Raw genomic sequence first — 72,089 nt, 5'->3', positions numbered from 1 at the left:
GCTTCTCCTCTTTCTCCGTCATTGCTAGGATACGCCCCTCCGCTTGTGCCTTCAACTTCTCTGTGTTACTCTCCATCTGATTTCAAACACCAGTCCATCATGATAAGAGTCCTGAAGGTAATAACATCTACTGCGATAATAATATAGATAATATATGCCATTTAGCTGTGAGTGCATACATTTCAGTATATATGGGATTCCCAGTGGGAATCAAACCCCCAAGCTAAGCGTTGTTAGTGCCATGCTCTACCAGCTGAGCCACAGTGGACCACATGACGCTGTCCCACTTGGCTGTCTTGAAAATAGACAAAACAATAATCGTTTTTTCCTCAAACCTTGGCTGTGATGTAGGTTAACAGGAATGTTTGCATTTCGACAATTCTCTTCTCATCTTCGCTGTTCCTCTGAGGTTCTCCTGCATTCTGTAACACTGTCTTCTCTGAAAAACAGGTAAAGAAAAGCGTGGGACTGGGTGTTATTACCACTTCACATTCATCAATCACCTTCATGACCTGAATTAGAGTGAAATATACCTGTCTCCCTTGTAAAAGAGGTATTTTGTCCTATAATATAATAATATATGCCATTTGACGCTTTTATCCAAAGTGACTTACATTGCAGTGAGTGCATATACATTTCTCCGAATATATGGTCCCAGCGGGAATCAAACCCACAACCTAAGAGTTGTCAGTGCCATGAAACGAAAATGCATGGGGTTTACCTCTAATGATTGAAAGATCAAAGTCTGGGCGCTTAACGTGGCCGTCTAAGATTGTGGATTGTAGCACACTTAGTCCCATTTGTGAAGTCTCAAGTAGGCTGGACATCATTGCTGAAAGATAAACAGGGTTAAGTGAATGGCAGTACGCTCACAAACCAAACACCTTTTCATAATATTATGCCCACCATTATCGACCTGGGGGGTATTCCATCAACGTCGCTAAAGGAAAATCTAGGACTTTGCTTTTGCGACGTTGATGGAATATCCCACAGGTCAATAATGGTGGGCATAATATTATTATTAAAGTTGACGGAATACCCCCCTGGTGGGATCATAGCATGACATCAATGCCCAAAATATAGGAACATCAAATAAGCATAGTGTTTCTGTCTCTCTCACTTTCTGTTTACACAAATTTTTTCTTATTATACACAATGCCTCAAAACAAAATATACTGCGGATAATAAAGTCATCATCTGATCTAATGGTAAACATAAACATGGTTATTGTCAGGGGTTATGGTATGGACAAACTTAAAAGGAAATCACTTATTCATGACGTACGAGTTGGAAGACTTTGAGGCGCCATTGAGCGTCTTGGGGGAGTGCCCATCCGTGGTTTAACCCCACCCGGCTTCTGAGGCTGGCCTTGGTGGCAACACATTGGTGGCCTCATTGGTCAGTGAGCTGCTCTGTGGACAGACAGAGGGATGCAACCGGATAGAATGTTGATATGTTAGAATCAATTCAATGCTTTGTGAGATTTTACTATAAATTCAGACAGTAGGCAATAGACTAGATTTGCTAAATGCATTATCTCAAAATGCAACATCTCCAAAGGGTTGTAGTTTCTCGTAACCAATGACAAAAACAAAAAGCATATATAGGCCTAGAGGTAATTAATGAGACAAGTCATGAACTAAAACATCTTACCTTAGAAAGAGGTGCTTTTGCAGGCTGCAGGTATCGAGACTTCACTGCTGTACTCCCAGCTGAGGACGAGGAGAACGTTATTTGTCGCATCAGAACTTTTGATGAATATGACAGTTTCATGACACTTTAAAAGTGTATTTCACAAAGGCAACGTTAGCTAGTTCAATGAAACTTACATTTGATTTTCTTTCTAGCTCCATTGTTATTGGGGTTGCTGTTGTCGCTCTCTTTAGAACTGCAAGAATTTGAACAAAAGTTAGGGAATTGTCATTACAACCCTCCACACTGCACGGCAATACTTATTTGTAATTACTTCTGTCAGTTAACAACAAAAACATTAGCTGCGTTCGTAAATTCGCTCTGGAAATCTGATCAGCACTCATGCAATGCCTCGTCCAATCAAATGACTTGGTCCCTTTATGACGTTGAATCCAGTGTGCGCTCCGGCGCTCTCAGAGCGAATTAACGAACGCAGCCATTAGCACAGCAGCAGAGAGCTCCACTGGTAGCGGCTGCGTCTAGCCTGTTCACATCATTCTACTGCAGTACATACATATATCTTTTATCTAATTTGTTAATAATATAGTTCGGTACCTTTCCAAATCAGCAGGAGTTGTTTTTTAAATTGTATATTAAAAGGCATCCCATTGTTTTTGGTTTTAAGGCGGGGCTACGTAGGCAGAAGAACACTTCTGTTCTTCAAAATAAATCCTCTTCCTCTTCCCTCCCCTCCCCTCCCCTCCCCTCCCCTCCCCTCCTCTCCTCTCCTCTCCTCTCCCCTCCTCTCCTCTCCTCTCCTCTCCTCTTCTCTTCTCTTCTCTTCTCTTCTCTTCTCTTCTCTTCTCTTCTCTTCTCTTCTCTTCTCCTCTCTTCTCCTCTCTTCTCCTCTCTTCTCCTCTCTTCTCCTCTCTTCTCCTCTCTTCTCCTCTCTTCTCCTCTCTTCTCCTCTCTTCTCCTCTCTTCTCCTCTCTTCTCCTCTCTTCTCCTCTCCTCTCCTCTCCTCTCCTCTCCTCTCCTCTCCTCTCCTCTCCTCTCCTCTCCTCTCCTCCCATCCCGTCCGTCTCTCTGTCCGTCCGTCCGTTCCCCTATTTCAAGCGCTCTATGAGTTCCTTTGTGAGGCCGAGGTTGAGCAGCTGCACGGTGGAGAGCTGGGCCAGGTGGGGGGAGGCCTTCAGCAGCCGCTCCCAGCACAGCTCCAGCAGGCTGGGCACGACCAGCCAGATCTTAAACAGGGAGCCAGTCCGATTTCTCTCGTGGATGTTCACCACGCCACCGTGGATGTACATGCAGCCAGCCGGGGTGACGGCAGCACAGTGGAAGTAGGCGGGCTCCGGCATCACCGCCGGCAGTTTGGTCCACTGGAACGTCTGCAGGTTCATCTTCCACAGGTCCGCCAGGATCAGCTCCCCGTCGTGCCCGCCGCACAGGAACACGTCGTTTCTTAACTGCACACAGCTGTGACCTCTCCTAGGAGCCGGGTACCCTATTTCATCATGAGGCTTGGTGGCGATCTCTTCCCACGAGTTGGTCTCCAGATTGTAGGCGTGAATCTTGTCCAGAGGGTAGTACGTCCAGGAGGTCTCTCCCAGGATGTAGATCCTCTGTCCGTCGTGTGCCATCTCATGCCTGTACCGTTCCCCCGGCAGGGGGTTGTTGGGCTTGAGGTGGATCCACTCCCTGGTGGTCAGGTCCAGCCTGTGCAGGTCTGTGCTGTAGTTGTTCCCTGTGGTTCCTCCAAACACATACAGGAAGCCGTTAATGATGGGCATGGCCTGTCCATATATTTTGTTGGGCTTCGTTCCTCGGCAGTTGAGCAGCGACCACCGCTTGTACTTGACGTTGTAGACGTGGACGTCGTTCCCGCCGTTGTTCACCCCGAACGGGATCCCGGTGCCTCCGAATACTAGCAGGTTGTTGCCGAGCAGAACGGCTGACATGGCCAGCTCTAGGATGTAGCCCTCTGTGCGGATCTGTTGCCAGGTGCTCGTGGCGAAGTGGTACCTGAAGTGGTACCTGAGCCCGGCGTAGTCGGGATTGTACCCTCCGAACATGTACAGGTTGGTGTTGTCGGCCACGCAGCGGTGGACGCTCAGCGCGGGGGGAGTACGATGACCTGCTACTCGGAGAGGAGGCCTCTCTGACAGCTTCTCGAATCTATTCAGCTGGTCCTCCATGTTTCCCCAGATCCAAGTCAACCGGAGAAAAAAAAACGTTACATAAAAGAGTTCTAGACAGAATCCTACTGTGTTCAGACCGTGTGTGTGAGTGTCTGAGGCGGCTTGGCTAACGTTGTCTGTCTGGGCGCAAGTTGTCATCCGCAGCACGCGCAGAGGGTTTGAACTCCAACGGTCTCTGCTCCGATTGGCTGAGCCGCGCGCGGCCAAAACAAACGAGACAAATAGATTGACAGCTGGCCCACCCAGTCAGATTCATAAAAATACATATTTTTAAATAATAAAATATTTTTAAAGTTTAATTTTCACTAACTAACTGTAATGTGAATAGTTTTGTCTTGGAAATGATTAAAAGTATGTATTAATACTAATAATATTCAACTTCCTCTCTTACGAGTTGACCTTGACCAGTTGTTCCGTGTGCGCGCTACGATGGCTAAACAGCTAACATTGTCCCGCTTTCTTAAAAAGCCACGTCTGGAAGTCAGTGAAAATAATGAAAGTTTGGACCAGGCCTTGTCTAGAAATCTTATTTATTCACAATAACAGATGATGACGCCACACGCCGACGTGCGGAGAGTCCGAGACAGCGCTGTAATAGTTCGGTGAAGTATATTTTTTATGAGACTTTCCAAGATTAAAACGAAGAGGGAAACATTTGTGTGGAACAACATTGTGTATGCCTTCACTGGATATAATAATATAATACAATAGAAGCACACAACTTTACACAACAATATATGTGTATACACCAGTTTACGTAAATCCCCTAATAAGCAGCGTTAGGTTTTGTAATAATGATGGATCACCACAACTGGTCCGAGCCAGGTACATGTATGATTCAACTTGAGCTTTCGGTTTGCACTGGACTGTCAACACCCACAGTTAAAAGCTTGCAAATGATAATACAGGCATTTCTTATTACAATGTCTATACTTGGTCCTCCATAGTTGATGGTTATTGGTTAATTCATTGACTATTGCGTGCGCTTGAATGCCTTGCGTGTGTGTATTATAATAACTTGTTTGGCTGTCCGTTGCAATCTCTGGGTAGACAGGTACTTTATTTATTTTCCGTTCGTTTCATGGTCTGCATAGTGATCTCCTCCAGTCCCTGCGAATATTTTGCGTGTGTGCGTGCGTGCGTGTGCGTGTGTGTGCATGCGTGTTGGTCGTACCCAAATGTTTCGAGCACCCACGGGCAGAAACATAAATCGGCGCCTATGATCGCGAGCCTGGTTGTGTTCCATCCATCTGGCTGCTCATACATAGGTCTAAAACGTGCGGTGATGAGTTTCACTCAGGCCTACCCAGATTTTTCCAGGCCTACCCATCAGCCACTTTCTGTATCCGCCACTGAATCAGAGGTTAATGGACGAGGGCGTGCCTTAATGTGATGAAGAGGATGGGTGGTGTAATGGACGAGGGCGTGTCTTAATGTGATGAAGAGGATGGGTGGTGTAATGGACGAGGGCGTGTCTTAATGTGATGAAGAGGATGGGTGGTGTAATGGACGAGGGCGTGTCTTAATGTGATGAAGAGGATGGGTGGTGTAATGGACGAGGGCGTGTCTTAATGTGATGAAGAGGATGGGTGGTGTAATGGACGAGGGCGTGTCTTAATGTGATGAAGAGGATGACGACCGGGGTACGCTTGTAGGGCGCCTCTCCTCCAGACAGAACAGTGTACAAGGTCAGCCATATTAATCACATCCCACGTCGGGGGTGACAGAGCAGAGCAGAGCAGAGCGGGACAGGGGCCTGCAGTCACGTAGGTGGAGAGGTAGGGTAGGGGTGTACCGACAGGGCGGTCGAGCACGAGAGACCTTAGTCTAAGAGTGTTTCCCCGCATAAGTAAAGGTTCAATACAAATAACAATACTACTACTAATAATAACTAATATTATACAACAGTTAGTTCCGACCAAGTCATTTGATTGGACAAGAGGCATTCCATGAGTGCTGATATACAGTATAACAGCACTGGGACTTTTAAATATATGTATCACTCCGCCGCACAGATGTTCTACTAAATGACCGTTAATTAGACTACATGTTTGTGTTCAGGTTACTAGGCAACAGTCCATTTGAAGTTCAGTTGCGGAACTATTTTTTGTTCATTTTTATGATTAAATAAACAAACAAATCATAATCTGTTGTCGCTTATTACTGTTAACTAATAAATCGCGCTGTAGAACTGCTGTAGAACCTGCGGCCTCGTACCTACGACCGAATCACAGCCGTGCTGATATTCAGTATAACAGCACGACCTTGAGTGTGATATTGCTTAAATAACATACTACATTCAGTAAAACATGAATGTTGCAGATGGTGATGTGTGTTCTAAACAGCACATTTATATCTGATCAGTCGGTAATACAATCGTCGAAAGGCCCTGATGTTTGTGGTTCTCAGAAGGTATCAGAAATCCTAAGCAGTGCTTGGATAACATGTTAGGAATTTCTCATATTTTAATGATGTGTTTATCTGGCCAGTCACAGTGAAAAGACATTTTTCATTATTCCAAGAAATCACTGAATCAGAGTGCACAACCTGTTCAGAGGGCTTGATGAATTCTAGACATGTTTGATTTACACAGGGGTCACAGGCTAAACATGACACGGTGGCAGAGAATAGTACTCTGGGTATTAACATACAGATGAACTGTCTCAGCGCAGATAAGGCCTCATCTCAGAGGGAAAACAACATTTTCAGTACCAACGGGTAGGGAGCGAGGGAGAGGGAGAGAGAGAGAGAGTGAGTGTGAGACAGTGTCCATCCCTGAAATACCAATGAGGTCATCAGTAGAGGAATAGTGGGCCATGATCGCCCCCATGCTTTCACAAGGCATCATGGGATCAACTGATCAGTGAACAACTGAGTGTGGCATAATGATCTATCTACACCACAGGGTTTTATTACAGGAGCTGCCATCCAAATGTCTTTATCCACGTTACCTGCTTGTACACATTTGAGTACACATGGCGCGCGCGCACACACACGACTCCTTTTCATCTATGAAATCCAAAACAATATGCAGTAGGTCACACACACACGACTCCTTTTCATGGATGAAATCCAAAACAATATGCAGTAGGTCAACCTACAGAATAAAGTACTTTGGGGAAAAAAGCACTAAACAGAGTGTGCTTTACAGAATACACTATATTTGATTTGAGTTTTAGTTTGTGATTTCCAAAACAGTTAACTTAAACTGGAAACATAACTCAAACCAAACGTGAACTGAACAGAGGTAGATGCCTCAGTGGAAAGCAAGGAAGAGCACATACCTTTCGGTCGCTTTGGCGATGGTAGAAGCACTTGATGATAAATAGACTTGGACAAGCGATGACAGTGTATTGTATTCATATTAATCCTTCAGACAACTCCTTGACCCCTCAACACCTCCTTTAAAATAGAATCAGATCCGTCTTTCTCTAAAGCTTTCCACATATAGGGGTCATTGAATATTTAAAATGTCTTCATCAACATTAACCCAGCAATCAGGGGGACAGGGGGATGGGGAGCCGGAGATGGAGTGAGACGAATAATAGCGGAGAATAGACTTCATCATGATCCTGATCTGCTGATTCACTGAGGTCCAAGTCATACTAACTACAGAAGATTTATCAACAGCTAACTGCCACATTTCTGCTTGTATGATGAATTACAATTTATGAGCCTATTAGAGACATTGATCATGTCTTTTCATAACATAAAACATGTTAGGCCACTATCAATGTATGCACTGTGACAGTTTCAGCATAGCTAATCACTTTGAAGTGATTGGCCTAGCCCGAGACAGAGCAAAGGATGTACTTCGTCTCTTAATGTTAGTCTCCCTCTAGTGGCTACTCAGTGTTGTTGTTGCTGTCGTTTATCAGGATCCCAATTAGCTGCTGCACATAGAACATCAAATACATGACAGTACTGAACAGTTATAGACAGAACAGTACAAGAACATAAGATAATAACATTGAATTAAAAATAAGATAAGTGTCTTGTTCATCAAGACACCATGTGCAGTATGTATCATACACTTGTGTAAATCAGCTAATCATTCCAAGAGTAAAAACAAAACACGGTGCAGCAGCTTTCAGTCACGCTGCTCCTGGTACAAACTCCCTAAAGAAATCAAACAGGCCCAAACCCTTAAAATATTTAAATCTAAGCAAAAAACCTTCATGTTTTGCAGCAGTTATGATTAAACACAAACACTTCTATCACTGTCTTTTTTCCATTAACTATTGTCTTATTAAATGTTTTATCTATTTACTTCTTATATTTGCTTTTATTCATTGTAATTTGTATTTTCTTACTATGCTCCTCTTGCTGTATTTTTAAATAATGTATGTAAAGCACTTTGAATTGCCCCTGTTGTATGAAATGTGCTATACAAATAAACTTGTCTTGCCGTACACACTGGAAATCCCATATCCTACAAAGCAGACTCATAGAAGGCTCTTTGTAATCCATTGGAGTTTTATTGAGGTATGGTAACAGATTGTAATTTTAGACCAGTGTTAAAGCTTTGAATAGCAGCTTATTGGAGGAGTGACAGTCAAGCAAAGAGAAAAAACTGACAAAGAAATATACAAATAAAAACAAAATGTCCAAATACATCTTAGACTTAAAAACATTTATAATCAAAGAACGATTGGAATGTATGCATTTTTAAGCATGACTTAATGTTGACAGATGTACACAAATAAGTCTAATTTGTCTCTGGGCAGTGATGTTGCTGATAGGGACAAATAGATTAACTCAATAGTAATGAATTTGCACGCACGCACGCACACGCGCGCACACACACACACACACACACACACACACACACACACACACACACACACACACACACACACACACACACACAAAGAGAGAGATGAATTAACTCAGTAGTAATTCATTTGAATACAGTGTAACTGACTCGCATACACTCCTCCAACTATTGCATCCTAACTAGCTCCATACTGTAATTCTCCCAAGATATATTGATATAAGTAGATATTAAGACAAATAAGCACTTGTATAATGCAAACATGGTTGATGACCATTACATTCATTACAAGTACAACTGTGTGCTTCGTACATCTCAGATATCCCAACTCTTTGTGCTATGGCTAAAGATATTAAGGTATACAACAGATACAAATATGGCTTCTCTATTACGGCCCCAATATCTCCATGGTCCAAGGCGTCTGCTCTTTGGCATCAGTGTTAAAATGTCTCAAGACAAAAAAAGAAAAATCACGTTAAATGAAAAACAGAAACACGATTAACATCTGTGTCTCTTTCGGTTGGTTATACAGTATATATATATATATAAAAAGCAAAGAGATCTGATACCCTGGTACTCCAGTTACTAACTACCCCACCCTCGCTCTTATAGATCCACCAATAACAGCTCTTCTCCTCTCAGACTCTGTGTCTCTTCTCTCTCTCTCTCTCTCGGTCTCACGGCCTCAGTCTTCTCTCTCTCTCTCTCTCTCTCTCTCTCTCTCTCTCTCTCTCTCTCTCTGTGTCTCTCTCTGTGTCTCTCTCTCTCTCTCTCTCTCTCTCTCTCTCTCTCTCTCTCTCTCTCTCTCTCTCTCTCAAGGCCTCAGGCGTCTCTCGGCCCATCACAGGATCACACAGCTGGACCCCTCAGACTCTGGGGGACTGAGAGGAGAATGAATGAGCACCGCCCCCCCCACAAAACAGTATACAAATAACCATACATAAAGAAAACAACAACTGTATGAATAAAAACACAGTAGTGTACTGTATGCAACATCACATCTGTGCCAACTTAAGACCTGAAAGGTTCTATCGCTTGTTAGTTCCCTTTCTCCCTGGTACTTAATAGGTATGTATTTCATTGATTGGCGAGTGAGTCCAATCAGTCCATACAATAGCTTTCGCGCACACACACACACGATCAGTTGCTCACACATACGCACACGCACGCACACACACACACACACACACACACACACACACACACACACACACGATCAGTTGCTGATTAAAAAGACAAAGAAGACCCGTATAGAACACAACCCTCGGGACGGAGGTTTTTCACTCTAAGAGAACCTTAAATCATTGTAATTACAATGTAATGTGTAATATCTATCCGGATAAGGTGAACCCACAGAGAGCCGTGTGGGGTAACATGACCCCGTCCCATCATTCGGACATATGCCTTATTCCTTATACTAGGTTGCCTGCCTCCTCCATCGCCCTCTAGGGGGACTCAAGAGACTTGAGTTCTAATGTAACCTTTGTAGTATATGTAATGTGTCATCCCTTTTAACTGTATCTCGTAATGTGTTTTGTGAATTTCCTTGTGCCTTGTTCTGTACAGAACTAATGATTTCCTTCAATTGAATGGGAAAGTGTCTCCAAACCTTTGACTGGTAACTGTATAACTATAATTCTAACCGAATTTCCCTTGACAGGGACCATACACTGTATATCAAAAAAACTGTATGTACTCACTGTACTGTAAGTTGCTTTGGATGAAGGTTTTCTACTAAATGGTATTCAGTACGTTTGAATTGTAACATGTTAAAAGAGCTGACCTCTCCTGTGGCGTCGTGGACAGCTTCATCCTCTTGGTGGCGCTGTTGTCCTCTGGTTCAGCTGGAGCGTCTCTGCTGCTGGATGGGGTCTGGTCCTATGGAGTTCACAGAGAGATTCACGTTAGACATTACTTACATATTCTGTAGAGCATTCCTGTAAATATGGCCATGGATATAACAGTAAGTCACATGCTGGTGTGTGTTGTGGTGTGGGGATGTGTGTGTGTGTGTGTGTAAAAAAGAAAAAAACAACAACTCCACACAACATACACCAGCATTGTTATATCCATGGCCATATTTACAGTATGTATGTGTGTATGTGTGCTGTGGTGTGGTGTGGTGTGTGTGTGTGTGTGTGTGTGTGTGTGGTGTGTGTGGTGTGTGTGTGTGTGTGTGTGTGTGTGTGTGTGTGTGTGGGGGGAGGGAGTGGGCGGTCTGACCATGTTCCTCTTCCTCCCAGGTGTGACGTGGGCGCCAGCCCCCGTGGCGGGTGTGCTCTGCTGGCTGTCTGTGGTGGAGTGTAGGGCTCTCCTACACAGGTCGTCCCTCTGATGGACCACGGTGCTCCTAGATCTCAGCTGCCTACCACAACAAACCAGAGGACACACCTTTACAACAGGGGAGGCTGGTGGAGGTAGATATCGGAGGACAGGCTCGCTGTAAAGCCCAATGCACACGGCGTGTGATTTTGTCACACGACAACATTCGATTCTCAATTCACACCGATTGAAAGAATTCAAAGAATTGAGAATCGAATGTTGTCGTGCGACAAAATCACACGCCGTGTGCATTGGCCTTAAGGCATGGAATGGAATGTTTGGCACCATTCCTCATGTCATTCCCTTCATCACAATGAGCCCGTCCTCCGATGTCTACCTTTTCTACATTATTGTACACTGACCAGCTTGACTAGGAGTTGGAACAGAAACAAAGAAAAAACAAAACAGTGACTCGGAGAATAAATGTCAGATTCAAAGATTGGTGCGGACAGCCGAGGACACCAGTGGGTTTGAGCTTCCCCCCCGCCCAGGACAACAAACGGTGTGTTAGCAGAGCCCGGAGGATCATCAAAGAGCCCAGTCGACCCAACCACAGCCTGTTTGAACCCAGGCCGTCCAGAAGGCGTAGCCTCTTCCGGAGGCTCAAGGCCAGAACTCAGACAGCTATTTCTTCCGCTTTATTCCCATTGACGTAGTAAACAGGAGAGAGCAGATCTGCGGTATGGAGTCCCCATTATTTACTGCAGTGGGTCTTTGAGAGGCACAGCGGACATGCTGCATCTGACCTGTCTGTCTGCCTGCCTGCCTGCCTATCTGACCACTCTGTCTGTCTGTCTGTCTGACCACTCAGACAGACAGACAGAGTGGTCAGATAGACACACAGATAGAGTGGTCAGATAGATGGACAGACAGACAGAGTGGTCAGACAGACAGACAGAATGGTCAGATACAGACAGACAGACAGAGTGGTCAGATAGACACACAGATAGAGTGGTCAGATAGACAGACAGACAGAGTGGTCAGACAGACAGACAGACAGACAGACAGAATGGTCAGATACAGACAGACAATCTGACTCTGTCTGTCTGACCACTCTGCCTGCCTGCCTGCCTCTCCCGTTCTCCATGGCCAGGCAGAGCTTCCTTCCCAGCAGGCCCTGCTGCAGTTGAAGAAAGGAGGGAGCCTCACTTTTTCACCTTGTGTCACTGAGCGCATCGATCTGTGCACTGATTGAGTCCCCTGGCTTAGAGCTGTGTGTGTGTGTGTGTGTGTGTGTGTGTGTGTGTGTGTGTGTGTGTAACTTATTCATGACCATGAAAAACAGTATTCGTGCAAAATTGACTGAAAGTTGAAGTCCTTAAGTGCAGAGAATATAGTCATTGCATGGCTCTTATGTTTGCTATTATTAATTGACAATACCATAATTGGTATTCAATAAACAAATAGAAGGGTATTGTATTTCTCATCCAACAGCAGTAAAAACAACCTTGCGGATATTTGACACTGATTTGTAAAGGAAAACGATAATGCTTGCATTTCTGATTATCATTATACATAGCTTGGCTATAGGTTTAAAAACACTCGGTAGACTAGTGGTCAAGGCAGGGCAAGATGTGTGAATAAATCAATACTTCCAGAGTCAAAGAACCTGACAAGCACGCACGCACGCACGCACGCACGCACCCCCCTATCTGCCCTCATCTCTAGCAGTCAGATCCCTGATGACACCCTGTCCTCTCAGTCAGCCCATCCAGTCCTCAGACCTCCACCGTGGCTAATCACACTCCCTGGAGGTGGGGGGGGGGGGGTCTAGGCAGACGCCAGCTCTAGAGGGGGTCCTCTGTGAGGTCTGAGGACCCTGTGACAGCCTCTCCCTCCTGTCCCGGTGATCAACTAATTAGCCCGGCCAGGCGGCGGCGTGGTCCCGGGCCCTCTGAAGAGCAGGAGACCCGGATGGCCCAGGTGCTTCACCACGTGACCCCCGCCCTCCTTCAGGGTTTGCGGGGGCTTCTGTTACCGTGACGAGGAAGGCTGGGGACGCTTGATCAATGCCAGATAGGGTGTCTGGAAGGCAGACTGGGCCAGCCAATGTACAGTCTGTGCACAGTACACATCGAGTGTGTGTGTGTGTGTGTGTTACTGTTAACATACCCCACAGCAGAGGACAGGCTGCGGTACCAGTCATTGAAGTCCTCCTGGTTGGTGGACATTAGCAGGACTTTGGCTTTGGGGAAGGTCAACTGGAAAAGGAGAGAGAGAAAGAGAGTGAGGGAGAGTCACTAGGCTGACTGGGATAGTGTCAGGGGTGTTAGAGCACTGGGTTTTGGGTGACATATTACAATCCATACACTGTAGATCAGACGTCTCTGTCTCCCAGACTGTCGCGTTGGCAGACTGTGGTAAATTGTCTTTCCCTCTCTCCCTCCCTCCTTCCCTCCTTCCCTCCCTAAAGTGTGTGAAGGTGCTGTGGTAGCCGTCTGTCTGTGTGTCTGTCTGTCTGTCTGTGTCTGTCTGTCTGCAGCTGTTCTTATAGCATTGTAAGCACACTAACCCTCCTCTATGAAATACTATTAAATAAACTATTGGTCCTGTTATGGTATTATGTTAAACCCTTGTATTAGGGCAGAAAAAGAAAACGTGGTAAGTGTATGTCAGAATAATATATGTTGCCTTCTAAATATTCCGGACACTTCCCTCATCTTTTGCTGTGACATCTATGCCATATGAAGCTATACTGTTCAGTGGCGGACTCAGGCTGTTTGAAGGGCAGGGGCGAAAAGAAAAAAATGGCACCTACTGCACAACATGGGACCCCATCAGTGCACATGGTCAAGTTTAGACCATTGGAAGGGCAGCCAATAGGGCACATCCTCTAATTTTGCCACTCAAAAGGGCACTTTAGAGCGACATTTTTCAACTGTGGGGGCACATGGTCAAATTTAGACCATTGGAGGGGCACCAATAGGGCACATCCTCTCATTTTCGCCACTCAAAAGGGCATTTTTGCAACTCAAAAGGGCACTTAAAGGAGACGTTTTTCAACTGTGGGGGCACCAGGAGGGGCAGTCGCCCCCCCCTGCCCCCTCCCTGAGTCCGCCAGTGATACTGTTGTACGAGTGCCCAGTGAAAGGGGTTCCTTCCTGCAACAACCCCATCTGACCACCAGAGGGCAGCCTACACTCAGTTAGAAAGCCCTTTGTGTCAGCATGTCAGACAGCAAATATCACTGAGTGTGTGTGTGTTTGCTCGACCTCGCAGGACAACATTTCTGTACATGAGGGTATGAGTAGAAAAAAGGAGGGGGGGGGGTGGAGAGGAGAAGAGAGAGGTGGAAGGGGGGTGGTGGAGGAGAGGAGAATGACGGTATGAGTAGAGGGAAAGGGAGGGGGTGGAGAGGCCACACATCACACAGTCTGAGAGAGAAGAGGCCAAGCACTAAAGAACAGATTGTGTTGAGGTGGGTAGGGTGGTGGAAACCACCACCACCACCACCACCACCAACAACAGGCCAGCTACTTCCTTCAGTCAAAACCAAGTCAGTTGAGTTCCTCCATTAAACATGTAGCTTGTCAAAACTGGTCTTAGGTCAACATCAGGTGCGTTTTGACACCATTCCTCATATCACGCGATCCGATTTCTACCTCCACCAGCCTCCCCTGGACAACATCACATCGTTCAAGAGGCGTAAACACATATTACGGAACCCCTGCCGATATATCACAGTGTGACACGAATATGTTTATAGGTTTCCGTGTTTTGTGTATTTTTATTTCACCGTTCTGTGTTGCCCTCCCCCTGCAGGGTTCATATCAGGAGGCCTCGTCCTGAGTCGACAGTCGTTAGCGTCTCTCGTCCGTATTAGACAGACTAACGTGTGAGATGGCACATGTCAGAACGGACCAACGGGAGCCCATACAAGGCCAAACAAAAGGGGGCTTTTTTTTACACCGGGGGGATAATTACAACAGGAAAGCTATTAGAGCGGATCAGAATTAGGCCTTCAACATATTAAATGACCTCTTCACATTTACCCAGGCTGCCGCGGCCAGGCAGGAAGCGGGTTGCCAGGTTGGTGATGACATATTGATAATTTCTTCCGTCTTTTGTTTGGAGAGGATCGTAATCTGAACGGTGACAGAGTGCAGACATACCTGGGGAAAATAATGGTGTTTTGGAGGGAGGGATGGAGAAGGGGGGAGGGGGGGGTTCATTTGGTATGGGTGAGGGATGTACATGGAGGATGGGGGGGGGGGGGGATGGGGGGGCGGGACGAGACGTGTCTCTCATTATATATTAAATGGATTAAGATTTCAAATGTACCATCATCAAAAGTATTATCTAATTACAGAGTTCAGTGAGCGGGGGCCGGATGGAGCGACGCGTGATATTAGGCGCTCGCCACTTGGGGGACAGGAGGGTTGATTTATGCACAAATAGATTCCACTTCTATTGCGACGCAGTAATTAGGGATTTGTCAGGAAATCTGACCCTCTTAGGTAGAAATTACTTTGTATAATAAGAACGAGGGAGCACGGAGCTCCTCGCTGCACATAATTTAGCTTGATTATTTATACATCAAAGGGAATCTGTCACGGATGCAGAATAATATTCAAGTAGTGAGGGGATATTAGGGGGAAAGGAGAGGCAGCCGCAGACAGGGAGGGGAGAGGAAGAGAGGAGGGGAAGAGAGGGAGATGATGGGAGGAGAGGAAGAGAGAGAGAGAGAGAGCGGACAGGAGGGTAGGGCAGAGAGGTGGACAGAAAGATTAAAGGAGGAGGGGAGCAGAGAGAGAGAGAGAGAGAGAGAGAGAGAGGGAGAGAGAGGGAGAGAGAGAGAGATAGATATTCAGAAATAAAAGTCTGCTTTCTCCTCTCCTGTGAGAAAAACGCAGGATATTTTCATAAGAAAAATCTTCCGATTCAAACTTTGCATACAGATTGGCCGTGGCATTTACAGGTGTCAAATTTAATTTGTCTTTAATTCTTCAAGGCCTGGATGGAGGAGGGCTCCCGTGTGCTGACAGTCCTTTTCCTCCGGCCCAGGTACGGGGCCCTGGATCAATAATGTGTCCTTATGAGAAATTACGCCTAATGCTGTGGAGTATGCATTCAGGCCTCGGCGGGATAAGGGAGCTAATGAAATGCCATTTCTGCCATTAGATAACGCAGAGCGGAGCGGGCCGGTGGAGGGGAGGAGAGGGATGGGGGGGGGGAGGGGGGAGACAGGCTTGAGGAAGATGTATTTACTGGAGGAGAGGAAGAGATGGATCTCGGGCCTAATCTGATGGCGCGCCGAGCTGAGAGCTTCTTTCCCTCCTGTCTCCCTCCGTCACTCCCTCTCACCAGGCAGGCAGGCAGGCCCGTGGGGTACACCCTCCCCAGACTGTACCCCCCCTCCCTGTACCCCCCCTCCTCCACCAAGGCCGCTTCATTAGTCACTTGAGGGGTGGTACAGGACGTTTTTTAATCCACTCGCCATTGAACTTTGAACTCAGAGGAGTTGCCTGGGCTTGGTCATGCCGATACATCAGTGAAGCTGTCGATATTGTATGATGACACAAAGTCTGTGCTGTCAATGTTCTGCAGGCCTGCTGTGCTGTGGAAACGATCACGTATCCATTTTTTAAAATTGCATTTCACCTTTATTTTACCCAGGGCCAGGCGGGTCAGTGAAGAACGATTTGTTATTTGAAATGCACAACATGGGTTGGGAAATATTCTGGTTCAGATAATAATGCAATGTAAAAAAATTGCCCAATAAACCTTTGAACACACCAAACAGCAGTTACATCACGTCCCTTCCGGTGCGTTCCCCACGCCAGGTTAGGATCACAGGAGAACTTTGAGCGCACCATCAGCTCAAATTAATATTAATAACCTGGCGCGCGCGCACACACACACACACACACACACACACACACACACACACACACCCCAAACACTCGTTGCGTAAACGGTTTGGTTACTCGCTCAATGACGCGCGACTCATTTGTCTGAATGTTTCATGACAGCAGCTACATCATTTAGAGACAATTTGTCACAGCAGCTGTACAGAGACCTGGGAGAGGGATCAAGCAGAGAGGAGAGGCATTAAAAGTTTAACTTCTGGCTTCTTCAATGAGGTTTTCAAGTAATTAGGAGAGGGAGAGATAAGGGAGGGAGGGGGGGGACTCCTTGACAGCCAGAGAAATGACATTTTCATTCACCGGCACCTCAGTGGTGTGTAGATAGTGTATGGAAGGAGTTTTTTTAGGGCTGTAGTTTTACATACTACCCAAAGTGACGTACTGTAAATCAAACAAACCTGGATAAACAGCAAATACTGTTTGGTGTCAATAAATCAGTAAACAGATGGTGATGTTTCTCCACCTGGTGTATGTATGCAAGCTAAGGGAGCTTTAGTCTGACTGGCCCACCCCCATTTCCTCTCCCCCCTCTCTCCTCCTCTCCTCTAACCCCCCCCCTCCCGTCCCCGCTCTCGTCCTCTCCTCCACCCAGTCTGTGACTCACGCTGAGCAGGCCTCCCTGGCTCTTGGTGTGTCCGAACACCTTGTCCACAGTGCAGTCCTTGAGGGGGTAGGCCCGCTGGCAGGTGAACTTGTCCCCATTGGTGGGGTTCAGGGAGCTGCAGGGCTTGGCCTGGAGCAGTACGTCAGAGCACAGGAAGAACATCTTAGGCTTGGTCTCGGCACCTTTAGGGGGCACTGTCCTCAGCCAGCCCTCACGGATGTACCACCTCCCTGGAGGGCGGAAGAGAGAGAGAGAGAGAGAGAGCGAGGGGGGAGGGAGGGAGAGAGAGAGAGAGGGAGAGAGAGAGAGAGAAAGAGGCAATCAGGCAGATAACATTTTTAGTTAAGGGTCAAGAACCTGGGTGTCTTGTTTTGTTATTCTTTAATTACTTTGTGGAACATGTTTTAATTGCCTTGTCAATAATTCAATCATAACAAGTCATTCAAATAGAGCAGATCTAATTCTGGAAATGACTGACAACAGAGAGGAAGAGATAAACAGACCCATTTAACTAGAGGTAGGGAAGAGAGAGGGAATACGACAGAGAGAGAGAGAGAGAGAGAGAGAGAGAGAGAGAGAATTAAATGGAGATTTCAGAAGAACAGAGTGGGGGAGAGTGAGAGAGAGAGAGAGTCAGAATTAAACAGGGATCTAACCTGCCGAACACTGGGAAAATATTTGCACGTTTACAGCTAAGCAGGAATGAGAGAGAGAGAAAGAGAAAGAGAGAGGGAGGGAGGGAGGGTAGGTGTGAAGGAGACTCTCATCTCTCGGTGATTGGCAGCCCGTATGATGGCTAATAAACGAGAGGCTGACATTTGGATAGATAAGATGGAATTCAGCTTGGGCCCAGGTTTTTTAATTGCCCCAGTACCCTGTGATCACGGCTCCAGTGAACAGCCGTAGCTGTGGGGCTCTGAGAGGACATTTTTCAGCTACAGACAACCCCACTGTGATTAGTAGAGGGCCCAAGCAGGGGTCAAATTGCTTTTAAAATGCCATGGGTTTAATATGGGAAAACATTGATGTGACACTGCGTGACTCTCTCAGGTGTTGTGTAGAGATTGGACTGGTTGCGTTCAGTTCAACACACCCCAGTTAGAGTCCTTCTCACTGGCTGAGAGTGTAATGTCCACCACTGATGGGGGGGGGGGGGTTCCAGCACTCTGGAAAGGCCATGTGGTCACAAGTTCAATCCAGCAACAGAGATACTGCAGCCAACAGCCAATCAACAGAGATATAGCTGACAGCCACACACACACACACACACACACACACACACACACACACACACACGCACACTCTCTTCTAGATAGTCGAGACAAATCAGAGAAGCTATGAGTTTCCGTTTCATGCCAGAGGCACTGACTCTATTTGGCCATTAAGAACGAGTTCAATTATTCAGAGCGAACATTCCGAAAGAACCGTTTCATAATGGTCGCAGATTCAAGTAGCCTTTTGGAGGTAACTGTTTACATGTTTGAGGTAACATGTGTGTTTGAGGTAACTGTTTACATGTCTGAGGTAACATGTGTGTTTGAGGTAACTGTTTACATGTCTGAGGTAACATGTGTGTTTGAGGTAACTGTTTACATGTCTGAGGTAACGTGTGTGTTTGAGGTAACATGTGTGTTTGAGGTAACTGTTTACATGTCTGAGGTAACATGTGTGTTTGAGGTAACTGTTTACATGTCTGAGGTAACATTTGTGTTTGAGGTAACTGTTTACATGTCTGAGGTAACATTTGTGTTTGAGGTAACTGTTTACATGTCTGATGTAACATTTGTGTTTGAGGTAACTGTTTACATGTCTGAGGTAACATTTGTGTTTGAGGTAACTGTTTACATGTCTGAGGTAACATGTGTTTGAGGTAACTGTTTACATGTCTGAGGTAACATGTGTTTGAGGTAACTGTTTACATGTCTTAACATATAATCTGAATCAAGGCGTTTCTGTCTTACACAGCAGCCTTTTCGCGATACAAACAAACCAAATGTTTCTTTTTTAATATGATTTGTACTGCTTGTGTTCATCTTCTTTTGTTTTGCTAATTTGACAGAAAAACAACAAATCCTCTCTCTCGATCATTGGGAAGACTGGGGGCCCTATTATGCACTTCTTAACTTGCCGTCTTAAGTCTTAATTAAGACGCACCGCCAGGTTAAGACCTACCGCCACCCTTATTATGCGCTTCATACACGCTACTGCTATTATGCAGGTGTCGATAGGCGCCCACACATAAGACGTAAAACTCCCGTGCATATATTGCTCATTGTGGGAGTGTTCATTATGTTAATGAAGTGCACTAGGCGCCCCTGCTATTATGCGATCTGACTTTGCTCCTAGCGCTAAGAAGTGGTTTGAAAAGTTCTTAAGTTTAGACTTCATGCACGTTTTGAAACACGAGCGCGCCTCCGCGGTTTGCGCATGCATGTGGGCACACATGAACACGCACGTGGCTCCACGGCAAGACGTCAATTACGGTCACAGTATAAATGCCACCACTGGCAAATGTTAAGCCAGAGAGAGAGAGAACAATGGAATATATCCTAGGAAGGAATTATGATAGACGAAGACGGCGCGCCGAGCGCATATACCGGCAACGACTGTGTTACCTCGGGCTGACATAGGCCAAATCTCAAATCAATCCTGGATTCGTGATCTAAGCATTTTAGCGCTTTCAATTGGTGATCCAACTGTTAATAATGCTATAATATATTGCAATTACAATTATAGTATAGCCTATTATTAAAATATGTATAATATAGCCTATATATATATTCTTTTATTCTGTTTACAGAGCAGCAATGCTTGTATGAGCTGCGCTTCACCCGTCAGGCAGTAACTGACATCATGCACGAGCTTGTTACTTTCTTCTGCAGAGAAGCGCGCTGACCTCCTTCTTAGGACTTCCATAATAGCATAGCGCTAAAGACTCAACGCAGCCGGTTCTTAAAGGGAATGGCACCTGGCACGCTGATTGGGTTGATTGAGAAGACGCCCAAAACACACCCATGACTAATTTCTTTGCTTAGCACCGGGTTTTAGGCGCCCACTACCGCACGCATAATAGCAAAGTGGCCTTGACCACGCCTCCACGTCTTAAGTTTAGATCTACCGCCTCGTCTTATTGATGAAGTGCATAATAGGGCCCTGGAGGTTAAAGATGTGCTCCCGGAATGGAAACAGAACTTAAAGGATGACTTTCGCTCAAAATTGTGCACGCTTATGGAAAGTGTTAGGAACAAATATGACTATGTGACGGCCGATATCGTTGATTATGCGTTTGTCAAAAAAAAAAACGCCTTTTGAAGCGCATTAGAAATGTGATTATTATGATTGGGCAAGTATGCTGTCTGAGCATTTACATGCTTCATATGACCTAATAAACTAATCTAATATATATGTTTATCAAAGATATAACTCAGCCCTTCCATTCCCAAATACAGGTCATTCAAACAACAGTCATTCTATTCTGATTACAGCTGTTTTATTCAGTTTATCCTATTACTATACTATTAACTGATTAGGCTGCATGTAAACATAGTGATTATTGACTTTGTTGGATTGAGAGTAGAATCTTAGTTGACTTAAAAAGGCAGGCCAGCGCTCTGTGGAAGCACACACCTTTGACGCTTATGTTAAACTGAAAGAACAATCGATCGACAGGCTTTCTGCCTTCATCTGCGTACCTGTTGAACCTGTCTACACCTTTCTTCAGACAGCTACCCACCTCCAGCACTCAGCACAGTGGAGAACACTCAGAATGAGACCACAGAGAAGGGAGAGGCAGGTAGGGGAGCAGGGGAGGCTGGTGGAGGTAGAAATCGGGAGACGGGCTCGTTGTGATGCATGTAACGGAATGAGGGATTGGTACTGCATCAAATACAGGTTGGCCTCCGTTAGCCTCCAGAGACACGCAGAGAGCCTGATAGACTTTGGGCTGGTTCTAACGGGGCCAAGGACCAGTGGCACGAGCCAGAGGGCAGCTCCCCCCCCCCCCCCCCCCCCCCGCCCCCCCTTCCACCCCCTCCTCTGTCTGTGTTGTGCCATACCACAAAGAGCTGCCTGGGGTTCAAAGAGCAGGAAGTGTGAGCGTCCCCTCTCCATGTCCAGCATTTCAACTTCCCCTGTCAAAGAGCACCTTTGCTCTGCTACAAAGGCCAGCCGGTCGGCACCGTGGGGGGGGGGGGGGGGGGTCGGTGTGGGTGGCGGCTGACGGGGGCGGGCCAGGTAGGCTAAAGGTTGAACTACAAAGGGCCTCGGGCTGATGTGTCCAGTCCAGGGAAATTGAAGTGTGAAAGGGCGTTGGTGTCAGGTGGCGCTGGTGTAGGGGAGCGCAGCGTCAGCCTGTTCACCTGAAGAGGCTTTAGTCCTTTTATGTCATTCGTGAATATGGAGCGCTCGTTTCTGAGTTGTTTTAGCCTATCCAGAGTTGTATTAGCCTATCCAGAGTTGCTTTAGCCTATCCAGAGTTGCTTTAGCCTATCCGAATTGCGTAAAATGTATTTGCTCAATATTCAAAAGTGACTTGCCTGTCTTTTTGAGTAGAGAAAACAATAGTTTGGTAGCCAGTTAAGGATAATGCAGTCTGATAAGACCATTAAGGGGCAGTTTAAGTGCACGGAGACATTTGATCAATGTCATTCTCAATCTCTCGCTCTCTTTTTTTTCCTTCTTTTTCTTCCTCCTCTTTTACTCTCCCTCTCTCTCTCTCTGAGTGCCAGAGTGGGGCCTGAGGAGGCCGTTGGCGCAGACAGCCCAGCGCGCTGCGCTGCAGTAGCCCACACAAGCCTCCCTGGGAACAGCCAGACTGTCTGGCGTATCGATGTCCCATTGATTCAGGCTTCGTGTCTCAGGATCGCCCCCCTCATCTCCTACAGAGCTACTTAATATGTTTCAGGGGCGCTGCCGCTTCTCATCTGTAAAAGCAGGGGCTTTCTTTTACCCACTTTAGAAGTGGTGGTGGTGATGGTGGGGGGGGAGGGTGTGTGTGGGTCTGTGTGGGGGAAGGGGAGTGTGTGTGGGGTAGGGTGGGGGAGAGGGGTTGGGTAGCTCTGAAGTTTGTCTGAGGGGATTGGAGCCTTATTGGGTGAAAGGGAGCTCGGGCCTGAGAACTTGGATGAGAGGAAGCTTTTGAAACGTCCCACATCCGCATTAGAGAGAGATGAGCCCGATGCTCAGTTTGGTATTCATCGGTAGCCCCCCCCCCCCCCCCCCAACCACCTCTGTACACACACACACACACGCACAGTGTGCATATACACGTGTGTACACACACACACACACACACACACACACCACCAACACCCCCCCCCCCCCCAACGCGCGCACGCACACACACACACACACACACACACACACACACACACACACAGCTTCCTTTTCATCTGCCGGCCCACAAGATGAGCCTCAGCTCTAATTGGTCCTGGGGGAGATTGGCAGGCCGAGCGGTGCACGAGGAGGGCTGTCTCTCTGTTGTTCCACACGTGGGCATCTCTCATGGGACAGACAACAGGGGGGGGGGGGGGGGGCAGGAAGAAAGGGCCACTTCTCCACAAGTAGAGAGAGAGAGAGAGAGATGAAGAGAGAGAGACAGAATGAAGCAAAGACAGAATGAAAGAGAGGGAGGGGAAAAGGAGGAAGGCACACTCACACTCACCCACCAATTAGTGTAGAGAGATGTATCGATAGATTTAGCCCATTTTGATATGCAAAAAAATAAATCCGATTATTTTACCCTGGAAAATGTAATATGTTGCATGGATTAAATGCGATAAAGTCAAGTGTCTATCAAATATAACTTCTCTCCATACTAAACCCATTTCCGCACTTCATCTGTCCTCCTCCTCCTCCACTCCAGGTCCCCATAGACGACAGAGAGAGAGAGAGAGAGAGAGAGAGAGAGAGGTAGCTCTTCAGATGAGATGAAAGGAATGGCTGATCAGAAGCACTAACCTGGAGCCAGCACCTTGGTCTTTCGCCCCTTCAGCAGTTTCTGCACCCGCCTCAGCTGCAGGTGGTTCTCATGGCTGCGGGCGTTGTCCTGGATACGCTGGGACACCTCTGAGACCGCCCTCACTGCCCCTGCAGCATGTGTGTACAGATGAGCCTCGGCACTGCCAGAACGCATTACTCAAACACACCACACTCCCCGACTGACTCTCTATGTACTTGAACTTGGTGTGTGTGTGTGTGTGTGTGTGTGTGTGTGTGTGAGTGTGTGTGCATGTGGAAATGGGTAGGAATGCAGGGTAATGTATTGTGTAGACTTTTCCCTGAGGGAGTGATCTAAGAGTTTCTACAGTATGTGACATGTATATGTCTGTGTGTGTCAGTTTGTTTAGTTTGTATACCTGTCCGTCCATCAACCCAGTAAACCATGAACGACTACACAGACATGCATTTTAGTATGTCATTACGGGTCTATTAACACAATGGCAAATTTAACAGATTGTCACCAATGAAATGCGGCCTAGGGGTCCCCCCCCCCCCCACACACACACACGCACACACACACACACACACACACACACACACACACACACACACACACACACACACAGCCTAGCATACATGATTAGAGCTAATGCTGGGTGTGTGTTTGTCCCGGGCACCGTCAGCATTCATACATCCCCATGTTTGATTTCATCATCAGCCCTCGGCAGAGAGCTGACCCAGGGTGTGGGAATTAAAACATCAAAAACACTCCTGATTGGGTCGGATCTGCCGCCGAGGGGAGAAGAGGGGTGGGGTGTGTCGTGTGTGTGTGTGTGTGTGTGTGTGTGTGTGTGCATGGCCTCATGGACAGCCATATTAATGAGAGTTCTCATAGTCTGCACCACAGGGCCCACAGTAACCCTTAGTGCGCCGGGCCCATACTAACTAGCAAGGCCCTCAGCAGCTAATTGTGTGCAAACAACTGAACTGCCCCCCCTCTAGAATAGGCAGCACTCATTTGGTTAAACAAACCCTTCTCTCTCATTGTTGTTTACCTTAACATATATCCCGTCCCTGTACAAGGCTTTCCCCGCCCCGTGACAGGTGCACTATAGCAAGCTCACCTATGGGGTTGTAAAGTAGGGTTGTGGTATCTTTGGTCACTAGGTTGCTAACTTTACGACACAGCTGAATAGAGACACAGAGAGTGAGAGAGAGAGAGAGAGAGAGAGAGAGAGAGAGAGAAAGAAAGAGAGAGAGAGAGAGAAAGAGAGACACACAGAGAGAGAGAGAGAGAGAGACACACAGAGAGAGAGAGAGAGAGAGAGAGAGAGAGAGAGAGGAGAGAGAGAGACATTCTTGCGACAGACATTCTTTAAACAGCGCTCTGTGAGAATCTGCGTCGTGGACAAAGCAGTGAATCATCAATGCTAGGCAGAACCTTCCAATTACAGCATGCAAGTAATAATAATTGCTGTAGACATTCCCATCACTAACATATCCAAAATAACAACAAATGGATTCTAATTCAACCAATCTAAGCTCAAGTTTTTTTTTTTGCTCTTGTTGGGAGTAAGCGCAGTGCTTCAGTCTATGAACATGATGCTCCGGGCGATTCCTCTATGATAAAATAATCATGGCCTAATTGGCTTGGTTATCTCCACAACAATTACAATGTAAACCAAACAAAGCATCTGCGTAGAGATGGCTCTTTTATGCATTCAGAATATTTCCATTGCCTCTTTAAAAAAAAAAAAAAAAAAGGCAATGTTTTAAACAACAACTCCCTAATTACAGCATGCTTCAGCTTGGCTCAGCCCGACTCTGCCCAGCACATTAATAATGGAACTAACCCATTACACATTCTGAAGACATCTTCCTCTGCGTTTTCACCATCTTTATTTCATCTATCAAGAATGTTTAAAAAGCACTTTGTTAGAGGAGCATGACATTGTTAACTTTTGTAAATGAATCTTTGACTGAGTCTGTCGGGGGTGTTCCAATGTATCGTGGTGGGTTGTAAAGCAGGCAGAAGTACACAGTGTGAGACACACACATACACACACACATACACACATACACACACACAACCTCTTGAAGTACCAATTATAACAATTAAAAACCATGCCGTCCGAAACGAAATGCATATACAAATATGAGATAGTGATGTAAAAAAAAAGTATAATAATACAGACAAAGATAACAAAAGAAAACAAAAACAGAGCAACATAACAAGAGAAAAATGAAAACAACAACAAAGCCTCTTGCGATTCTCTCTTGCTAGTTTGCTTAATCAGATACAATGTGATTTGTCTGGGGTTTCTTTTTAAATAATTCCCTTTACAATACAACCAAGCTAAGCACGGAAAGTTTCCACCGCCCCCCCCCCCCCCCCCTTCATAAAAAGCTAGGAGTTTAAAAAAGGAACTCTAATGAGAGGAGGATGAGGCGTTGGAGGAGCACATTTCGATGTGTACCTTCATCTTAGAGTCAGGGGCTGTTTTAATTTGTAAGCAAAAGCAGCACGCAACCAATGAGACTTTAATTGATACACATAAATAATTCCTTGTGTGCATTTGCGCTTAAGTCGGATTTGCTGTTTATTTGACGATTGAGATTAGTCATTATCGGGCTCTGTTGATGTTGGAAGATTTTATTTATTAATATATCGCCGCTTAATATCCTCTGATCTGGTCCCAATTAATTACGTCAAAATCCACATCGAGAACTTACTCACGTTGAGCTTTGCCATGCTTTCATCCTCCTCCAGCCTCCTCTCTGCTGTGACAATAACAACAAATGAGTGATGAAAGGGAGGGAGAGCATTGTTCTTTGTTCCTCAAATGAAGATAGCGACCACCATCTTTTTACTTTCACAAAACTTGGCTAGTATTGGGGGAGGCTGGTGGAGGCAGACAGGCACACATTACAATGAGCCCTGTCCTCCGATGTCTACCCCCCCTAGCCTCCCCTGCCTAGCGGTGTATAGTGTTGTCTACCTCCACCAGCCTCCCCTGCCTAGTGGTGTATCGTGTTGTCTGCGCACCCTATTGCTGTATATGATTTCATTTCTTAAATGGAGGAGTAGAGTAATAATAATAACAACTTTTATTTGTATAGCAATTTTCTTGCAAACGTTGCAGCTCAAAGTTCTCCATTATATAATCATAATTTAATTATTTAGTCATTTAAAGGCAATATTAAAAAGATGGGTTTTTAGTCGTAGAGTAGCCACCATCTTCTACCCGCCTGTACTGTACATGGGAGGCTGACGGAGGTAGAAATCGGAGGACGGGCTCATTGTCGTTGCATGGCAAGGAATGAGGAATGGTATCAAACTCTGAGTTCTGCCTCCACCAGCCTCCCCTGGTACTGTACTGTGTCTTTAGTTTCTTACATGTGTGAGTTCGCCTGTCAGGGAGGCTTGAAGGGAGCTGCACTTAAAATGAGCAAAAGCCTTTGTGACGAACGACGCAAAGCACATCATCGTCATCATCACAACGATTTCACTTGTTGTTAGGTCCTCAGTGCTGACAACCCTGGAACAATACTGACAAACTCAGAATGGGAAAGAGGTGCGCATCAAAACTAGGTGACAGCGACATCAACCTCAGCTTCACACGCGTGCAAATATGTGAGTGTTGCAGCCCCAGACAATAAAGGCTCTCGAAACGTGGCTAGGTTAATCCATAAATATTTTCCCTTGAAAGATAACACGACGGTTGTTGAGCTAGCCTGCGCGAGGGAAGGGAAAGACACTTACTTGAAAGCTGTTGGAACTCCGGGTTGTCTGGACTAGTGTTCTCCGTCAGGTCGCGTAAGAAATGCTTGTACCTGAGAAAAGAAAGAAAATAAACAAGGTCAATTTGTACTGCGTGTCTAAATATAAACACACAGAGACGGAAAGTAACAACACCAACCACGACAACAAAAAGTTGGTGTAAGCATATCCGACGGGCCTTGTCATTTCGATAAAACGTTATTTATGCAGCCAGACGTCTGCGGGAGGAAGTAAGACGTTAATCAGCATGCTCTTTGCCATCCTCTCCAAACAATAATAATATCCTGTCAGCGCAAAAACTAGACGCAGAAAGCAACAGACATGTCTCGAGGACTTGGCAAAATGCACCTCAGTCAACCCGAGTGGAACTCACAGCAGTAAACCAAGAAGAGAGAGTTTCAGAGGGAAGCGGGGATGCATCTTTCTGTCCAGCAGACATACACGACCACACAGGAGCTTCAATGGACCACACAGGAGCCTTTCATGTGCTTGTATTGTCTCCCAAGTACAGTGACTGACTGTTTAAGCCCCAAATACAATTCTGATGACCAAAAAATGACAAAAACCAAAAAAACCTGACAGAATAGAGATGGTGATAGGTGGTAAAAGGGTAGCCCCTCTGCCCCGTGCCTGGTGGAGTGGAGAGGAAAACAACCACCCATACGCCGAAGAAGAACAACAGGACAAATATAGGCCTCTCGCCATGGAAACAGGCTTCAACATGAAGTGATATAGAACAGAAATTCTTTTTTTGTTTGCGCTAAAAGCAAAAGATGATGAGCTCACTTACAGTACCCATCATTCCAAACCACTCTCAAAGCATCAATGGCCTCTTCTTAATAATAAAGCACTCCCAAAAAAATTCTATCCCAACGCGGCTCCTGAGACCTGATCATATTATAACCCGTCTTCGTTGCAGAAACCACGTCTCCGTCAGAACTGCAGACACACATTTACATAATGCACCTGAAATGTTAAAAAAAAAAGTAAAGAATGTAGGGCCGGTTTCACAGACAAGGCTTAAGCCTAATCCTAGACTAAAAAACATCTTCAATGGAGATTTTACATTGAAAGTGTGATTTAGTCCAGGACTAGGCTTAAGCCTTGTCTGTGAAACCGGCCCCTAAAGATTTCGCCGTCTAGATTAGGTTTTCCCTGGGCCTGAAACTATTTGGGAACTTCCTAACAACAATCGTAAAGCCAAAAGTAAAAGAAACCCAAGTAGAAATCATCATTGACATACAGTACCCGTCTTGCTTGTTTAAGGTATGACTTCTTCCCTGAACGTTTGCAGATGCTGCTACACTGCTTTTGGTGCAACAGTACCTACATTTGAAAATACAACTGTCACCCACGGTGCTCCATTTCCATTTCAAATGCCAGACTTTTTCTAATCCCTGAGGGCAAAAAGTTGAGTGTAAGTACTGCCGTTCCCGTCGTTCCCAGGGAGCACCGGTTAAGCTGCGGCACAGAGGCTCTCTCCTAATTGGGGGAGAGCCGAGAGGGGAAGAGTGTCACCGCCTCGGGCCTCCTGCAGCCATGTAGAAGTGTAAATACCAGCCGAGGCTGTGTCACCTGTCACTTGTGAACAGCGACAGTAGTGTGTGTGTGTGTGTGTGTGTGTGTGTGTGTGTGAGAGCACTGTGTAGTCGGAGAGACACTCCTGCTCCCGCTGCACTGACTTTAAACTCCACTTATAACGATTTCTTAGGTAGGGCTGAGAGACTACGACCTAGAGAAGGAGAGTTTGGATGAGAGGGAGAAGAAGAACCTTCCTATTTAGTCTCTCTCTCACATTCACTTTCTCTCTCCTTCCTCTCTCTCTCTTTCATTCCCCTTCTCCTTTCTCTGAGATGATGAAAACAAGTGATGTGCTATTGTTCCACAGTGAAACGGAGAGAAAGGAGGGGTTTGTATCGTTCTTTATTCAGGACGGTGGAGAGAGGATCAGCCAAAAGCCTTCACATTAAGAGCTTAGACTGAGGGGAGCTTTGGAACTGAGCTGGTTCATTATAGGAGTTTAGAATCGTGTTTCTTTGTTTCATCTGAGTGAACACAAATCAAAACAAAAGTGTTGTCACAGCTGCTCAAGCTGGTGGTTAAACAAAGATGGGTTATATGGGGCAGTAAACAGAAACAGCAACACAAGGACTCTTTTGCTCAAAACCCCCATACCTCTAAGAGCTAACATTAATCCAAATGACGACAATGACAATGACAATGGTCAAAGACTTCAGGAACAAAGTGTTGCTTGCGGAGATGACACGTTGCTAGTTGCTCCTACAGTACAGGCCTACCCGGTAGGCCTGACTCTGTAATGACTCTAGGAACAGCATTGTACAGTACTAGCATGGGCTTCAATGGTTTGTGTTGTTACACAAAGTGAAACCAGGAACAGTGAACGACACAATCCACTTGTGTAATAACACACATTGCGTTTACAAAGCCTTTACTAATGCACTATAAACTCCAACACCAACGTTGTCTGTGGAGGAATGAGAGCGTTACTACACAGATATATAGAGGTGGCAGAGTGTGACTGTGATCAACAGAGGCATATTGAAAGCTGATGTCCATGTCATAGTGCAGTATAGGTGCAGTATGATCCATAAGGGAACATTAAAGTAGCCTCTCACCCATCTTCCTCCCCTCCCTCCCTCCCTCTCTTACTTACCGTCCCCTCCCCTCTTCAATCTCCCTCTAAAAAGTAGTTGTGGAGAAGAGCAGCTTTCTCAGAAATCTTTATCCTGCAGTTGGGAAGGACAACGTGACCTTGAAGTGCATTGACAATTGACATTGATTTCCGCTGTGTCTGTCTCCCCCGCCTCCCCCCCCCCCTAGTCTCTCAGAGTCCTACTCTTTGTGCAGTCTGGGCTTGTTTTTAGAGACACACAGGTGCCAGAGAGGCCATTAGTGATGCTAGCGCACTGAGTGCCGTATCCCCCCTTTTGCACTTCTCCCATTGGATGGCAGTGGAGTGGGGATGAGTGATGTGTGTGTGTGTGTGTGTGTGTGTGTGTGTGTGTGTGTGTGTGTGAGCATGTGCACTGTGCAGGGGAGAGTGATAACAGAGGAGCTGTGTATACAGCTGAGTTGTTATTCCTAGCCACTTCCTTATTTGTAATACTGACAGTATCTTTCTGTTTAGGAGCGATCTGACGACTAGCCACTCTCTTGCCAGAGCAACCATGCAAAATAGATTTCCAATCTCAATAAAGAGTCAATAAATAGTCAGTAAATAAAATGAAACAAAAACTATTCAGTGTTTAATAGGAACTTCTGGTACTGCATGTTATAGAACATGTTATTTAACGCTTAATTTACCAGTAAATTGACTGAGAACATCTTCTCTTTTGCAGCAACCACCTGGGGTCTTTTTGGTTTTTCATTAGATTCCCTGATCCTAAATGAATCGGCATGATTCTGCATAATTCAAATGAAAGCATCGGGAATCCTGCAACATCAATGTTCATGTCACATAGACTGTGATTTCATTGACAATTTAGTTTATTGGTCTACTCTACTGCTTAATGCAACTCAAGGTTGAAATCAAAGTTAGGTCTTGCTTTCCGATGCAGTAAGGGCTTTGGACACATGAAGCTGGTGTAGACTAATGAACGGATCAATCATTAGGTCAAGCCCAATACCAGGAAGGTCAGTCCAGTGGACTAAAATTACAGACAGAAACTCCTTCTGAACATTGAATGCAACTAATCGCAAAGCGGCAGAGCCGAACTGCCGAGTTAGCGTACCGGCAAGCCTTCCCCAACGAGAGGGGAGGAAAGAGCAACACTGTTGTACTGTATTACTCATTAGCAATGAAAGGGAAACCGAACAAGCTCCAATTAAGCCGCCTTCAATGAAGAGACACTTAAAAGAGAAATAATTTCACTTATTTTTCTTCTTGTCTCGTCTTGTAATAACAAATACATTACAGGCTTTATCAGCTGCGGATGCCCTCGTCCTTATTAAGGAGGGGTGAAGAAAACCTAATTAAAGCGACTGGGGAACAAAAAGGGAGCACCCCTAATGAGCATTATTGCGGCACATTCCAAATAATGTAAACGGAACTCGCTCGTTTAACCGCCCTGTCCCGCTCATTAGCGGCAAAGCAAAGAGAAGATAACGAGACAATAACGTAATCGGAACCGTATTTATAACAGTTCAGATACTCTAATGAAGAAGAACGTAGTATTAGAAAGCATGCGGTGGCCTAGTTAGGGGGATGCGGCTGCCACGGCTTGCTAATTCCTTTGTAATATGCAGATGATATGCGCTCCTTGTTTTTTCCCCCTTTTTTTTCTCTTTCCCGGCAGACATGTTGGGTCATTCGGGCACTTACACACGTCAGTAAAGAAGAAGAGAGGGAGGAAATATCTGTCTAATTATTTTCCTTTAAATACGTGCATTAAGGATTCAAATTTCTAATTAAGAGACAACAGGCACTGTCAGGCTTTTGCATGGGTTAGTGAACACGGCATAGGCTTGTGCATAATTACTCAACTTTAATAGCTTCAAAAGAAAGAGGAAGGCACATCCCGTAGTACTGCGAGGCAGTGTGCAGAGATACTCTACTCTCAAAAACTTCAGCAATTAAAATGTTATATAAAATAATCGCAAAGAGAAGCTTATCTCTCTCTGTAAACGGTTGAGAAGCGAGGATTTGCTGAAAGAGAATGGGACTTGCTGCATATGTGGATAATGTAAGACACTGTTTAGTTTAACTACAAAAGTATTGGTGCCACATTCATTATTGTGTTCTGTAAGTTGATTGCGAAATCAGAATATCAATTTGAACAGGGCGGTAGTAACATTTATTATATAGGAACTAAATGTTCTAAAGCATTTCATAGCAGGGTCATTACTAGCCTACATGACTGATGAGATTCTAAAGAATCTGAGGTTTCAGAGTGAAGGACAGCACTTTTTCGGTGAAAGTAAACGTACCAACTGCATTAACAACAGCATCAACAACGACTTACGGTTCACCTTGGAGACATGAGCTCTTCTCAAAGTCTCACTATGTAATTACATAGAACACACACCGTGGCAATGAACTTCTGACTCACGACTGATGGCACTAAATGCCCGTTTTAAATTGCACTACTAGCATCAACGAAGAGAAGCAAAGAAGAAGAAATTTAATCAAAAACGATGACCTTCTGACCCCATTGCCAACAGCAATAAGCACTTGGTATAGAGGAAGCCATCTGAAGTCCTGTCACAACACATTGGCAATCACTTTTAAACCGACTTCTCACAAATACAGGACAAAAGCAAGGCCAATGCAAAATCTAGGAACCATGGCAATGACCTTATGGCTGTTCCTGCTACAGCACAAAGACACACCCACACACACAGAATTTGTAGTGTCAATAGATCGTTATGCAAATAATCATTAAAGCAGTCTGGCCAACGTAAGATCTTTTATTTGTATTTATTTACTTTTTTTTTATAAACTTTTTTTTAATAAACGTGATGCATAGCTGAAAATGCTAATTATTCTAGAATAATGGGTGAAGTGAACTAATTAAGAATATTAAATTATATTACGGTAGAAGCACATTGAGCAGCCAAATATTACAATACCATTGAAGAGTGAACATTTCCATTGTCTTAAATTTACCATCCATGGAAGGGTGTGAGCTGTGAGTTCTATGTGAGTTGTTGGGACATTAGGGATGCAACCTCACCAAATATGTTCAAGTCAAGACTAAAAACCCATCTTTTTAATACTGCCTTTAAATGACTAAATAATACAATTATGATTATATAATGATTGGAGCACTTTGAGCTGCAACGTTTGCAGGAAAAGCTCTATACAAATAAAAAGTTATTTAAGTTATTATTATGGAATGTTTGGAGGTGTCAAAACTGTGATGTCATCAGTTCAGTTCCAATAAGATGTATGATGGGTGCTTATCAACAGCTCCTAATTTAAATACTGTGGTTTTTAGGATGGTATAAAAGCAGAGGTCAGTAGTTATTTCTCGTCAGTCAGTCAGTCAGTGTCTCTCTCTCTCTCTCTCTCTCTCTCTCTCTCTCTCTCTCTCTCTCTCTCTCTCTCTCTCTCTCTCTCTCTCTCTCTCTCTCTCTCTCTCTCTCTCTCTCTCTCTCTCTCTCTCTCTCTCTCAGAATGTAACATCTCTATTAAGTATTTGCCTTGTCATAATAATGTATAAAGGATACATTATTATTAAAGCCTCGTTCTATTTGACCTTTCTTGCACTAAATAAGCACATTCTCAACAATTCTTTGCACATAGTGATAATTACCTTGGAGCCAGATTATCAATACTAGATATATTTCGCTATCAATATATACTATATATAGCTGAAAGTCTCTGGAAAATATGATTGACGGAAAGAGATTTGAGTTTATTCCGGTCTACACCAGCATTGAAGCGCTGCAGGTTTGTTTGGGTGTCTGCAGTTGCTTTACCAGCATATAACTGAATAACTAATACAGGTATACACACCCAAGATTTTCAAATAGATATAGATAAAGATATATGCAATTAGTCTTCAGAAAGCAAGGACACTCTGGCATACAGTAAATTAAAGTGCAGTGCACGCATCAATCTAGGTGACACGTGACGTGAACGTCATGAAAGTCAAAAACGTGCCTTGACACTGTTGCTATTGGATCACGTATATTTATATGACGACAAAAATCTAATAGATTTTAAAAAATGTATTGAAACAGTTACAAACTGTACAGCGCCCCCCAACCCACACACGGCATAACATGGCGGTCAACCCAAAGCCGCTGCCTCGAGGTCTCGGGCGACGACCGTCTCTTTGAGAGCTTCATCTCTATTATCGCCACGAACACGGGTAATGCAGCCAGAGAGATGTCCTATTCACACAAGTCCCAATCAACTCCAGACCCCATCACTGTCATAACCGTAAACTCTGGGGAGAGCAGATGGCTCTCAGCCAGCCCGCGCCAGTGAATGCCACTTAATAAAGCCAATGATTTTATTTCTCCCCCATGCAGCACCTTAAGTATCCATACTCCAGCCCTGTGGTCGCCATCCATCATCCTTGAACGGCGATAAGTGACAACAATTTCCTCCTGTTCCCAGCTGTGGGAGCCGTGGTACAAGGTGCCGGGCGCCGAGCCTTCCTGATTATCTGCAACACTTGGGCTCAGCCACTTAAGATCATCATACAATTAGGCATGTCCCCGGAGCCTCCAGAGTTTCACTGAGGAGAGCCCGGGAATCAATGGAGAACAATGGGAGATGGCCGCGCTGCAGATCAAGGCAGGTCTGGAGAAAATAGTACTGTTACGCATAGCCTGGCCGAGTTTGATATAAAAGTGCTGTATTTCCTCAAACGATGAGAGGTGTGTGTGTGTGTGTGTGTGTGTGTTGGGTGGGCGACTAAAGCTATTGATCTCTCTGGGCATGCACAGGAATAAAGAGAGAAACATGTGTGTGAGATCGATCTAAACATAAAATAGAAACCTAACTCAACATGCACTGGGTATAGTGGATGCAACAGATGTTGAGGTGAAAACAATATTTTCTTTCGCTTGATGGATTGACAGTTTGTGTTAAGAGCTTACTTTACACAAACATATATTGAATGGGGAAGTGTGTCCAAACTTTTGACTGGTACTGTATATATATAGAACGCGGAGAAGACAAGATTAATTAAGAGACAACCGACCAGCTTGATAAACCAATGTCGGCGCATCTCCCGACGTTCATACGCGTGTTTCGGCCCATTTTCTTCTCATGTTCTCACTAATTAACGACTGGGTTCAAGACCGCATGAAATTACCGTCAACAAAAACAGGGTGGTTGTCAAAAGGGGATTTTTGACAGTTCTTGGACAGTCTGAGTGCTTACACGGGCGTTACATCAAATAATAATTACATCTGTCACTGGAGCGGTTGACTGGCGAACAAACAACACAAACGGGAAACGGAGAATTCAAGCATGGAAAACCACGACCCGCCTAGCGGACGTGTTCTCCTCAGCGGAACGCTACTTCCATATCCAGTAGTGACCCTGAGAAGGTGAGAGAAGCTTGTGAAGGGAAAAGGTAAAGGCTTACAGTACAGTATGTGTACCAGCTAACTTGACAGTCAATCAAAAAGACAGCGAATCCAAAGACACTTCAGATGTTTACGGTGTAGATGTAGTATGTACGGTGTCGATCTTCACCGAAAACCTACTGTTGGATACGCTGGATGGGCAGTGGGAGCAGGTCCTCCAGTTTGCAGTTGCGAAACTCTCGCCTGGATTCTTGCAGCTTCTTGAAACGTCTGAAGGCCTTGTTCTTCTTCATCTGCAGCTGTGGTGTTAGACAAGAGACGAAGATTTATTTTTTTCTGCCGTTATACTTTTTTACTCATACTTTCCATTTTATGTCTGCTTTGGCAGTCATTTAATAATTCATATCAATGAAGCTCACTGATTGTATGCAGCCACCACAGTCGCTGTGGCAGTGCTGAAACAACGGACAACGTGGAAAGGAAAACATGTTTTGCAGCACTGTGCTTCATCATGCCTATCTCCACCTCCATCTCCTAATGACATTAGCTCCCAGTCACTGGTACTGATGGTACATGACACAACCCGCGACAACCGCTCAATCTCATGTCACTTTCTGTGTGCGTAGCGTACTCCCCTTGACAAACCCCACGAATCACCTTCCTGTCACTCATTACTTCCAGTTGCCGGTTAAGATGGAGCGTGGAAGGGGGGGGAGGTGGAGGGGAAGGGGGGTAAGCAGCTTCTGTCATTAAATATGCATTCACAAATCATGTCAACACGAGTATGTGTCAACATTTGGAGGGCAAAAAAAAAAAGTCTTATCTTGTCATCCGCGGAAGCCATCAAAACAAGCAATGCTCCTGTATTTACACAGGCCAACCAGGGCAGAGCTGTGCTCTATCCTTCCCTCACTCATAACAGACAGCACTGTGGCATACACACTGATGCTGCCTCACCTTAGTGGCCAAGTCTGTGTGTGTGTGTGTGTGATTGAATGAGTCAATGAGTGTGTGTATGCTTGTGTGTGCTCACACCAGACACAGCTGTTTAGCCTGCCATTATGCCTCTGGCTGCTGGAGTCGGACACAGTGAAGCAGACAGACTCTAAATCACTTGAATGATGGGCACAATGTGAGAGGAATCCCTTAAGAGCAAGAGGTGTAATGAGAGAGACTGAACTGAGAACAGTGGTTGAACAGACTTTTTTGTCTGAAAGCTATGGAGGTTACTGTAGCTCTAAACTACAATATCATTCTAATAGAAAACTCTCATATTGATCTACACGATACATGCCACATTTATTTGCACAACTGAAACCAGGGATGCAAACTGGTGATGGCCCAAAAAGATGACTTGCCTGAAAACAAAGAACATTTATGAAAATTGTTGACCTATTTTGAGGTCAAAGCGGCTAAAAAGTGACAAGTTCGCACCCCTGTGAAACTGTTTTCAAACAACATCAAATACACTGGATGAAAAAGCACATTCAAACCGGAATCCAGACCTTGTTTGGGTGAAGTCACAGCATCATGCCAGAGAGGGTCACTGTTTGCTTAAGAGGGACAGATCACCCCGGTGCGCGTCACGCGTCCGTGGCTAACGTCGCTAACATGCGGCTCCATGTTCAGGCAATTATAGCAATGTAGACCCGGTGGAGGAATCAATGCTAACTCGGGCGGCTCAGTCCCTAATCAATCGGATCAGTACATTTGCTGCAGACAGATCCTTCCTCTTAATTAAGACATTAATATCTGGTGCAGCTCAGGGCTTCCCGTAGACAAATAAGAGCAGATGTTAGCGGGCGATGCCATGGCCCCGCTGAAAGAGACGCTCCACGCACACACACACACAGTTCTAACTGTATACATTTCACCTCTTTCCTGGTGACCATTCAGTCATTCGTGTTCTGTTAAAGACCGACATAATAATGGCATTAAAACGTGATGTAACCACAGTGCCACAGCATTTCCTCCTTCCTTCTATGTCATAGCTAACTGGTGAATTCACCCTGAGAAAGAATCAGTAAGCCAGCCAGGCCACTGAGGCCAGCCACTCATCCATGTGCTAGAGGAACAGGTACCTTGTGAGCGAAGATGCTAATTAGCTGAGAGATTCCCCATTGCACTTTTTAGGCCAAATGATGGAGCCCGCTGCACCACTTAAGTCAGTCGTAATGAGATGAGGAGTGCTGGACTTAATAGGACCGCTGGGGCCTTCAGCTCAGGAGTGGGTGTCATCCACCAATCAAGAAGGTGACTCCATTTTGTGAAATGTTTCAAAATGCTAAATATAGACAGGCCGTGTTTCTTAGCTGGGCCTGCATTACCCTGCTGCTAATAGCCCAACTGCCCAGAATGAGGGTGTGTGGAGGGAAACTTTGGTACAAAAGTTGTCTTTTGGACTCCTATTTTGTTTCGCCAAAGAAATTAATTTCAAAGATTTACTGTATATTGATTACACAGCCTACATCCACGAACCTATCCATGAATAATATTGAGAGAAGTCATCAGTTATCTGAATGATACAGAGTCATTCCCGAAAGAGTTCTAATTGAATCACCATCAACACACAGGAGAAGGAAACCCAATATATTCAGACAGTAACATTAGAGTGATGTATGTGATGTTGCTGTGCTGTGACATTAGGGTTATTTTTCTGTAACAATGGGCTGTGAACTTAATGTTCCTCTCTGGGGAGTGGGGACAGTTAAGTATCTAATAACAGAGAGACAGGTGACATGACATGTGCTGGGGGGGCACGGACGTCTTACCCCAAGGACCTTGCTGGCGTTCTGGATGTTGTCCACATAGGTGGTATAGTGGTGCAAGTGAGGACAGAACTCCTCAAAGGCCCGTCCAAAGTTCCCCTGCTCCACCTGGACCAGCAGTGTCCTGAACAAAGAACAGAGACAAAATGATAATAATAAAAAACAACAACAATAATAATAATAATAATAATAATCATTATTATTATACATAAAACAGTCATCATTTATGAGAAGAGCAATACTATGAATATAAACATCACCAATGTAACATTCTTTACAGAGTGCTTTATAGAGTGCTTCCATTGGGTCCGGGTCACATATTATTGCATGCCAGCCAGAGGGCTCTGTCAGGACACAGCAATGGCCTTTTCAACACAAATTGAGGACATTGTGGCATAAGTAGCTACTTCAATATCAGGCTGCATATTCCTTGTGCACCACAGACTCTTCTGTGCATTCATGTCCAAAGTACCTCCCAGTGAGCATCTGGCCTTGAGTCATCATACCACATTGGACTCTGAGTTACTGCAATATTACTGCAATATTACTGCCTAAGAATGCACTGCTACTCTGCATCAACATAAAAAGCTCAAATAAAACAAGTTTGACAAGATTGCCAACCATCAATTTTGGGCAAAGAACACATGTTGGAGAGAGTGAGGAGGTTAAGTCAAGTTCAGAGGCTGACTTCCTGGTTAATGGGTGTTTAAGAGTCGACACTGTGGTGTTGTTTGAGGGGCTTCTCCCTGTGTGTGTGACACATTTACTGGGACTCAGGCAGTGGGGTCTACCCCGAGGGCACCGGGAGGGACTTTGTAGTGTGAATGCGCCCGCTGAACCCAGGAACAAAACAACACGATCAAGGCGTCAGGCAAAGCAGTCGCTCAGCCCGTCAGCTGCATTACTGTAACATGGATGCAATTGGTTGGGGGTGTTGACACTTGTGAAGGAGCTTGTTATCCAAACTTAGAGTAAGTACCTCCCTCCACCCACCCACACACTCACACACACACACACACACACACACACACATACAGAGTCCTACTCTCTAATGATGTTCCCAGAGACTTTGCGTTCTTACATGCTGGAAGAAGGAGCACTTTGCCGTTGAAGTTGATTTAAATAGATTTTAATGAAGTTGCGCGCCAAGGTAGCCACTGTTCGTAATCAGGAGATGCCGGAGCAGCCAAGAGAGTTCTAACGAGGGCAAAGGGCGGGAAAAACAGTGTTTCCGTTTTTTTTCTCCCTCACAGCCAGAGGCTATTATGATAAATATGAAATTACGAATTACATTTTTTATACTTTTTTTCAGGGCAATTAAATTGTCTGGCCGTCAGGAGCAGGCGGTAGATAACATTAGCATTCCTCTGTCGTCACGTTAATCCACATTAATTCTTAGCAGTTGCGACATCTGGGGTGGGTACAGCCTGGACCAAACAATCCAGGCCGATGTGGCTTCATTTGTGGAGGGCTACAACAGGAGGAATACTAATTACTGCTAATGTGTAGTTAGCATGTCCCAACATACACAAACACACGGACGGACTCACGGACAAGCACACACACACACACATGCACACGCACACATATTCTGTACAGACATACTGTACACACACATACATACATACCCAGATTACCCACAACATGGAAAACAAAACAACAGGGCAGAACATTATTGAACTCAATAAAGAGTGTACCACTTGGTTTTATGCAGCAGGTTTTTATCTTCTTCAACGGTGACAAGGAGTGACTTCCGTCATGTGGGATGTTATTTGATCTATTTTCATATCGCATTTACTCTCATTAAGAAGCCCCCCAGACGCGTTCTTTGGAATATTCATCTTTCAAATACGTTTTTGATTTTGTGCTACTTACTCGATAAAGTGACAGCTCTTTCAAGTTCGTTATCACGGTTTGTTATGGAGCAGTCAGGGATAATTGGGTTGCTCCCACCAACGCCTGGTCTCTACTCTCCATAAACAGCTATAACGATGATGAATGGCATGGGCGTATCAACATATTCAAATATTTCCTTTCTTTGTTACATGCGATGTTTAATGAAACTGGAATTCATTAAAGTTGTTCGCCACCCAGGAGTAAAATAAATAGAAACAGGAAATGTCAATTGATATACCTCCCTCCTCTGAGACTGTCTGTTTAATATGGCATGTTTGACAGGGAGGGTCCTCTTTCTCATCTCCATTTCCTTATCCACCTGCAACCACATTATCATCGCACCTATTGCAACCATAATCTGCAACCATCATCTCCCAAATGATAGACAGATGAGACTTATTGGAAAAGGGAAAGCCAACTAGTCATTCCTCTAAATCAGCATCACCACAAATGTATCTTCAAGCCTCCAAACGGAGCACATGCCAGTCTGCCTGATCCATCCATTCAATAAGGGCCTTATAATGAAGATGTATGGAAATTGGGTAACAATGAATCCAATACATCACACTTGGTAATTCACCCCTCAGTCTTAATTCTGGCACTCTCAGGAAGAAGACCTGTCAGTCTAGAGTGGATGGGGATCTTAGGGACTCAAGGCATTTCATTATCTAGACTGTAAATATAATTCTCAATCAAGAAAGATTTCCCCTGACGCTGCACAGTACTGTATCTGAACAAGTATGCAACCTTCTACCAGAAACATATTTATTAGGGTGTTACAGAAGAAGTTCGCAGTGTGATTGGGGATGAAATAAAAATATATAAATACACTGTATCCAAATTTGCAAAGGGGAAGATAACAGCAAACATTGTGAGGACATTGAAGTGGGGTTTGTTCATGCTTGCAAGATGATCTTAGGAAAACTTGGAAGTTTGCTTTCTCGAGAGTAGATGTTTCTTCATTTGGAATAGATGGTTAAAATAACCTCTCAGAACCTCAACAGACTGGGATGAATCGCAGACTAGTCCCAACCACAGTTGTGCTGTCCAATAATGAGCTTCGCAGTTCGCATTGACAAAAACTAACTTTTGGAACTCTTCAAACTAACATTTGAAGTTAGTCTGCACCACCTTAATCGTCAGATCAATTCCAAACTGCTTTTTTCTGGGTTGTGATTCACAGTATGGGTATGGGTATGAGAGAGAGAGAGAGGAAGAGAGAGAGCGAGAGGGAGAGGGAGAACGGGATTGTCGAGGCCTGGTAGGATGGGCCACAAGTGGGCTTCATGAATTAGTAGTGAGAACACCAGAAACACCAGACAAGGCTCCGGCTTTCTGAGGCTCGTCAAAGACTCCAAAGCAGTGCAAGAGCTAGGACCATAGAGCCGGGATATCAAATATGCATGTGGTCCTATTCAAACTCTCCATTTATTAAATGAAGCACTACATAACCCAAACGGTTTACCATTTCAGGAGATCAGGGGGGTATTCCATCAATGTTGCGAAAGGAAAATCCAGGCTTATTTTTGATAAGTCTCATGAGACTTGTGATTTTCCTTTAGCGACATTGATGGAATAACCCATCAAGGTCAAGATTAATGTAACCTCTCAGGTAAACTACAGGTGGGATATTAAACATCTAGACTACAGGCGAAGGACAGGGGAAGATGATACAGTTCTAAGCATGGTTGTGTTCCAATATGCACACTATCGTACTACATAGAATGAAGCAAAGCATTGGTAGTGCATTCTAAGGGCCTTTACTTACTACAGGGACAACCTGAACCATACTGTGCTGGCTCAGAAATGTTCCCTTCACATTTTCCTATTCAGCACTGTTTTCAGCAACTATGGTGGATGGGTAACCAGCCCAGCCCAGAATAGCTCAGCTTGGTTTGGTCCTGTAGTGTAAATTAGGGTTTAGTGGTATGCTAGTGTTGTGGTTTTATATCATTTTATACTGAGAATTGAAGTTTCTCTACAGTTTGGTGAATCTAGCACTCAAGGAAGGCCCATTTCCTTCCTGTAAGGGAGGGACATTTCGATTATGGACAGGGCCCATAACTTGTGCAATCACAGATTTCTATATGATTGGTTCCCAAGAATAGTGACCTTGTGACCAAGGACAGTTCTATAAATATAAGTCCCGCCCAATGTTGGGGGCTTTTTGCTTTTGCTTTGTTGCCTTTTGTTCTGCTATTTTCTCTCTCCGCTCGCATGTGACTTTACTTAATAAAAGGCCTCTTTGGAGACAATTGATTTAAGCTCTTTGTGCTTTATAAGTTTAACTCAATCTATTAAGAATCAATTAAATCCACGACACTAGCTTGGACACTGGAACACACTCTAGTCCTAGACCGGATTGATTCCTATCAATGGTAAAGATAAGGCCTATGTTGAGCAAACTGTGTGTTTATCTAGACATTCTCATGCAGGAGGCCAATTAAGTTTCCCATATTTATTTCTCCCCACCCACTCCGCAGCATGAATATTCCGTTAATTATTCAAAAGATACTTACTGGTTTACTGAATGAATGGATTTAATTGAACTGAAGATGCTTTCTCTAATGTCCTGCCTGAGGGTTCCTTTGGCCTTCAAAATCTCCACGAAATACTGAAGGAGAAAAGACCAGAAAAAAAGAAGACAAGGACAAAATTAAGTATTTTTTCCGCCATTTGTATAAGACTCGCCATCTAACTGGGGCTGTCATCTTGTATTGGATACCCTCGAGACAAAAAGGAACATCATAGGAAGAGAGTGCCTGCACCACTGATGATATCTCAATTACAATAATATGTAGTGTACACAGAGTATAACCAGGGGGGTAAAGACGGGACTGCATAAAACATACAATGTCATACATCAAAAAAATGTATTTAGTTCTGATAATCAACCACTTCATTAACATAATAAGACAACAATACATACAGTTAATAGCTCTAGCTAGCCCCTTAGCACAAATGTTAAATTGCAACATCATGTTGTACACTGGCATATCTGAGAGTTTGCTGGTGACTCACAAGGACAAGTTAGCATGGAGAGGGTTACTTTACACACCGCCACCACCTCTGGCAGTAAGAGGACAGCTGTGTCGGTCTCAAGCCATTTGAAAGCAATATGGGACTAGCAAATTGGATTGGCTAAAAAATGGGTCATAATGGTACACAGGGTAGAGATTTCTTGAATGAGTGGCTGGCTGTGCTGGGCTGCAGACATGCACAGACATGCTCATTCAAAACTCTGCAGCTCGACTTCTAACTACCGTATTTTCCGGACTATAAGTCGCGCTTTTTTTCATAGTTTGGCTGGTCCTGCGACTTATAGTCAGGTGCGACTTATATATCAATATATATATATATATAATTTCATACTGACTGACATGAACCAAGGAGTAAACATTGCCGTCTACAGCCGACAGAGGGCGCTCTGGGCCGCTCTGGGCTTGTGACAACTATATGCTGCTCCTATACCCCTGAAGAAATTATCTAAAACATCGTTTCTCAACGGGGGCGTTCAGACAACATCGGGGGGCGCTGGAACAAATATTTTTTTAAAGGGGGGCGTTGAGGTGTTCTTGGGGGGCGGTCACGCATAAAGTATTTTTCTCATGAAAAACAGCTGTCAGCAGTGTTATTACGGGTACGTTCGTAAATGCACGAACGGTCAGTTCGCTCGGACAAACCGTATTTTCAAAGGTAGTATGGGTAGATCGCATGGCATTGAACAAAACCCAAAAGGAGAAAAAAAAAAAAAAAGTTCGCCTATCATCCATCCTCACTATGGCTTTTGCCACTTGATTGACGTACAGGTAAGCCAGTCTGCGATCTGATCTTTTCACCTAACACACGGTTCACCACGCATGCACAGTCAACAGCGCCAACTACAAAATACTAAATACCGGCGAGACTAATTAACTAGTTAGCCTTCCAATTTCTACTATTTACTATGTAATACTAAAGAAAGGGTATACAAATGAGTGGGGACGCTGGACCAAGTAAGAAACCAATAACGTACAACTTCCATCCAGAATGGGAGGAGGACTTTTTTACACGATGTGATATTGGAAGTGCGTCTGTCTGATCTGCAGATCTACGATGGCTGTTTCTATGATGGCTGTTTCTATGATGGCTGTTTCTATCTATGATGGCTGTTTCTATGATGGCTGTTTCTAAGAAGGGAAATGTGGCAAAAGAGCGAAAACGTACGACTGCAACGATAGCTTCTTATCGCGTCAGTCACGTTCTTGTTAAACACAAGAAGAAAACAAAGACGGCGAAATTGTGAAAAAAGCGTTTCTCGAGGCTGCAGATTGCCTTTTCGATGACAGATCCACAGTGGCTGATGACACCTTGCAAGCCTGCCTACACCTTGCAACCAGCTCCTACAGCCCTGACTACTAGAAACTAGCTGCCTCCTCCCAGTGCCAGGTCTCCCACTAAGGTAGAGAAATGCATTTATATCCTCCTTTCAAACTAGGGAACTACCTGTTTTGTATCTGGTTTACTTTTCTGTTTGTTGGATCAGTAGTTGGCTATGGTACTGCAGACTGGCTGTCAGTGTGTGAGTGAGAGAAAGTGAGTGTGTGTGTGTGTGTGTGTGTGTGTATGTGTGTGTGTGTGTGTGTGTGTATGTGTGTGTGTCTGTGTCTGTGTCTGTGTCTGTGTCTGTGTCTGTGTCTGTGTCTGTGTGTGTGTGTGTGTGTGTGTGTGTGTGTGTGTGTGTGTGTGTGAGAATAGCAAAGAGGGAGGGTTTGTGATGGTCTTCTCCTGTGTGGCTGTGTGACAGAGAGAGAGAAAGTGTATTGTACTATGCAGGCTGGGAACTGTGTGTGTGTGTGCGTGTGTGTGTTTGTAGTACGTGCGTGTACGTTTGCGATGTTTAAACTAGACTGGTAGATCTTGGCAGACTGGCTACTTGAAAAGTAGATCTTGGTTCAAAAAAGTGTGGGCACCCCTGCCTTATACCATACCACCATACCAGAACATCACAGCAGGAACAACCTGCATCTCAAAAAAGCGATCGTATTGTAACCAGTCCGGAAAGCTCTCTGTCGCTTACCAATAATCGAACCTAGAGAAATCAGCTACGAATGTCCCCTCCCCTCGCAGGTTCATCACAGTATATTACATAAATGTATTACTGTTAAGTGTTGTTGTGGATGTTATCCCTAGTGCCATTCTGAGGTTAGCATTGCGATGTGTTCGTCTTAACGTTTACAAACTAAAATATACGATCGCTTTTTAGTGATATGTTGCTCCTCTGATGTCCTGGAAACGAACACATAAGCACTCAAAACAGCTGTCAACGTCTTTTGTTGCTATAGGAACCCACTACTCTGCTTGCGATTGATCAGCTGTCAGCAGTGTTATTACAGGTACGTTCGTAAATGCACGAACGGTCAGTTTGCTCGGGCAAAACCGTGTTTTCAGTCAGAGCACCCATCTCTGAGCGCTCCCAGAGCGCAGTGCTCTGAACTTTGTTATGTTTTGATATGAGAAATTCGAACTAAGTGGTCAGTTTATGAAAATAATACCATAGAATACTAAATAAAATATTTAAATAATAGCCCCCTAGCGTTTGCCGCCATATTGTGACACCCCCCCCCCAAAGTCCAATCAAAAATGAATAAATATTAGCATCATAAAACAGCAATTTGGCGAAATGCAACACCAGCACACTTAAAAAACAAACAATGTTAGTTGTAATAATAATACAGTTTTGTAGCCTACTGTTTGTTCTGCACCGGACATGTGTGAAATCTCTGCTGTGTTATTGTTGTTCTGTGATAACACAGAATATTAGTCAACATTAATATTCAGGGAAGAAAATAAGCCTACTTTTTTTGATGGGGGGCGGTAAGAGACCTGGATAATGGACAGGGGGGCGCTGGCCCAAAAAAGGTTGAGAACCACTGATCTAAAACATTAGCTTGTTGAAGCTAAGCAAACGGTAGCTTGGTGAACTTGTTTACTGGTAACTTGCTTGTTGGACTCGCTGGCTTGTTATGTTCATTTAGCCTATTCAGCCTCCCAGGTATGTTCTTTATGCTATTGTGTTGCTGAATAACTGTTAATGTGTTATGTTAACATACCGGACTTCTATTCAGCCTGTTGTTCTGTGTGCTATTGTGTAGTTGAATAAACTTGCCTTTCCAGATTAAATGTCTGTTCTTGGTCTTGGATTTTGTGAAATATAAATGCGACTTATAGTCCAGTGCGACTATGTTTTTTTTTCCTCTTAATGTCGCATTTTTTGACTGATGCGACTTATACTCCGGAGCGACTTATAGTCCGGAAAATACGGTAGAACCAAGAGGAGAGAACACATTACTCCGGTCCTAGCTACTCTGCACTGGCTGCCAGTAACATGTAGGGTTGATTTTAAGGTCCTCCTCCTTATATACAAAGCCCTTAATGGGCGAGGCCCAAAGTACATTGCTAATTCCCTTGCCAATTATGTACCCTCAAGAACACTAAGATCATCTATCGCAGGTTTATTAGAGGTTCCCAGCAACAGTCAGAAGAAGATCAGCCATTAGACCTCTGCAGCTCATCCAGAATGCTGCTGCCCGGCTGGTATTCAACCTCCCCAAATACTCGCATGTCACCCCTCTCCTTCGCACCCTGCACTGGCTCCCGATAGCAGCTCGCATCAGATTCAAGACCCTGGTGCTTGCATACCAGGCAGCTAAAGGGACAGCCCCTGCCTACCTGAAGGAAATGGTAACCCCCCAAACCCCTGCCCGCTCACTCCGCTCCTCCACCTCGGCTGGCCGACTAGCCCCACCTCCTCTACACAGCAGTCGGGCTGCCCGATCACGTCTCTTCACAACACTGGCTCCCCGCTGGTGGAATGAGCTCCCCACGGCCGTCAGAACGGCTGAGTCACTACCCATCTTCCGTCGTAGACTGAAGACCCATCTCTTCAGGTTACATCTTAACTGCTCCTCCTGAGACATCTTCTGACCCTCACCACTACGTCTCCTAAAGACACCCGCTTTCCCCTCTACTGTGTCCCTAAGAACTTCTATTGCCCCCCTTGTACTGTTTCTCAGTTTCTCCAGAAAAAAATAAAAATAAAAAGGTTTTAGTAGAAGGCGATAGGGAGAAGGTTTTTTCTTCTATCAGTGGCCCCGGGCCCGAGCTAGATTACTCTTCCTGCAACGAATGGTGGACTGCTGATTCACATGCTTAGTATTCAAATGTATTGATTGTAAGTCACTTTGGAATAAGGCGTCTGCTAAATGCCAAAAATGTAAATGTAAAGATCGGGAGCGCAGCCTTTGCCAACTATGCCCCAAAGCTTTGGAACACATTACCTTTAGAGATCAGGGAAGCCAGCTCACAAAATATTTTTAAAAGAAAGCTAAAAACGCACTTCTGGTGATTGACTGGTGATTGACTAGTGATTGACTAGTGATTGACTAGTGGTTGACTAGTGGTTGACTAGTGGTTGACGTGTGTCTGTGTTCCAAAAACAAAAAAGGTGCATCTTGTAAGAACAAATGGTACTAGCCTCAACGATCCGGCAAGACAAGCTAGGATAGTTTGTGGGTAATTTCCTTGACTGAGAACGTACACAGAGGCTGAGAACGTACACAGAGACTGAGACAGACCTTTTCCAAAAACTGATGTTTGTGGGGAAAACCAATGGGAAGTACAGAAAGACTGACCGTTACCTTTTCTTTTTACTGTTTTCCCCTGCTTTTATATTCATGCTATGCATGTAAATGTTTTTATATATGTTTATTTATTTATTTTTTCCTGTTGTAAAGCACTTTGAGCTGCATTTCTTGTATGAAAGGTGCTATATAAATAAAGCTTTACTTACTTACATGGATGAGGCTACTATACTGGTAGATGCACCATTGTGTGTGTGTGTGTGTGTGTGTGTGTGTGTGTGTGTGTGTGTGTGTGTGTGTGTGTGTGTGTGTGTGTGTGTGTGTGTGTGTGTGTGTGTGTGTGTGTGTCAGTGTTTCAAGGGTAGAAAGAGTGGGCATGTTACTGTGAATGTAACTACCAGTTTGGTGGTGTACAGAATATGCAGGTTAGATAACCTGATGACTACTGTTACAAATAATGTTTTTTCCAACCCATATTGGAAGACTAGCATCGGTGACTGAAAGTTACTACGGGACTGAACGCACCGTGATCACCAGCTCCAGCTGTTCACAGTAGTGCTGTTCGGTTTTGACCAGCTCGCGGGCGGTGCAGGTCCGTTTCCTCTCCCAGCGATCTCGCTGTTCCTGGACACTGCGGCTGCCAGCCAGGCAGGACGGGCTGGGGGAGAAGCTCATGGCTGTTGGAGGCAGACACCCACTCTGGGTAACTGTAGGAGGTACCGTTGAAATCAATACAGACATGTTATAGTAACCCCCCAAACCACATTGTACAGTAGTATTTCAATGATTAAACCACAAGGGGATGTGGATGTTTACCAAATGTGCATGCATGGTGCACTTCCTGAATGATGATTAGGTATTACTAGCCTTTATGCCATCCTTAATAGGAATGTTATTAATTCACAAGTTAATATCGTTATGGCAACTGACTAGATTGTTAGTGGAAATCTGAAGTTGAAAATAATAATGAAACGATCAAAGTAATTACTAGAATGTCATATTGGTCTGCACAGTGTTCTCTCTGTCTGTCTCTCTCTCTCCCTCTCTCTGTCTGTGTCTCTCTCTCTCTCTCCCTCTCTCTCTCTCTCAGAGACCACCGCTTTAGCAGCAATTAACCCCTGTGCCGTCCCCAGGGGTCCGTGCCATGGCGCGTCAGCCACTCACTAACATACTGTAAACAAGTAGGCCTGATCAAGGCCAGACAGGTTGCCCTTCTCCCCCGCACAGAGGCACAAAATGGCCGAGGTCTGTTCTCCAGCGTGATTGGCCTGTGTTATGGTATACTATTAAGGTATGTGATTGAACAACCGGTAGCCACTTAGAGTACGGCGTGTTGTTCGCCTGCCATTACTCTCCCTCTCTCTGTCATGATGTGTTAGATATGCTTTTCCATTAGCAGTAAATCTCACTTCTGTTGTCAGTGAACAGATGTCAAGCTTGCCGTAGCATAGAATGAGTGTGGAATTATGAAAATATATGACCAAACTGCTACATGCTCAGCATGCCAGAGTATGAGAGGATGATACAGGCCTACAGAATAAACTAAAAGTGTAGTCAACTTACAGTAAATTGCATCATGACATGAGGCAATTCTGGGCTTACAGTTTTTGCAGTGTGTTCTGCAAAAAGGCCAGGCTATCATTTGAATAGTAGGTTGTGTAAAAATGTACACAACATAAAACATATTGAATTAATAAAAATCAGCTATGAAAGTTAAAATACAACAGGAAGTTGTAATATACAGTACAGGCCAAAAGTTTGGACACACCTTCTCATTCAATGCATTTCCTTTATTTTCATGACTATTTGGTACATTGTAGATTCTCACTGAAGGCATCAAAACTATGAATGAACACATAGGAATTATGTATTTAACAATAAAGTGTGAAATAACTGTAAATATGTCTTATATTTTAGATTCCTCAAAGTAGCCACCCTTTGCTTTTTTGTTGTTAATAAAATATATAATAATAATATTAAATATAATATGTGTTAATAATAATATGTTATTATATATATATAATATTATTATATATTTTATTAACAACAACACATTTTTATTTTATTAACAACAAAAAAGCAAAGGGTGGCAACTTTGAGGAATCTAAAATCTAAGACATATTTAGAGTTATTTCACACTTTTTTGTTAAGTACATCATTCCACATGTGTTCATTCATAGTTGTGATACCTTCAGTGAGAATCTACAATGTACCAAATAGTCATGAAAATAAAGGAAACACATTGAATGAGAAGGTGTGTCCAAACTTTTGGCCTGTACTGTATAAAGAACTTCATAAATGTACTATAGCCTACTATGCTTGTTCACTGAGAGAGTAGCAGTTGAAACTTAAGTGTGGCTTAATCCAGTGATATGTAGCAGATCACTGCTGGTTTGATCGATCGAGGTTTGACAGATGGTTACACTGTTGCGTGCATAACACAGGACAAAGTAACACCGCGGGTTTGACAGTGAAGTGAAGTGAAGTGAAACCTTATTTATATAGCGCCTTTCGTACATGAATGCAACTCAAAGCACTTTGAGGACAGTCTAAGGGACGGTACAACAAAATCAATAATAATAAACTCAAAATAGTTCACTGAACTTTACTCCTCAAACTATTTGGCTAAACCGCGGTAGCATTGTCGCCAATAAGTTATCTTCAGAGACGTCTAAAAGATAACCATGTAACAAAGAACATAATGTGTTGGTTCACAACAAGGCGACACGCAAATGGTAGTGACACGAATGGTGATTTTAACAGTGTAACTATTAGGTTCTGGATAAAATGCCGCTTTGCTTGAAATGTTACTGCAGTTTAGACTCACCTGACAGCGTCTTCTGTTGAAAAATTGAATCCAGGCGCTCTTTTCGGTGGCTGTTCTTCCGGGTTGTCAACCAACACCATTGGCTCTTTTCTCTCTTCCTGCAGCAAGCCCCTGGGGAGAGGAAAACGTCCAAAGAGAGCCGCCCATATGACGTCATCAGGATTCCGCACATAACTCTGCTGGACCCCTGGTCAAAGCGTTTATGAATGAATGAATGAATGAATGAATGAATGAATGAATGAATGAATGAATGAATGCATGAATGGTCTTTATTGTCATTGATAGGTACCATACAACGAAATTTGGGAGGGGGGGGCTCCCCTGGTGCTTGGGAAAAAAAACTAAAAACAAGAAGGGAAAAGAGCTGGTTTACATAAATAAAGGCTATGTACACTATCCACTATACTATACTATACAAATAAAACACTGTGCTGTACTCTATGCTATGCTATACCTATTCTAACATTTCCTATCTCTGAACCTTATGTACCCGAGGGTTGTCATATTGCACATAGTGTTATCAACGAAGTACAGTAGGCTATACTGTTATGGAGACCTGTGCGTAATTGAGGTACATGCATTATTTTTGCATATTCAGATAATGAAACATCAGTACAGCACAATCAATTCGAAAGGTCATTTGAAGGCCACTGTTGTGAAAACTACTGGAGTTGTGCTTAACTTTTTTGCTTATTACAGAGAGAGAGAGGGAGAGAGAGAGAGAGATATTTAGAACACACTAGTTTTGCCCATAGACTTAATTAGCAACAAGTGACTTTTGCTCTGCATGAGTCTAAAGTATGCTGGGAATTCATACACTTGATGATACATCTTAGGAAATTAAGGAAAAAGAAAACACATCTCAGCACATTTCAGCTAATTATGAATCTGTGTGGGTAAGATGAAAGTGATGCCCCCTGATCAGGCGATGGTACGCTTATAGCCTCAGCTTCTTCAAAACTGTCCCTGGCATATACCATCTAATCCATGAGGAGCGTGGACTTAAAAGCTGGAATAGGTTACTTTTTCTTTTTCACTTTCTCTCTCTCTCTCTCTGTCTCTCTCTCTCTCTCTGTCTCTCTCTCTCTCTCTCTCTCTCTCTCTCTCTCTCTCTCTCTCTCTCTCTGTCTCTCTCTCTCTCTGTCTCTCTCTCTCTCTCTCTCTCTCTCTCTCTCTCTCTCTCTCTTCCCTCTCTCTCTCTCTCTCTCTCTCTCTCTCTCTCTCTCTCTCTCTATATATATATATATATATATATATATATATATATATATATAAATCATGTCCCTATACAATTTCTCACCCTTGAAACACAGCTTGCAGCCCACACTAGCAGGAACACTGACATCTAGTGTTGCTGATGTGTCTGTCTGCCTTCCACTGAACACTGAAATCCACAGATATCGTACATAGCGTATCCTTTAACACGCTGAAACCTTGTTATTGTGGCCATAGACAACCATTGGGAGTTGTGGTCAATTTGCCTAACTGTGATGGTTCGGGATGTTATTGTTAGGACATAACAATCCAGCGTACTGTATGTGAATACTGTAGGCCTATTTTTGGTCAGTCTTGCCTCTGTCATGTCATGTGTTCCACGGCATGAAGAAATCCAATGCATGCTTGTTAACCTTATAGGATGGGCAAAGTAAATATCAATCAAATATATTCATGTAAAATGTCGAACTGCTAGGAAAGTGAACACGTGAACAGATAAGGTCCAAGTACATAAAGAGAATGTAAACTAGGTTGACATAAATGTTCCACACACTGCTGCTTGGAGGAAGTTAACCATGTCATTCCAGGTAATTCAGAGTATGGTAAAGAAAGTCAAGCAAAGCACTGCAAATTGCTGAACACATGAAATGCATCTTTAATGAGAAATTCATTAAAATGTATGATGATATTGGCCAGTCCACTCTTTACTGTTTTTCAATTTTATTGTGTTTCCAGTACATTTGGTATTATAATAATTGGCCCCAAAACAGACCTGTGCAAATTAGGCCCATTTTGCCTGCAGGCTATCTAGACATGAGCAGTACGAGAAACCACAGACAAAGGGTCCTTTTTTACCTGAGGAAAGAAAAAAACAGCAGTATAAGCATCAATAATCTACACAAGTAGAGCAACTCTCCCAAGGTTTTTTCGCCCTGTGGTGCATTATTCATACTCACTATTGCCAGAGGACTCTTAATTGACCCCTGCACCTTGCAGAAACTTCATGAGATGAAAGAATGCATGTTTTGTAATTCAACTTTTGAGTCCCCCTTACTCCAATCCAATAGTATTGGATTTCAGCTCATGCATTATTCAACAGAAGGAGGGAAAGGCTACCTTTTAGCTTGAAGATGTCATATGAAACGATGCTGCTGTGAGTCTAAGACATACTATCAAATCAGTTTGCTAAAAAAAACAAATATAAAGTCACATCAAAACAAATATGTGGTCTGGTTAGACAGAAACCTCTTGAGAAAAAAATAAATAAGATGATGTCATAATGTCGATGTCAAATAGCACTGTTTTTTTTCTGGTACCTGCCACCTAATGTACAAAAAACCCTCAGCATGTTTATTGATATTGCATTCAGTTAAATCCAGGGTTGAAAAATGCCTGATGTGGGTTTTAAACACTTAGGTCATAGCACTTCAGTTGTTGGGTAAGTGCTGGGGTAAGTGCTGGGTAACAATTTACAATGTTTTTTGTCAAATGGCTATCTCAGCGTCAAATGTTGACACTTGTGCAGAGAGCTTCCTTGGTGCCATATAAGTACATAATTGTTATAACATTGTATCAGTAAGTCTTAATTACTGATTAAAATTATAATACGTTGAGGGTATTGCAGCAATTGTTCCAGCAGTCTCTTGGGGAGTGTTTCTCCAGGCACGGGGAGACCAGACTAATTGTGAATATTCATACAAACTACTGTATGGTCTGCTCTATGGTCTTTTCTTCATGGAAGTTGTCCCCTTGGCAATCAATCCCAACTTTCTAGAGAGTAAATACTTTTAATTATTGGGTTGCAAAAGGCGAATGATAGATTAAGTCACCGCATGGAAATGAAGTCCCAGACAAAGTTGAACGAGCAAATAAGCAAAAAAGAGAAAACAATACAAATTGAGATAGACTAGTGGGTAGAGGATTTTCAAAAGCAATTTGCGATAATTGCCTATTGTCTACCTTTGGTGGCCTTGATTAAAGCTCTCAATCAGCCTCCGCAACCTGGCACTCCACTCTCCTCTGCGTTTTGTGTGTTTGGAAACCGTGAGCTCATTAAAGTGAAATGACCAATTGGCCTTGGGAGAAAAAAATAATCTCATGGAAACAAACAGACACGCTACAATTGAGTGACATTCAAGTGTAGGAGGAGGAGGAGGACCATCAAAACAGCAGCGAATGTGTTTGCAAAACCCAATGGTTTTCATGGACAGTAATAAACTGTCATGGCCACAATTACCGAAAGCACATGATGGCAGGGTTTGTATGCGTGTCAATGAGGTTTGCCCCTAATTGACGGTCTGGGACACTTACTCACTCAAAAGCTGTCGCTCAACTATCAAGCTACAAAATGGGCCTGTATTGAATTTGTGTCTGTGAGATTAGATCTGGGTATTGTCTAGTGTCATAGTGCTGTAGGTCTCTGCAGGTACAGCTGGTTGTCAGGGGAGGCTGGCGGAAGTAGAAATCGGAGGATGGGGTCATTGTGATGCATGAAATGAGAAATGGTATCAAACACGTGATACCATTTCTCATGTTGTACTGGTTGTACACCTGCTGTATGTCTGACTTTGAATCTATACACCAGTAATAGCATGCTGTGTAACTTGACAGTAGAACCATGGTTCTACCTTTACAGTAGAACCATCATTTAGAACCATGCTTGGTTTGTCAAGGCCCTTATTTAACCTGCATAGACCTCTGGGAGCTCACTTTGAGTCAAAGCAAGACTATTTTAACAGTGATAGTCAGAGTGAACAAACAAGCCTTTTCATAGCAACCTTATTTTTAGCTTGCTTTTATCTCATTATAATTGGTTTATTCTCCAGAGATATTTTGTCTTTTATTTTCAAAGCAAATCCCTTTATATTCTATACAAAGAGTGTCTGAGTGTACTCCTCTTGTTGCTTATCTCATTATATAGCATTATTAGGGCTGCACTATTCCTGATGTGTCTATTTTAATTATCATGATTCACCCACATCCTTCAAATGTAACCAACTCAACAATAGCCAATTACATTATTTCAAATAGAGGAACTCCTGCCCACACACGTCTCAGTTCCAATATATTTCTCTGGAATACATCTCTGGAATATACAATAGAATAGCAGTTCACACTGTAGAATTAGAACTTCTTGTCTTGTAAGAAAGCCCGACTGTCATGTATGCCGATCTGTCAGTTCCTATCTGAACGGCAGAGAGTTATAACCTCATAGAGAGAATCATCCTGTCCTCTTGGTCAGTGTTACTATAGGTGTTGTCTGATTTCTGAGCTGATACAGTTGGTCTTCCTTTTTTTTCTCTTCCAGTCATACTGCCAAACGATACGATGTAGTGGATGAAAAATGAAACAGTAGGTTAAATAATGGTTAACTCAGTTTAAAGTGGTTTAAGATTTTCCCTGGAGATTGCCTCGTATCAGAAGAGGTCCCTACAGACTTAAACTCTTTGAGCCTTGGGTCATCTGAACACATTTCTCACTGTTTTGATAATTCCATATCAGACAAATGCAGGAATTAATTAATATTACAAGAGCGTGTTCATCTTTAATGGTTCTCACTATGCTTCAGGCATGGTAGCGATAGAAATGAACTCATGTAGTAATTCAGTCAGTGTTCGCTGAACTGTAGTGCTGTTACGCATCAAGCTATTGAATGCAAGGTCTCTCCGTTAGCGAGCTGCATCAATGATGAGAGATGATCTCTAAAATAGCAGATTATTGAGGAAACGATCACAGAACTAGTCCATTGCCGTACATCGATTTATTGCAAAATGTCTTAATATAGACCCTTTGTGAGTTGACGTCCTCCCCCCCCCCCCCCCCCCCCCCACCAATTAGGGAGGAAGTTAAGACTTGTATCTATCTAATGACTCTTTCAGTGCATGTGTCACCACGTGCTAATAATTACACTTCTAAGTGCTATACATAGCTGTGGCTCAAGATGCTCTAATGACACCAACGAGGGTATCAAAGACCAGAAGAAACAGAGCTCTACTTTGAATCTAAGGAAGGACTTTCTTTACTTTTCAAGTAGGGGGTTGTCAAATGAAACCTGGTAATTTGAAAGGCAATTACTTGGCAGTGTAATTGCCTCAGAGCCGTGCAGCATGTGGTAGCCTTAGAAGGCGACCCCTTCGCTAATGAAGGGATTAAAGAGATCACCATGACTGGTAAACATATCAGTATGAAAACACAGTGTCAGGTAGCCTGGCATGCACGTCAGGGGAGGCTGGTGGAGGTAGAAATTGGAGGATGGGCTCAGTGTAATGCACGGAATGAATTGAGGAATTCGGTTGTTAAGTCGTGACGTGTTTCCGGGTCCAAAGTTGGCTGAGGCGCTCTCTTCGAAATGCCATGTCCCTTGTTGTATGAATAGATCCGAGTCTAAAAAACGATTGAACTGTCATTCTACCGCTGTAGTACACTGGTACTCTGGTGCGGGGAATTTCTGGTTTGGACCCGGAAATTGCTAAACGTCACCTTTGACGTCAGACTTAACAACCGAATGGTATCAAACATCCGTCTTTGATGTATTTTGGCGTGACAACTTTTGTCATTCCATGAGCCCATCCGATTTTCTACCTCCACCAGCCTCCAGTGGTACATGCAGTAGACACATGCTCTTGCATCTTGCAGCTCTTACCTACCGAGAGAATTCAATGCAGTGTATATTACAAGCGTTTATATTGCACCAAATGCAGACGGTAGCTTAGCATTGGCGCGGCTATATGACGTCATCAGTGGTCAACAAAGCACAGATCCACAGGCAATTCACATTATAGCAGGAGATTTCAATCATGTCGACCTGAAGGCAGTACTACCCAAGTTCTATCAGCATGTTAAATGTGCAACAAGAGGAGAAAAAACACTGGACAAGGTATACACCAACATCAAACGTGCTTACAAGGCTAGACCACTAGCTCATCTAGGCATGTCTGACCATGTGTCAATCCTCCTGATCCCAGCATACACTACCATGGGGAAAAGTGCTCCCATCACCACTAAGACTGTCAGAACCTGGCCAGAAGGGTCTGCTCCACTGCAGATCTGCCTAAATGACACCCCATGGCAGGAATATGAGCATGAGGACCTGGAACAGTTCACGTCGTCGGTTCTGAACCACATAGGGAACTGCACCAACTCAGTCACCGTGGACAAACGGGTCCGGGTCTACCCCAACACGAAGCCATGGATGACTGGGAAGGTCCAAAAACTGATCAACGAGAGGGACAACGCCTTCTTCGCAGGGAAGAGCACACCGCTGTACAGCACCACCAGGGCTAACCTAAAGCGCGGCATCAAAGAGGCCAAGGCAGACCACAGAGAGAAGATTGAGGAATGCTTCCTGAGCAACGACTCCAGGCGGATGTGGCAGGGGGTTCAGCACATGACAAACTTCAGAGCCAACAGGCTCACAGCCGCAGAGGACGACCCCCTGCTGGCGGGAAAGCTGAACACCTTCTACGCCCGGTTCGACGAGGGGCGAACGGAGGTAACCACAACACAAACACCACTCTCTCCAGCTCTCAGCAGCCTCACCCTCACAGAGCATGAAGTGAGACGCGTGCTGAAGGCGGTGGACCCCAGGAAAGCCTCGGGGCCGGATGGCGTCCTGGGACGGGTGCTGAGGGACTGCGCCGACCAGCTGGCCGGGGTTTTCACCAACATCTTCAACCAGTCCCTGTCCCAGGCCACCATCCCACCCTGCCTGAAAACCTCAACTATCATCCCAGTCCCGAAGAAAAGCACGGTGAGCTGCCTAAACGACTACCGCCCGGTGGCAATCACACCAATCATCATGAAGTGCTTCGAGAAACTAGTCCGGGCCCACATACTCACACGCCTCCCGCCCAACCTGGATCCATACCAGTTCGCCTACAGAGCCCACAGGTCCACAGAGGACGCCATCGCGACGACTCTCCACGCCACTCTATCCCACCTGGAGAGGGGAAACAGCTATGCGAGACTGCTCTTTGTGGACTTCAGCTCCGCCTTCAACACCATCCTTCCAGACAGGCTAGTGACCAAACTACTAGACCTGGGTCTATCACACTCTATATGTGCATGGATCAAGGACTTCCTGACCGACCAACCCCCCAGAGGGTGCGGGTGGGCCCCCACACCTCCACAGCCCTCAGACTCAGCACTGGGTCCCCCCAGGGCTGCGTGCTAAGCCCCATCCTCTACAACCTCTACACCTACGACTTCACCCCCGTCCACCCCAGCAACTCCATCGTAAAGTTTGCAGACGACACCACCGTGGTGGGATGCATCTCGGGGGGGGACGAGGCGGCGTACAGGGATGAGGTAGAGCAACTGAGCAAGCTGTGCAAGGTTAACAACCTGCTGCTGAACAAGTCAAAGACCCAGGAAATCATCGTAGACTTCAGGAGGAAAAAGTCCGAGATCCAGCCCCTGCTCATCGACGGAGAGAGCGTGGAGAGAGTCTCAACCCTCCGATTCCTGGGGGTGCACATGCAGGATGACCTGACCTGGAAGGACAACACAAAAGCCACCATCAAGAAGGCACAACAGCGGCTATACATCCTGAGAGTCCTCAGGAAGGAACACAGCAAGCAGGAGATACTGGTGACCTTCTACCGCGGCGCAGTGGAGAGCATCCTCACCTACGGCATCTGCAACTGGTTCTCCAGCTGCACAACCGCGGAGAGAAATGCGCTACAGAGAGTCATGAGAACAGCCCAGAAGATCACCGGCGCCCCCCTCCCCTCTCTGGAAGAGCTGTACAACACACGCTGTCTCAGGAAGGCCTCCAAGATCTCCAGGGACCCAACCCACCCTGGGTACGAACACTTTACCCGGCTGCCCTCGAAAAGGCGGTTCAGGACCATGGCCGCAAGGACAAACAGACTGAAGAACAGCTTCTACCACAGGGCCGTCCAGGCCCTGAACACAGCAAAGACCTAGGTTCTGGGCCCTGGACAGTCTGGACGGATTGATGGCAGCTGCTGGACTGGAAAAAACAAAAACAAAAACAAAACAGGTGTAGTGCTGAGGCACAAATATGTACATTTCAAGCCTGCAAACTGCGACACTTTAAATAAATGTGCAATAACACTATGTGCAATATGACAACCCTAGTCGTCTATCTGTACAGTATAGTATAGTGGATAGTGTACATAGCCTTTATTTATGTAAACCAGCTCCTTCCCTTCTTGTGTTTTTTTTTTAAGTGTTTTTTTTTTCTTTCCTAACACCAGGGGAGCCACCCCTCCTAAATGTCGTTGTTTGGTACCTGTACTGTAGCAATGACAATAAAGACCATTCATTCAATAAAGACCATTCATTCATTCATTCATTCATTCATTCATTCATTCATTCATTCATTCATTCATTCATTCATTCATTCATTCGTTCGTTCGTTCGTTCATTCATTCATTCTTTGACACAGTGAGGTGACCAGGGATGCAGTGGTAAAAAGACAAGTGAGTAAATCCTATAAACATAATTGAATAGGTGGGTAAACCAACCTCTAAACTAGCCTCTTTAAACCAGCCTCTAAACCAGCCTCTTTAAACTAGAGACCCCCAAAAAGAACCCAATGTGATTAGATGGTCCTCCCACACCCCCACATAGTTGTTATTTACAAAAGCTAGCTAAGGTAGAAATGGACATGTCCCACGGTCTAAAAACATGAAAATCTAGTTTTTTGACGTTTTTAATTTCAAAACCGAATGTGTTCGCTTTTGATATCTCATTGGTGCTACCTCTGGCTCCTCAGTTACCATTGAACAAGCTATGTTTGACTTGGACTTGTCGTTGAGAGACGAGGTAATTCTTAATGTAAATAACATTAAATTACATGACTGGGGATGAGAAGAAAGCACAGAAACTGTGATCTGGTAGCCTGGTACTCATCTTTTTCTTGGCAACACTCACATTCATAACCTCACCGATTGATTTGACTTGTTTTTTAAGGAATCCCAATACATTCTAATAAAAAAAAACGGTTATACCATTTGATGTATGAATACGATCTCTATTCTATCAAAAAAACAACAACAACAACAACAACATGAAAACCTGTGTAAGGTCAGCGCCTGATGCTTGTTTACATCATGAATCATGTCCACAGTACAACTCCCTTCTGCTGCCTCCCTTACACACTCCCCTTCCTAGACACACAGGCAGAATAAGAACCCCCTCTTGCCTAATGATTTCTCCCAGCCTTGGAGTATCTCCCCAAAGCTGAATCCCCCAACGGGCCCAGTGCCTTTAAACTCAGCAGAAAGCCTATTTACCCGCAAATTAAAGCACTGCATCGGTGTGGTGCCGGATCCCGTGCATGCTGAAAAACAGGGCAATTACTTGGAAAGAGTGAGCCCTGGGAATAGGCCTCATCCAGAGAGTGGGTGCAGCAGCAAGCAGACTCAAAGTTTAGGTTTATGCAAGGGGGGTGAGGGAGATGTGCTGTGCTGTACGGTGAGGATGGGGATGGGGAGGGGGAAGGCAGAGAGAGGGGTGTGTGCTCCAAAAAACTGTCCCCCCCAAGAGTGAAAAGAAAGTGTAGTTGAGAAAGCAAGTACCGAGGCGGAAAGAGCAGTTGGGGAAGCCTTGCAGCTTCATTACATCATTGGGCATGGAGAGAGAGAGAGAGAGAGAAAAAGAGAGAGAGAGAGAGAGAGAGAGAGAGAGAGAGAGAGAGAGAGAGAGAGAGAGAGAGAGAGAGAGAGAGAGAGAGAGGCTGTGTCTCAGCCGGGAATGGCCAGCCTCCAGTGGGGATTGCTTTGTTGTCTTTGTTTAGGGTGTAGATTGGCGGGCTCACGGAAGGGCCATGGGAGATGGGAGATGGATCGTGGGGGTGTTTCGGGGCTGGCAGGGAGGAGCAGAGGGAGCTTCATATTCCAGATCTCACTCTCCTCTCTCCCCCCGTACCCCCCCCCCCCCGCCCTCCCACCAGCCCCCCTACCCCCGCCGCCTCAAACTAACGTGGCACGTAAGCAAGGAAGCTTCTCAAGCGGGATGCATACAAAAACACTTTCTATGCGCATCCCCTTTGGAAGTGTTCGCCTTGGGGATGTATCCAAGAGGTGTAGCCTACTGTACTGTACTTTCACAGGGATGCCAGTCACTAAGGGAATGGGAGAATGTGCAAGTGGTGCCATTCGATATCATGATAAAGTTACTGTGGGCATGTTTCTGGGGGTGTATCCAATTGTTTTTGTATATGTCATACAGCTGCCTATAGTTTATATAAGAGACAGCAGTACATGTGTGGTACTTTAGTTTTAGTTGAAGCTTTAATTAGTGAGGCTACTGTACTGTATGTGCTTTTTGTTAGAGTGACGTCACATGGACATGGGTCTTATGGCGTTATAGTCACTTATTTGGCCTCGACACAGAAAGAGGTCTCATTGACAAGCTTGTCAATATGAATCGTGCTATCAATGTATGCATGCCAATTTTCACTTCCATACAGTACATCATAGGATTCATTCAATTGAAATTGATTGTTAACGATTTTCTCTTTCAGTCTCTCTTCAGTCTCTCTTCAATGTCCCCATCTCGATAGGTACAAGACCTAACAAAGAACTACTCACAAAAGACCATTAAACTACTATATTATTGAACACCGTCCTCCATACACTTACCAGTAGTTACCAGTAGTTATTTTCTGTGCCCGTCTTCTTGATGGTTGCCGCTAACAACCATTAAAAAGGAGAGGGAGCGTCATTAAGAGCCGAGGCCTCTGCACTTGCATCACTGGCCTTTTCCTTCCCTTCCGTTGCTTTTCCATTGACTGAAATTATATATATCTGGTAACCTAACTGCCCCCTATTCAGATAGCTTTTGACTGTAATAAATTGCCTTCCGAATTGCCTGCTCATAAATGGCTCTTAAATCGAGATCTGGAGTGGTCTGATGATGTTTTAATTGTAACTCACAGAATGTATTAGCCGTGACCTACAGGCTTTTTGTGGCAGCTTCCATTCAATATGTATGTGTGTTCAGACACCTTGGGGTTTAGAAAGGTTAATTAACCACTGGTGGTAGACCTTTCCTTTGCACTTAACTTGGTCTATGTCCTGATAGTGCCATTAACCCGTGCCCTAGCCTCCTAACCTCCTCTATCATTACCCACGTAAAACCCATTAAAACTTCCTATTGATTTCTTTTTTTTCTGTCCGAACTTCCAGTTTTTTTGTTTTTTTGTTTAAAGCTTGTTAGCATTTTTTTCGTATTCCTGAGAGATGTGGATGCAGTGTCGAATGATAATAAGAAGAGAGACGATTATGTTGGTAGAGTGTTTTGAGAATCAAAATGTTTGCTTATTAGTTACTGAGATGTTTAAAACATAGACATAATGATGGTTCCTCATTACCTGATCAAAGAAAATGAACTGTCATTTATGTCATTCATTGATATTGGCAGTGCATTAAAGTGTTACAGTAGTGAAAATAGATCTCATACATGCATATGCAATTAAGAGACAGCATTAAGGTCAGGACCATAACATTCTCAGCCCTTATTGATTATCATTGTAAATGTCTCACAATTGTTGAGACAGGTTGTTGAAGAAATGCCACAGGGTACATATTCTTTTCCTCAATACAACATGTCTTCATTGTCAAATGGAGCACAAATTGGTTAAAGAATTAACTCAACCTCTCCTGTCCCTAGTTTATGTCAAAGACTAGATGGATCGATGTGGTCATACGGGTGGAAAATACACTCATCACACTCTTCCTGACAGTGTCACAAACAGCTCGGCGAACGGTGTATGAAATGTACAGACGTCAGACCGGCAGCACCTTGTTCTCTGCCTCTGTCTGAAACAATGAAGCACAATTAGCGGGGGCCTTGGTGCTATTCGCTGTTTGTTCCATTACCACGGCAACGCAATTGATTAACACTTCAGCAGTCGGCAAATTAATGAAGTAAAAGGCTGCCATAAACAGCTACTTAGTGCAGCAGCGCATCAATGCTGATGAACAGGTGTTACAGCGAGAGTAGTCGTCCTGAAAACAGCGACCGTGGGTGGGGGTGTGTATGGGTGGAGGGGGCATGCGCACAGGGTGGGGGTGGGGGGGGTGGGGTGATGTTGTGGGGTTGTGGGTGGGCGGTGTTGACTAGCCCCTGACATTTAAGACGTTAATATATAAAAAGCAAACCTTTAATTTGACAGCTTAATTTAACTCACCTGACTAAATCTACAGGAGAGATTTGCGCCACCAATTAATTATTCTATCTTCTCCTCACACTGGCAATACACCTTGTCAAACCATGATAAACTCCTCTTTGTCCTCCGCTGTTAGGTTAATCGCCAATCTCAAAGGCCAGACCAGGCCTGAGCCTCCCTTAAGGAACGGCCTGAGACACTTAACAAGTTTTTTTTTTTTATCCATTGATTTACAATGGATTTGTGCTTCAGAAAAATGACCATGTCACCTTGAATAGGTTGTAACTTAATAACCCACCGAGGACATGGGGCCATTGAGGCGAGTTCAAAGCAGTTACACCTCCCGCCTGACTCACCAGGTGAGCCGAGAGAGAACACAGGGCCAACAGCGACAGCCAGCTCTTTACATGTAACAGTGGCATTAAAAACAGAGCTGCCGCGCTCACGCACATACTGTAGCTACCGGTAATCGCTATTGATGTGAGCTTAGCACAGAGCACCGCGGGCAACACCTAGGAGAGAAACATTACCTCCCATTAGCCAGAGCCACACGCCGAGACTGGAGCAGCTGATCAAAGGTACAACACTGGGGAAACTAGAAAATTGTGGGCTTTTTCCTGCAGAAATCCGAAAAGTAGCAGGGATTTAATTATGGCAGGGATTAGCAACAGGGAAATAAAAGGTGGCCTCAAAGACTCTCGGATGAGCGAAGGGCTGTAGGCTCTATTGTTGTGCGCACGCTAGTTGAAAAGAGCCGATCAGCCACCTGTCGAGAGGCTGACTTTGTTGCTCGTCCGGGAGTGAACCTCTCATTGTCCCCTCTGTCAGAGACATACAGGCAGACACAGAGGAGCTGGATGGAGGAACCACAAGACATAGTAGACCTTTAGGTGACCCAAAGTAGGCCTTAGTAGGTCCATACTAGGCCCATAGTAGGTCAATACCAGGCCCATAGTAGGCCCATACTAGGCCCATACTAGGCCCATAGTAGGCCGATAATAGGCCCATAGTAGGTCCATACTAGGCCCATAGTAGGTCAATACCAGGCCCATAGTAGGCCCATACTAGGCCCATAGTAGGCCCATAATAGGCCCATAGTAGGCCCATAGTAGGCCCATAATAGGCCCATAGAAGGTCCATACTAGGCCCATAGTAGGTCAATACCAGGCCCATAGTAGGCCCATACTAGGCCCATAGTAGGCCCATAATAGGCCCATAGTAGGTCCATACCAGGTCCATACTAGGCCCATAGTAGGTCAATACCAGGCCCATACTAGGCCCATAGTAGGCCCATAATAGGCCCATAGTAGGCCCATATTAGGCCCATAGTAGGCCCATAGTATGCCCATAGTAGGCCCATACCAGGCCCATAATAGGCCCATAGTAGGCCCATAGTAGGCCCATAGTAGGCCCATACCAGGCTCATAGTAGGCCCATAGTAGGCCCATAGTAGGCCCATAGTAGGCCCATAGTAGGCCCATACCAGGCCCATAGTAGGCCCATAGTAGGCCCATAGTAGGCCCATAGTAGGCCCATAGTAGGCCCATAGTAGGCCCATAGTAGGCCCATAGTAGGCCCATAGTAGGCCCATACCAGGCCCATAGTAGGCCCATACTAGGCCCATAGTAGGCCCATAGTAGGCCCATAGTAGGCCCATAGTAGGCCCATACCAGGCCCATAGTAGGCCCATACCAGGCCCATAGTAGGCCCATAGTAGGCTCATAGTAGGCCCATACCAGGCCCATAGTAGGCCCATACCAGGCTCATAGTAGGCCCATACCAGGCCCATAGTAGGCCCATAGTAGGCCCATACCAGGCCCATAGTAGGCCCATAGTAGGCCCATACCAGGCCCATAGTAGGCCCATAGTAGGCCCATAGTAGGCCCATAGTAGGCCCATACCAGGCCCATAGTAGGCCCATAGTAGGCCCATACCAGGCCCATAGTAGGCCCATAGTAGGCCCATAGTAGGCCCATACCAGGCCCATAGTAGGCCTATAGTAGGCCCATAGTAGGCCCATAGTAGGCCCATACCAGGCCCATAGTAGGCCTATAGTAGGCCCCTAGTAGGCCCATACCAGGCCCATAGTAGGCCCATAGTAGGCCCATACCAGGCCCATAGTAGGCCCATACCAGGCCCATAGTAGGCCCATAGTAGGCCCATACCAGGCCCATAATAGGCCCATAGTAGGCCCATAGTAGGCCCATACCAGGCCCATAGTAGGCCCATAGTAGGCCCATAGTAGGCCCATAGTAGGCCCATACCAGGCCCATAGTAGGCCCATAGTAGGCCCATACCAGGCCCATAGTAGGCCCATAGTAGGCCCATACCAGGCCCATAGTAGGCCCATAGTAGGCCCATAGTAGGCCCATACCAGGCCCATAGTAGGCCCATACCAGGCCCATAGTAGGCCCATACCAGGCCCATAGTAGGCCCATAGTAGGCCCATAGTAGGCCCATAGTAGGCCCATACCAGGCCCATAGTAGGCCCATAGTAGGCCCATACCAGGCCCATAGTAGGCCCATAGTAGGCCCATAGTAGGCCCATAGTAGGCCCATACCAGGCCCATAGTAGGCCCATAGTAGGCCCATACCAGGCCCATAGTAGGCCCATAGTAGGCCCATAGTAGGCCCATAGTAGGCCCATAGTAGGCCCATAGTAGGCCCATAGTAGGCCCATAGTAGGTCCATACCAGGCCCATAGTAGGCCCATAGTAGGCCCACGTTACTTTTCAGGATGCCATGTTGCAACTGGCCGGGGACTTCAGCTGAAAATTAGCCGACTAGGCTAACGCTGCCTTTTTTACTGTATTTTATATGGTTCATGTATTAGGATTGTCCTCGATATAATAAACTAATAAACTAAATAGTAGGCCCATAGTAGGCCCATAGTAGGCCCATACCAGGCCCATAGTAGGCCCATAGTAGGCCCATACCAGGCTCATAGTAGGCCCATAGTAGGCCCATACCAGGCTCATAGTAGGCCCATAGTAGGCCCATAGTAGGCCCATAGTAGGCCCATAGTAGGCCCATACCAGGCCCATAGTAGGCCCATAGTAGGCCCATACCAGGCCCATAGAAGGCCCATAGTAGGCCCATAGTAAGCCCATACCAGGCCCATACCAGGCTCATAGTAGGCCCATAGTAGGCCCATAGTAGGCCCATAGTAGGCCCATACTAGGCCCATACCAGGCCCATAGTAGGCCCATAGTAGGCCCATACCAGGCCCATAGTAGGCCCATAGTAGGCCCATAGTAGGCCCATAGTAGGCCCATAGTAGGCCCATACCAGGCCCATAGAAGGCCCATAGTAGGCCCATAGTAAGCCCATACCAGGCCCATACCAGGCTCATAGTAGGCCCATAGTAGGCCCATAGTAGGCCCATAGTAGGCCCATACCAGGCCCATACCAGGCCCATAGTAGGCCCATAGTAGGCCCATAGTAGGCCCATAGTAGGCCCATACCAGGCCCATAGTAGGCCCATACCAGGCCCATAGTAGGCCCATACTAGGTCCATACCAGGCTCATAGTAGGCCCAAAGTAGGCCCATACCAGGCCCATAGTAGGCCCATAGTAGGCCCATAGTAGGCCCATAATAGGCCCATAGTAGGCCCATACCAGGCCCATACCAGGCCCATACCAGGCCCATAGTAGGCCCATAGTAGGCCCATAGTAGGCCCATAGTAGGCCCATAGTATGCCCATAGTAGGCCCATACCAGGCCCATACCAGGCCCATAGTAGGCCCATAGTAGGCCCATAGTATGCCCATAGTAGGCCCATACCAGGCCCATACCAGGCCCATAGTAGGCCCATAGTAGGCCCATAGTAGGCCCATACCAGGCCCATAGTAGGCCCATAGTAGGCCCATACCAGGCCCATAGTAGGCCCATAGTAGGCCCATAGTAGGCCCATACCAGGCCCATAGTAGGCCCATAGTAGGCCCATACCAGGCCCATAGTAGGCCCATAGTAGGCCCATAGTAGGCCCATACCAGGCCCATAGTAGGCCCATAGTAGGCCCATACCAGGCTCATAATAGGCCCATAGTAGGCCCATACCAGGCTCATAGTAGGCCCATAGTAGGCCCATAGTAGGCCCATACCAGGCCCATAGTAGGTCCAAAGTAGGCCCATAGTAGGTGCTATACTATAGGTGTCTGTTATACCTGTTTGGCTGATCATTTGGAAGCTATAAGGCAGAAACATCCTCCTTTATGGACTCCTTATGTCTTTAAAGGACCTGTTTGTCTTCCGCGGTGGCTGTAGCTGTAGCCAGCAGCCCCCTCCTTTAGCACCTCATTTAGCAGAGTTAATTCAAGGCACATGCGGCCTGTAACGACATGACAGGTGGGTTGCACCGCAAGACAGCGAGCTCGCAAAGGTTGACTCTCATTAGGCCTGCAAAGCCCCACTGTCAGGCTCAACGGCCGCCGCACGTTCATCTGCACCTGCAGCTGTTAACTGCAACGAGACGCCAGGCGAGGATTGGGTGTGTGGGGGGTGGTGGTGTGTGTGTGTGTGTGTGTGTGTGGGGGGGGGGGGGGGGGGTGAAGGGTACACGGAGAGAGAGCGGTAAGTCTTCTTAATAGGTCTGCTTATAGCCTTAATTTCAGCGCCACCCCCCAAAATGATCAGCAGGAGGACTTCCTATACCACCTACAGTAGCCTGCTGCCTGCCAATCCCCTGTCAGGCCAGGCGCACCCCTCTGCCTCCTCTCCACCATGCGCTTTTTTTTTTCCTAATCCCAATTAAAAGACCGGGAGGAGAAAGGGTGGAAGAATCAAAAGGAAAGCTGTCCCAGAGATGGGTGTGGTTTGGTGGTGGTGGGGGGGCGGTGCTGGGGGTGGAGGGGGGGAGGGTGGTTGGGGGTGGGGGGGAGCTAATTATTTTGAAGGGTATTAAGTCATCAGATTTACTTTTATCTTGATTGCATTGTGGAAGTCGTGCATAATTAATAGAGGGAGCTTATTAGGAAAAGATGATTAGGCAAATTACACAGGTGTCGGATGCATTTTTCATGATGAATTTTTCCGGGACAATCCTGTATTTCCATCTGTTCGGCTCCTATCTGAGTGTCACTGCAGGGGAAATTAATGAGATGGCGCAGTAAAAAGCAAATGGTGGGGCCAGCAAAAAAACAAAACAACAAAACAAAAGTAAATAAGACTTAAGGGTTTGGTGGTGAAAAATACATGAACTGGGAATTAGCTTCTTTTTTTTTTAGGAGCACTATAATCATCAACAGGCTTATGGCAATAGGCAGATAATAGACTGCTACCATTTAATGGACGCTGGGATTTCATTTTATGATTAGACTGTGCAAAACCGTGCTACTTTGTCCTTCATAGTTATATGTGTGGTCTGAGCTCATGGATATGTCTGAGCCATTATTGCAGGTGGTGTAATTAAGACACACCTATCATTGGGTCTTTTAATGGGAGGTAGTGACACACATACAGACACACACACACACACACACACACACACACACACACACACACACACACACAGCCCCTTAAGCATACTCGTCACCCCTCTTTCTGCCTGTCATGGCAATCAATTCTATTAAAGGCTGATATTCATACTTAAACCTGCACTTGTACCATTGTCTCTTTCAAATCCCTTCCTTTAAAAGCATCATTAAATTGAGTGGTAATGTGTGAAAGCTTTGTTTCACAGTTGCCGCGTTTTAAATGTTTTTTTTCCTCACATTCCTCAATACAAATGTAATTTGGCATAATGTGACAAATTAGCCGTGTATCAAAGCACTTAGTAGCTTTGATGAATTAGCTGCTAGATGCTAATTTAGTCATAGCAAAATTACTTGGAACAACTAAACAAATGTATGTATGATATATAACGATCAAAGTAACCAAGCAAAATGTCAAATCAAATGAAGTTTGAAAATGAGGTTTGAAATTAGTCCCATTCTCTGTTCATTCTTTTCTTGCTGTAGAATAAGACGCGATCAATGATCCAGCCTCAACAGCTACTGAATTATTGAAAGGAAAACTCTGACCACCATGTCTTTTCATGGTTTTGGTCCTTATTTCTTCTTTATTGGTGTACCCCAAGGATTACTTCAAGGACCCCCCAGATCATTAGACTCGCACAGGGTATGATTTTCACCTCACACACCTGAGAACCCTCTTCATGAACCCCCCTCATCTCCTCCCCTTGTCCAACCCCATTCACCTCCCTCCTCCCCCCTGAAAAACACAATCAACAAGCTCTTTGTGCTTATTTCTTTCTTTCTTTCTTCCTTTACTTTCTCTCTTGTCCTTACATCCTACATCCCAATTTCCAACATCCTTTTCCCTGAAGTGTAGGTAAACTTGTCCACAACCCTGCATGGATTTAAAAGCATAAGATTGATGAAACCATCTCTTTCTCCCTTCTGTAGTTCTGGTGTTCATTTGCTATTAGACCTGGACATGTGTGAAACTTTTTGCACGTTGTGATGTCTCGTTTCAATATTTGCTCTAGCCTATGTTTCCATTTGCAGCCCTGCATGTCTGTACGCCCACTTAGTATGTGACTGTTTGAGTGTGTAGGCGGGATTATTCCAGCATCTGCTCTATCGTGTATCAGGAAGAGAAGGTGACAAGTTATCATGGCACTTTGGCTGGCCAGATGGCTCTCCTGTCGGCCCTGCCTTACCCCAGCCTCAGACGAACTTGTGGTGACGACAATGACGATGACGACGATGATGAAGATGACGACGATGATGATGATGATGATGATGATAATGATGTGACTGATAGAGAGACATGTGAATGATGGCTGAATGGACAGATGTGTGACCTGAGAGGATGAATTGGATTTGGCTCCCGTCTCTTGGCACTGGCAGAGGGTGGCGGCGGCGGCGGCGAGCTCGGTAAACACCCCCTCCTAAGCCAACCTCCTACCCCCCCCCCCCCCCCCCCCCCCCCCCGCCACAATCCCCCACCACGCCATTTCCATTTCATTTTCCCGCAAAGCATGAAATTAAAGCTATTTATAACCCGGGTGATAATTACATTATACTTATTCCATCGCGATTAGGTTTCTGGTTTTTATGATACAATGTCACAGTCTTAATTAAACCGTCTCTCAGGCAGCCCGGTTGGCCGTCAAAGCTGTTTAGGGCTACAAGGCCACCTGAAGTAATGTCACGCTTTACGCCAGCCTACTGATTGACAGTAACATCGCCACCATCGTAGTCAAATAGTCACCATCATAGTCGTCAAAGATTACATTATTAATTTGGATTAATTTGCGATGGACTTGGATTGCTGCCTGTGTGTGTGTGTGTGTCTGTGTGTATGCTTGTGTGTGTCTGTGTGTGTGTGTGTGTGTGTGTGTGTGTGTTTGTGTGCATGTCTACGTGCCTGTGTATGGGAATTGATGTGTGTGTGTGTGTGTGTGTGTGTGTGTGTGTGTGTGTGTGTGTGGAGGGCTGCGGGGGAGGGCGGACTGTTGTCCAGATACGACATCAACATTTAACGTTGTCTTTAAAACGTCTCAGTGTCTACAGTGTTTAATGGCTAATTGCGCTGAATGAAGCAAGTAAAAAGTTGTCTCGTACATAGAAGGAATTATGATTGAATTATGGAGCACAAAACCCTCGGGGTGGAAAAAATAAAGTTGAGATTTCGTCGAAAAAATGAATGTGAAAATGTACCCTCTAGGTATTGTGCACAGAGACCAAACTTATGGCGAAGAAAGAGGGAAGCAATACTCACTGAATTATTTACAGGTAATATATACTCAATAATAAATACCTGATAAATAAAATATACAAGCGTGTCTTGATTAAGGTGTGCGTATTCCCTTCCCCAGATGCTGACAGGCCTTTGATTCACATATCTGTCTGTGTGCAGTCCTCCTTTCCTCTCAGTATTCAACATTTCCACTTTGTGAAACACACTTGAAAAAAGCGTCGGCTCTTGGCTGCAGGGATGTTGTACAGGAAGCAGCCAAAGAGACGTCTCGCCCTTGGCATTGGCTTAGGGCATTGTTAGAAGCAGGGGGCCACCCTGGATGCTCATTCAAGTTTCATAGTGGAGGGACCATCAATCTAAACTCGTGTCCCACTTGAGCAGATTGGGAGAATGGCAACGGTAGAACTAAGTTGGGAAAAAGCAGTAATTAATACCTTGTGGATGTTACTCATTTTTTCCGTCTTCTTTCGATCAATTAAATCATGCAAAACACTCCTAATTATCATGCTCCCCGCTGGATGTGCTGTGTCTCGGGCGCTGACTGCAAATGTCATAGATGGAGGTTTTGTGGCACAGAGACTGACTGCTAACTGCAACGGAGGCAGATGGGCTTCAACTTTGTATGCAGCGCTTCTACAAAGAGTGAGCCCAGTCTGTCGGGTGATATAACCATTTGCAGGGAGTACACAGCGACACAGCGGTCATTAAAGCTCTACTGTACAGCACTCTAAACATGCCAATATGAATACAGAGATTATTCATAGCGAGTCCTCAAGAGGCATTTAAAGAGATAAATACGGTAGTTACGTAATAAAGATTCCTCTCAACTTGCTCGCCAGTGGATTGCGGATGACAACAGTGCTGTAGTTCAAACACGTGATTGACAGCTGACAAGCTGGACAGGATTGATGGCTTTCTAGTTGTTCTTATCTGACAGCTGCCCAGGTGACAAGAGCTGTGCTTTTCTCCTCTTTTTTTGTTTTCCTCCAAAACCCCTCACTCCATTAGGCAGTCTGTATGGAGAGGAGGAGAGGAGAGGGGATAACGGGGAGGAGAGGAGGGGGAAGGAGAGGACAGGGGAGGAGAGGAGAGGAGAGATGAGGAGGAGAGGGGAGGGGAGAGGAGAGAGGAGGAGGAGGAGGAGAGGGGAGTAAAGAGGAGAGGACAAGGAAGAGAGGGAAGAAAAGAGGGGAAAGGAGAGAGGAAGGGAGAGGAGAGGAAGGGAGAGAAGTGAAGGGAAGAGACGAAAGGATAGATTAAGGGGGAGAGATCAAGAGGGGGGAGATGAGGAGGAAGAGAGGCAGCTTGGTTGTTGAAACCAGTCTGGTGGGAGGAAGCGACTCCCTGTTGATTCATCAATATCCATTTGAATGGAAGTTGGGTAAAGTTGACGAATGGCTTGTGGTCGGCCCAACTTCTCTCTGTGGGGTTCATCTCCATTGCAAATGACCCCGCCTCTTTGCCCTGCCACTCACAAAGTGCCCGCTTGGATGTTGTCCTTTGACAGTGCTCTCTCATGTTACATAGACATTAAACCTGTAAACATGTTTGCTTAGTACTGATCGTTTATGAATAATGGTAATTATTAATGTCCTCCCGGCTTTGGAATAACATCATTGTACTACTCATACTGTACTACACATACTTCATACTGTAAACTACGTTGGGTCAGACAACCACAACACAATATTGTATCGACAATGTCAATATTTATTTGACATTGAAGAGTCGTGCATTAACTATTTGTGTTATTAGGTTTCTTTTGTGATTTGGACATACATTGTTGTCGCAGA

General features: G+C 45.0%; 3 protein-coding genes across 3 annotated transcripts in view; all 3 read right to left on the bottom strand.

Moving 5' to 3' along the window:
* LOC308164225 (HAUS augmin-like complex subunit 8) overlaps positions 1 to 76 on the bottom strand; it is a gene marked incomplete at both ends in the record, with an annotated part of 1,479 nt that extends 1,403 nt beyond the window's left edge. The window contains one exon of the mRNA XM_080538367.1: positions 1 to 76. This exon is cut by the window's left edge and continues 83 nt beyond it. Coding sequence (XP_080394493.1) covers positions 1 to 76 — 76 coding nt within the window.
* Positions 77 to 2,738: 2,662 nt separating this feature from the next.
* On the bottom strand, positions 2,739 to 3,827 carry LOC308164224 (kelch domain-containing protein 10-like; the record flags this gene model as incomplete). The annotated part of the gene is made up of 1 exon (XM_080538366.1): positions 2,739 to 3,827. The coding sequence occupies one exon, from the start codon at positions 3,825 to 3,827 to the stop codon at positions 2,739 to 2,741; it is 1,089 nt and encodes a 362-aa protein (XP_080394492.1).
* An 8,953-nt stretch (positions 3,828 to 12,780) lies between these two features.
* arhgef39 (Rho guanine nucleotide exchange factor (GEF) 39) lies at positions 12,781 to 48,086 on the bottom strand (the record flags this gene model as incomplete). The annotated part of the gene is made up of 9 exons (XM_080538365.1): positions 12,781 to 12,897; positions 13,044 to 13,127; positions 17,398 to 17,627; positions 23,356 to 23,484; positions 27,101 to 27,171; positions 35,306 to 35,424; positions 37,897 to 38,017; positions 42,309 to 42,403; positions 47,937 to 48,086. 9 exons carry the CDS (start codon positions 48,084 to 48,086, stop codon positions 12,781 to 12,783), a joined length of 1,116 nt encoding a protein of 371 aa, XP_080394491.1.
* Positions 48,087 to 72,089: the final 24,003 nt, after the last annotated feature.

This window comes from Nansenia antarctica, assembly GCF_963989245.1.
Source record: "Nansenia antarctica genome assembly, chromosome: 8".
Lineage (NCBI taxonomy): Eukaryota > Metazoa > Chordata > Actinopteri > Argentiniformes > Microstomatidae > Nansenia > Nansenia antarctica.
The sequence above is the reverse complement of the archived record's forward strand: the minus strand, read 5'-3'. Positions and strand labels throughout refer to the sequence as shown.